Below are 72,089 nucleotides of genomic sequence, written 5' to 3'. Positions count from 1 at the left end.
AATGTAAAACTGTCAAACTTGATTTTCATAACATAGTCACAGTCATGAAGCTTCATCTGCAGCCAACTACATAAGATTCAAAGTGCTGCATCGCTGGGAATCAAATTCAGGAACACAAAATATTACTTCATTGTTAGTTTTCCTGGTTCGTGTGTAAACCAATCATGGGCGACTGGATGCACGTAGCTAATGTGTACAGAATCAGTGGCTGCCACAGTATTAATGAAGATTAACTTTAACTGCACAAACTGCTGCTACCAAACCCTGTTTACTGGGGGACAGCCTTGCTTCAACATTGTCTAGTTTAGTGCTAAAGTAAGACAATGTCTGTCTATATATCTTAATCTCTCTGAAACATAAATAAAAGGTAGAATGGTTTGGGATAATATGAGTTAGCAAGTGTTGGGGCAGATGGCAAGTCTCCCTTTTAGCCTGAAAGGCTCTACAGCTGCTTCAGTCCACTGTACCTGAGCTGCACTGTTAGTTAGACCTGCTGTTTTACTCAGGGATCTTCACAGTGTTTTAAGCACAAATGCACTGCTCGTCCCCCTGTTTGTGGTTTTGGAGCTTTTGACTTCAGCTTCTACTTATGAGGGGAATTTAGCCTCGTCCTTACATAACTACCTGCTTGAATATTTTATGTTTGATTGGCAAAATTGTAACATGTATTTTCTCACGTTGGGACCTCCTGTTGTCAGCGCTGTTAAACTGCAACAGTGTTTTTCACATTGCTCTTTGGTGGAACTGCAGATAAGTGAGTCATTAATAACAGTTTGCTTAGGAGAGAGTTTGGCAGGGGCTGCAACTTGTGAGTCTGTCTAATAACTTAGATAAATACTTTCTAGACCTGACGTACTGTCATACAAACATTTCTCATATCATGCATCTCTTCTGTGTGACACATACACTATGTAATGTAATGCATGTGGTTGCATAGATGTGAATGTTGGTGGGGTAATTTTATAGTTTGTTGTAAGTACTGTTTAGTAACTGCCATTCATACACATACACTACTCCATAAGGGCTGTACTGTATCTGAAACTCTGCTGGTAAACAGGAGACTTTCAAACTGTCTGGGAATGATGTTATAAAAATCACATAAGATCTCATCCCGATGGGATTAACTGGACAGTGACTTGAGAACTGAATGGAAATTAGTGTTTGAGCTGAGTGTCTGCAGGGTTGATACATTTTCAGGCCTAATTCCCCTTTTTTTTATTTTTTTTTTATTTATTCGGGCATTCATTTTTCCAGTGTCGTCCTTCACCACATTTGTGACACACCTCAGGATCGTAATGGGATTGGAAGTTTCTGCCTCTTCCTCAGCGGCCTCTGTCACACTTTGTCATGGCTTGGGGCGTTGAGCATCTCCCTGACCTTTAGTTCTCTTCTGTACTGTTTGGATTTCTTCTGAACACTTTGGGGATCTTTGAGAGGGTCATTGATTTCGAACATAGTTTCGTGTAGATCTTCACCTGTTCATGGTCCGTCAGTTCAAAGTCAACCTGACCTGCAGTTTTGTCACTGTGAGATCCTTTTCCAGTTGTTCAGCTGGGGCTTGAGGAGTCTGGTTGTATTCTAGCACTGCTGGGCCCTGGCCCCTTGACTCTGTCTCTTACCACTGCCCCTGCGCTGTAGCTGTTCTTGTGAGGACTCTTTTGGAGGAGGCGGGGGAGTAGTACTCTCTGTGTGCTCAGCAGAGGAGTCCTGTGAGGAATGTGAAGGCCGTGGTGGACGCTGTAGCCCCCCTCCCCTCTACAGGTTGGTGAGCAGGATTGTAGGAAGGTGGGAGAGCAGAGTCCAGATAATGATTGACACCTGTCTTCATCACAGTTGGCTCTGCATGACAGGACACTCAGAAAGGATAAAGGTATTACTGTTCATGTGTTAATAAAACAAACGTGAGCTCTGTCTGTGCGCATTTCTGCCTTTCCTTCTTCCCTACGGTTAATTTTCCTTCTCTCTGCTATTTGTTTTCACATTCTCAGTCCGACATACATGCTTTTAATTGTTATTGTTCCTCACCTTCAGACACCATTGCTTTTCCTGACCCTCTCTCTCCTTTTTCTAACTACTGCTATAATTCTAATTGTTTTGTCTTTATTCTTATAAGTATACCTCCAGTTATTTTTCTAAACTTATGTTTTCTCTAATCGAATTGTAAATTTAGTTTAGAGGATCCCGCACTCAAAACACAGTCCGAATTATGCAGAAATAAAACTGCTTACCTCTGTCGTTTGTTGGCCAATAGTGTTGAAATGCAGGACACCACCAGGTTCTGCCCCCCCTCCGTCTGCACAACTCCTGGCTGGCTCGCCAAATGTTGTGTCAAAAAGTTCCACAAACTCTCTTATCTGCAACATAATTTCAATCTCCAATAGATAATAAAACATGGTTGAAAATCTCTTAAACATAGGTTATAAAACTTGGTTAAAAAACTCTTAAAAATATAATCAAAGTCTTCAAAAACTCTGACAAGCAAACACTAGAGACTGGCAGAATCTGATGCAGAAAGAGTTTATTCCATCCGGATGAGACTGCCCACGGGTCAGCCGCTCGGGTCTTATATACTCTAAGCCCCTCCCTCGCTGGGCTTCAGCTTGCCCCAACACCTGTTAGAGCCCCCCCCCTCGCTCTGGCTCTCTTCCCTCAGTTGGTTTCCTCTCAGTTTTGCCTGACCCATTTCCAACTTTTCTGCAGGACTCTTCTTCACTCCGGTCAATTAGGCGCGTTCATGCACTGTACAACAGAAAAGGAGGGGCTGGGGGGGACACCTGTTTTTCTTGGCCAGCTGCCAACCCTGCACCTGGCTTTTATACTGAGCCCAGCGAGTTTCTCAGCTTAGGGTTCTATTTTAGAGTTTTAACACTTTAGATTATAACAACTTATTATAAAACATTAGAATATAAAACCTTAACTATAAAACATTTGACTGTTAAACCTCAACTATAAAAAACTTGACTGTAAAACTTTAACTTTAAGGCCTTAGACTATAGAAAAGTTAACTTTAAGACATTTTAACTATAAAAACTTGAACTTTAAGGCATTAAAACTTTTAATTTATAAAACTTATGGATATATAACTTCAACTCTAAAACATTTGATTATAAAGCTTCAAAATTTTTTCCAAAACCACAGTATTTCACATTTTTGTATAGTAGTCAACACTTGTTCCTTACTTGAGCCAGAAACGTCAGCAAGTGGACATTAAAACTGAGTGGTACTGTCCCCATTTCAAATCATACTCCTCCGTCTTGCTCAGTAGCCTATATGATAATTGCTCTAGAGCAGCCAGCTGGCCAAGAGAAGAGTACCACAAAGATGGCACTGGTGCAGAGGAGGCTTTCCATTCCTTTACAAGAATTTTCCTCGCTAACATAAGGGCAGTCTGGGTCCATTCTGCAAGTGCTGGGGTTAGATAACTTAAAGGAGAGGGGTCACCCAAGATAAACAGACTGGGGGCGAAGGGGATATCCTGGCCTATAATTTTACCTACAGTGGTAGGTATCACAGACCAATACTCATGATGTTGAGGGCAACTCCAGAGCATGTGTACTAGAGTGCTGTCTTTGTCGAGACACCTCCGGCACCCAGGGGCATCAATCAGACCCACTCTATGCAGCCTGGATGGCGTCCAATAGACTCTATTTATGATTTTAAATTGGATCAACCTTGTGCGCAGTTCCCTAGACATTTTTTTCACATTCCTAAGAGTCTTTTCCCATTCTGCCTCTGTAATTGATACATTTAAGTCAGTTTCCCATGTTGATTTCAAAGAATATTTATTCAAATTTGAGGCCTTAAGAATCATATGGTAGTAAGCTGAGGCTTCATGGCCACGTCCAGAAATGTTCAAGACTGTATCTAGAGTATCAGCACTAGGTGGGGCTATTGAGGAAGAGCCAAATGTTTGTACTAGGAGGTGTCTTAACTGTAAGTACTTCCAAAATTGATTGTGCGGAAGTTTGAATTCCTGTCTAAGTACCTCAAACGGTTTTAATACGCCATCCTGGTACAAGTCTCCAAGAGAAGTAATACCATTCTGAAACCAGGGCTTCTAGAAAAAGGGTGATTTATCAATACATAGCCTAGGATTGAGCCAGATTCCCGCAGACTGGTGAAGATAAGGATACAATTTGAAAATCTGGGCTACTCTCCTCCAAACCCATTGGATATGGGACAAAATCGGATGTGACCGATTTGGTGGGGCTAGTTTGGCTGTGGTTAAGTTTTTGGGCGCAAGGGGACTGAAGATGGCAGCTTCTAGGTGGAACCAAGGGGGAGCTCTCTCTGGGGGCTGAAACCACCATATGTCTGAGAGTAAAAGCGTAGTGATAAAATAGCAGATTGGGTACACCTAGGCCTCCACTGGTTTCTGTAATTTATGTATGTTCAATCTGGGACGTTTATTGTTCCAAATGAATTTATTACAGAGTTGGTCAAATTGTTTAAAATAGTGTACTGGGATTCGGATTGGGAGAGCCTGCAGCAGGTAGTTAAATTTTGGAGCGCAGTTCATTTTAATAATATTTACCTTGCCCCACATAGATAGATATAGAGGAGACCATCGCTCTACATTAGCCCGCAGACTGTCCAATAAGGGGTCAAAATTTATTTTAATCAAATCTGATAGAACTGGGGGAAATATTATATATTTACAGATACTTAATGCCTTTCTTCGGCCAGGCAAAAGCACCTGCTTGGAAGAGGGTTTTGGGACAATATGATGTTAGAGGAAGCGCCTCAGACTTGGACCAGTTCACTTTATATCCAGAAATGGATGAAAACTTGTCAATAATCTTGAACAGGGAAGTGAGGGAGTGTTCAGGATCTGAGACAAACAAAAGAATGTCATCCGCATATAACATTAGTTTGTGACATTTGTCTCCAATTAGAATGCCTGGAAATGCAGGTTCTTTACGGATAGCCGCTGCCAGCGGTTCAAGCGCAACTGCAAAAAGTAAAGGGGAGAGAGGGTCCCCCTGTCTGGTACCTCTTCCCAGTTCGAATGGAGAGGAGATAATGTCATTAGTAAGCACAGATGCCCTGGGGTGAGTGTATATGAGACCAATCCAGTCTATGAACCTCCTGCTGAAGCGAAAACATTCCAGGGTGGTGAGCAGATATTGCCACTCCACCCTGTCGAATGCCTTTTTGGCATCTAGAGAAATGGCTGCCATAGGGGCGGTGTCCTGGGTAGCCCACATAATATCTACAAATCTTCAGATGTTGTCAGCTGAGGAGCGGGAGCGTATAAAGCCGACCTGGTCGGGATGAATCAAGGAGGTTATAACCCTGTCTAATCGGTTAGCTAAAATGTTGGATAATATTTTACTGTCGCAAGAGGTCAGGCTAATTGGTCTAAAACTTTTACACTCTAGAGGGTCCTTTCCTTTTTTTAGAATAAGAGTAATGACAGCCTCAGTTAGAGTGGGGGGAAGATTTCCCTTATCAAAAGCTTCATTATAGGTTTCCAAAAGTAATGGTGCAAGTTCCTCGGAGTAAGACTTGTAAAACTCGGCTATGAAGCCATCCAGGCCTGGTGCTTTACTTGTGGGTAGGTGCTTGATAACATCAATTATCTCCTTGGTAGTGATAGGAGTGTCAAGATATTTGAGCTGATCCTCTGATAGCTGTGGGAGATTGAGAGTTGACAGAAAAGAAACTATGTCTTTTTTTCCCTCCTTCGACTCAGAGGTATAAAGTTTTACATAAAAGTCTCTAAAAGCCTCGTTTATCTCTTTGGGATCACACAAAAGACGGCCATCATCCCCCCTAATGGCTGGAATTGCGCTCATGGCTTCTTTTTGTTTAATATAGCTTGAGAGTAGTTTACTGGCCTTATCTCCCTCCTCAAAATATTTCTGTCTAGCGCAAAAGAGAGCAAACTCCGCCCTCTGGGTCATAATTGAATTATACTCATACTTTAGTCTAGTCAATTGGTGAAGAATATTGGAAAATTAATTAATTAATCCAGTTTTTGGATTTTAACATTGTTTTCCTTCTTCTTAAATAGGAATGTTGAATTATGTGACCTCTCAAAAAAGCTTTTAAAGCCTCCCAGGCTACTCCTGCAGATGGAGCAGTTGATAAATTGGTTTCTATGTACAGAGTTATTTGCGACCTGAGTGATTCTTTAAAGCTTTCGTCTAATAAAAGGCTAGAGTTTAATCTCCATCTGGCAGATCTCACTGGTCTATTAACAGACAATGTGTGTAAATATATTGGGCTGTGATCTGAAAGAACAATATTGCCAATTTCACTTAGTAAGATTCCAGGTATTAGCGACTGAGAGACTAGAAAGTAATCTATCCTAGAAAATGACCCATGGGGTGAAGAGTAGAATGTGTAATCCCTTGATGATGGATTTTGCAGACGCCAAACATCTACTAAACCAGCCCCCCTGGACATCTCTTTGAGGACAACATGAGCTTTACTAGTGTGGGCTGTATAATAACGTTTTTTATAGGATAATGAATTATATACGGAGCATGGAATATATTATCAACATGAGAAACTAATGCTGGACACTTATGTAACCTACTGGTCTATCTGACCACATATACTTTATTAAAAAAATGGAGAAACATCAGTTTCATTTTCAAAACCAACAATTTATTTTGATTGATTTTGAATTCCCACAAGCCTTGTGAAAACATGTCATCTCTAGCAAGGGCTGTGTTTCAGTGACAATGCTGAAGTTGTAAAAATATATAAGGTCTTCTCCCTGTTAAATGCATTACAGCTCCTCAATGTGCAAGCTAAAAAGTGTCAGACTTCCCCCAAAACACGTAACAAATTTGAAATGACAGTCATTACAATCATCCTTAATGGTGTGTTGTTAATACCATTTTTAAATAAGTTATGATAACTGTACAGTGTGACACACTGTTATGCCCAGCTCGCTGAAGTGCATAACAAAGAAGGGAGATCCACACAGTAGCAGTGTTTTTAAATAAACAAAAGGATTTATTAAGTTTAAATCAACCAAAGGTCAGCAATTAATTAATATTCAACACGTAACAGAAAGAACCAAGGCTAACTTAAACATAATCAAAACCAAACAAACACCAAGGTGGATGCCTAAAAGGCACCAGCCTTCCAGGAGGGAGGAAGAAGAGAGCCATCTTGGATTCCCCAAGCTTTTTAAAGGCCACAGCAGGTGAATGCAATCACTCAATGAGGTGGGAGGAGCCAGGCAACCAGGGAGGCTGCAAAAGAGAAAACAGAGGCAGGAAAGCGAACACACACTGACCCAGAGGCCTGTGGCACTGAATGATGCCAATGTGGTTCTAAATAATAGTATACAAGCCACTGTAACAGAATTACAATCTCGTATTAAAATCAGCTTGTTTTGCTGCTAACCCGACGGTCTTGTGGTTTACGACTGGACTAATTTCCTGCTTAACTGGGAGTACAGTGCCAGTTGATAATATACCAAAGCTGCTCCTGACACCTACTGGGGAAAATAATAATTGCATGCAGCCAGCACAATGCCGTAATAAGAGTCAGATTCAGCAGATGAAGGGAACCTTTTTGCTTCTCTTCCTATGCATTTCTCTCGCAGGCATAGGAACTGGCCAAAATGTAAGAAATACTGAACAAAGACAACACAGAAAAAATACTTGCATATTGTCAATATTGTGCAACTCTAATATTGAGTTTGTCAATGATACCATCTTATCTCTGGCAGTCATAATCCTTTGACATATGAAATATTGCTTTTTTCAGCCTATTACGGGCATTATTAAGTGTCTGAGCACAAATAGTAGCACCATTTTTTACCTTTTAGATTTTAAGACTTAACTCAGTTCCTTTTTTGCACAGAAGTTTGTGTTTTATTTGCTCTTTGTTAATTGTTTGCTCCTGGTTTCAATGAGTTGTGAGGAAGTGCAAACAAATCAGTTTATTTCACTTGATAAATGTTACTGCCAGACAATAGATGGTCGCCATGCGCCGTAGTGAGGTTACTTTTAGACATGTAGGTGCATATATCTGAACTAAACACACACACAAACACGACTCATGGGATTCATAAAAGTCCTAGCCTTCACGTACGTGCAGTTGCATGGATGAGTTTGAACTACGTACAAACAGACACACACGCGGGGAACGGCGAGGGCTTTTTCAGCGCTCCTCCCTCCACTGATTCATGTATTCTTTAAACAGTAGCTTGAAGTTGTGAGCCTTCAGATTCACAACTTCAAGCAACAGTTTCGTTTGGATGGATAGCTTCAAAAAGGCTCTTCATGGAAAGTCTGTATTTGTCCCAACTGTGCGCCACTGCGCTCTCCAAGGTACCGGGCAGCTCCCTCACTGTCCCCAGCTGCAGCATCAGCACCTTGGAGAGTGAACAGATGTCAGATTGTAGTGAACATAAAAGAACACAGCCCTTCGCTGTACTGTGAGAAAGGACATTTCTTGCTTTCAAAGGGTGATAGAAATGGATGGAAATAGCTACAACTGTGCAATCTGTACCATCTTATACGTCACACGTATGGCGGCAGTAATAATTTTATTATTATTATTATAACTACTACTTCCTTCACCTTATTTTTATTCTAGCTATTATAAAGTATTCGAATTATTCTATTTTTACTATTGCTATCCCAGTGTATTCTGTATTCTGTAGTTCAGTTTGATGTAAAAAAAAAACTTGCTATTTTTAACATTTTTTTCTGATTAATCTTTGATATAAGCAAAATAGCCCCACAAGCAGACAGACTCTACAAAAAGGGGCAGAGCAGCCTCTTTTTCTTATAGAGGCTCGGATCTCTAGACATCTGCAGTAAGATGCTGCAGATGTTTTATCAGTCTGTGGTGACAAGTGTACTGTTTTATGCTGCAGTCTGCTGGGGAGGCAGTATAAGACACAAGGATGCAAGGCGACTAGACAAACTGGTGAAAAAAACTGGCTCTGTGATTGGAGCCAGGTTGGACTCACTGGGAGATGTGGTGGAGAGATGCACACTGAAGAAGGTTGAAGCCCTTCTAGGGAGGGATAGCTGATATTGACAGGCAGGCAGGAAATGCATAAAATTGACTAGTACAACTTTAAATGGATTTAAAGTAAGGTAGGTCATATGGAAAGGGAGGGAAGCTAATATTTGACCGGTAGGGTAGCTCATTTTGAGTGGTAGAAAATGAATGAAAATTGAGTAATGCCACTGTAAATGTATTTAAAGTAAAGTAGGTCATATTGACAAGGAGGGTAGCTAATTTTGACAGGTAGAAAATAGATGGAAATTGAGTAACTTTAAATTTATTAAAGTTATTTAATAGCGAAGAATAGAATAGAATAGAATACACTATATATAGTATATACTCTATATACTTTTCAAAAGACGTCCCTTGAAGACATATGAGACAGATTTCTCTTCTAATCATATCTTTTAGTAATTCTGAAGTAGCAAAAACATTTTTGTAGCATGGGGGAAACATAGCACCTTAACCTCTAACAAGTGGTAAAAATGCACTTCTATTAGCGAGAGGAGTTGAAAAATGACATATGCCCCTCTGTGGTTACGATGCAGTAATGTGCCAAATGAAACCCTGCCAACTGTCATAATAATAAAGTTATATTTGGACGTGCTAGGTTATGTATTCGTGTCATATAGCGTGTACTATTCTATACTTGTCAAAAATGCTTAAATCAGCGAGAGATGATCATCAAAGTTTGCTTTCTGAGGTAAATATGACATTTCTCTCCAGAAGATCTTTACTTATTCATTCATTTATTTACTGTACAATGGCAAAAGTAATGCTTCCCAGTGATATCCCAGGTCCCCAGACACCTCAAGAAATTACCTTTCAGAAGATAAAGGGGTTAAACAGCAACAACCCTTATACCTCTCTAATGGGCCATGGACCCCCTAACAAGGGATTAACAAATAAACACTTTCTTATGGACTGAACAACCCTCAGACAAAACAAAGGGAATCAGCAAGAATCGGTTGATACGGACACTAATTGACAATGGTTGCCTTTCCTGTGTTTTGTATGTTGTGTGAATTTATCTGCCTGCAAGATCTCTCTGAGCACCTCTGCACGCCACAGGACACAGACACATTCCTGTGGTAGAGGAAGCATTGATGAGACTACTCAAGTTATTTCACTCATTTGGTGTACAAAGGGTATACAGATGCATATATATAAAATGTATGTGTACAGGTATACATATTTGTCATAACAACTAAGGTCGTCATCTATGTGGTTGTTGAAATCGTTTAATACTTTTATTTCAATTGATGAAGTTTTATTCGGTGAGTGATATTAAGTATTTGGTCTTATTTCAAAGGAGAGAGAGCGAAACTTTCAAATATGGTAGAATTAAAAAGGTGAAGCGAATTAATATTAAGTTTGTTAAAGAAATTTAACTGAAAGAATCAACAGATGGTTTATGATGGGGAGTGGTCAGCAGCTCCCGCCAATGCAAAACACCCCTATCAAAAAGGATAATACCCAAGGAGAATGGATAAGACTAGTTCTTCTGCTGTAGCTCTTCTGCTGAGACCCCAGGACTGATGTACTGATGTGATTCTCCCTCTCTCTGGCCTAATGGCCGAAGGCCGGAGAGAGGGGGGTAAAGCCTGTCGTCTGGCCGCCCAAGGCCCGCTGCAGAGTTCTAGCCAATTAGAACTTTGAGTCCTGCCAGCCAGGATCCCTTATCGCCTCTGGTTCTCACCTTGATGCTGCCCTGCGGAATGCTGGGCCAGAAAACGCCCCCTGCTGCGACTCCTGAATCCTGAATCCTAAGTTGCACTGAACTTGCCTGAGAGCTAGATCTTGCGACTATTGAGTAAAAGCTTTTGAATGAAGATGACGTTAGAGACAAAGACTTTGAACGGAAGAGACTTAGAATATGGCAAAGCTGCCATTATGACCCCCCTCCGCCAAAGGACATGAAGAGATGCTCCAGCTGCAGCTGAGAGAGATGGAGAGACACAGACTCAAAGCCTGCAGTCTGCAACGAGGGACCCAAAATGCTGAGGCCGCCAGGAAGAACTTCTGCTGCTGCCACTCTGCCCATCGTCAGGTGAACAATACTGTTTCAAATGTTAAGAGTTGATGTCAGACAACTGATGCTAAATTACCAATTGAGAAATTAATCAAGAGATTTAATAAGCATTAGACCTAAACTAGGATCCTTAATCAAAATTATAGTTAAACCTAATATTAATTTGCTTCACAGTCTTCCATGATGCTCCTCAAACTCTCCATTGCCGAATGGTGTTTTATACATTCAATCAGTTGATAAACCTCCAAAGATACGGACACTGATTTGACTTGACTTAATGTCAATCCTATTTAGAGATTGTTGATTGTGCAACCTATTCATTGTGCTCACTCATTTATTCCTCATTCACTCATGTATTTTCTATTTCGTAGTTTAGTCATGTAGTCAGTAGTTTAATAAATATCTCATTTATAAAGACCTTGATTCTGTGATTTGCGTGTGTATGAAATGGTAAAGTCACTGTACACCATGGCCAAGAACCTCGTAGCAACCCTGAGATCACAAGCCTAAATTGATTAATAACTAATTATAAGTTTTCCCTGTATTGTCAAAATTGGGGGGCGTCCAACATTGAATTTAAGGTAAACCTAAACTCTGTTATTTAGTAATGAACTAATCGTTTCTAGGAGCCGAAGATGAGTGCCCTCACTCTCCTTCAGCTTTTACACCAATGTCTGTAATAATGATGCAAAACTTCGAGTTATGGATTATTGTTACATAATTTGATATTAATTAGTTATTAATTATTAGTCCTTTGAGCCGCTACATTGATTATTATTTTTTCATCAATCTTTTGCATAGTCAGATAAAACAGGCCCTTATTCTACTGTTTATTCCATCTAGCTTCATACTTCGTTAGCAGACATTTTAGGGTTGTCGATGATCTTTCTAAACTGCACCGAACAATACGCCGTCTCTTCTGGCAAATACTGGGGACATCATTCCCTCTACAGTTGGAGCGGGCTTCTGCGTTGTGGCAGAGCTTTCAACGGCTTTTTCGTACATCTCCTCTGTCTATGTAGGAGCAGACAAAGGCTTCAAGCAGAGCTTTAATATGCTTTTTGGTTGTTTGACTCCACCTGTGGCTGTTGTAATCCAATCTCTCGAAAGGAGATAGACTGAAATTGAAAGCACATGGATCAGATGCAAGATAAAATGTTGCTGAATGTTTAGGAATGTCACAGCTGTTAGCGGTTTCATGTCAGATGAGCGTCAAGCTGGGCAAGAATTTCAACACAGAGAACTTTAGGAATGTAGTAGCCCTTCAAAGTCTGCCTGGGCTACTTGGTGCTGTTTTCTCTGAACAGAAGCTGAGACTTATAGCCCAACGGCACTGTTGTCAAAATGTTCTCTCTCTCCTTGCCTATATGATCAATCCTACGGTGCCTGCTGAGAGTGGGCCCTGTGTCCACAGGGGTCCCACCGACAGAGGTTTTGGTATCTAGAATTCATTTGGCGTATGTTCTCTAAGGCTCCGCCTCCACAACGTGGGTTCCAGCTCACTCAGCTCGTTGTGTGGCTTTGTCATGGGCATTGCGGGTTGGGGAGCATTTCTCATTACAATTTGGCAGCAGTCACATGTTCATTCTGGTAATTTTCAAAAATTCTACTGTCTAATTGTAGCAGCGGGTCATTCATTCAGCGTGATCAAATTGACTAAAGTTAATGTCAGTCGCACAATCTTCCCCCACTGTCTTAATCACAAAGGGGTCCGTTTCACAAAGCAGGTTTAGTGAAAACTCTGAGTCTGTTAACCCTGAAATGAGGGAAACTCTGAGTTTTCCGTTTCACAAAGGGAGGTAACTTAAGCTTTCGGTCAGTTACCGTAGTAACAGACTCTATGAACCTAACCTGGTCGGGACCAGGTTTTTCTCAATGAGTTTCTCTCTGTCTCTGCCTTCTTTCAGCCACACACGGTATTTGATTTCCTCATTCATTCAGTCTGCAGGCAAGTTTTGGCGTAGCATAGTTCTGCCGTCTGTTATTTAAAAAAATAATTTAAAAAATCAGTCAGTAGGCCTATATTAGAAGTCCAGTAGGCACAGTAGGTGGTGACTTTTTTCACTAACATGGCATGTCCTTTTGATCACAATCCCATGGATGAAGGTGCAGCATCACTGCGCAGAGACTTAAATATTCGTCGGGAGATGGTTATCAGACCGCGCATAGATGTTCTAGCATTTCCAGACAATTATCTTTTTGAGCGGTACCGTTTGATCACAGTCCATCATCTACATACACAACCCAATCCATCCTTACATGTGCAACATTACCAACCGTAGTCATGCTCTCACATCTCAGCAGATATTGTGTGTTGCGCTGCGTTCTTTGCAAATGGGAGTTTTTGTACAACGTCAGAGTTGCAGAGCACTTGAGTAAGGCAACTGTATGTTTTCATATTTCATCTTATGCTGCTGCCAAGTGGGCTTCTCCCCTGCAGGATTACACCTAAATGAAATAAATTAATAGGCTACCATTGAAGCTGTTTTCCCCTGTAATATTATTGTGATTGCAAAGGACTACATTTAAACATACGCATTGACCCGACCAGCAATGTTCTCCCATGCCGTCTCCCTCTCTTTTGCAGCTGCAGCGGTGTTGCACTTCTTTCTAAAAACATGTTCAAACTCACCGTATGAGCGCATTAAGATGTCCAATTCTAGTGGGGTGAAAAACGCAGCCCCCCTTCCCCGTTGCCATGGTGACTCGTCGAATCGGGGCTCCATTGATGCTGCCTTTTTATAGTTGTGGTGCACGCGCTTAACTCCAGGTGAAACTACTCCGAGTTGATCAAACTAACTCAAATCAGCTGTTCTGGAACCGAAAACTCAGAGTTTCCTATCTCAGAGTAGATCAACTCAGAGTTCAGGGTTAGACTCAGCGTTTGTTCAACCTGCTTTGTGAAACGGACCCCAGGTCAGCCTAACTGTAAATAATTTGGCTACTGTAACATAAAGGTTACTCCCTGTCGTCAAACTCCACCATCAGTCTCCACCGAGTTTGGTTAATGCTTTGGCTGTTTGCAACAACTCTGGAGCTATGAAAAAAATGGCCCAAAGTTAGCTGGTCTGCATGGCATATTCGGAAATTATAATTACAAATATTTTATCATAATTGAAATGGCAATCAGATATAAATAATAATGCAGTTAATAAATTGTCTAATAACAGCCCACCAGTTCAATTTCTGGGACAGGTTGGTATTTCAGATTGAAAATTAACTATTGGGATTCAAGACTATACACAGATAATCAAAGGTAAGCTGTGATGTATATTTCAGTGTTCCAGCTCTGAAGGCGATCTGCAATTTACATTTGCATGTTCTACTTTTTTCATCCAGGTTGATGAAAGCCCTCATCACGATGACTTGTGGTCATTCACACATATGGAAAATACATTCAATTTATGAGGCCACCTTAAAAATACCTGAAATGGTGTGGTTAATTTACTGACATGCCCCTATTGACTTTGTAGGGGAAACCATTAGGGAGTTAAACAAAGTTTATTCTGAAAGGAAACTGGACTTGAAAATTTAACCAAGTCCAGCTGGTGATGCAGCTCCTGAAAAAGAGTGGCTGCATGCTCCATGTTGAACAAGGCAGAGCTCAGAACAGAATTGCACCATACTTATGAGAACAGTGAGTTCTGCAAGCAGCAGAGGCAGTTTTTTATGGACACTAACCATCAGAGCACGTTCTCAGAGTCTTAACAAAACAACAGAATCTGAGAGGTGCCTCTTTACTTTGAAATCAAGAATTTCCTGCAAAACACCATGACACAGGATTGTCTGAATGCTCTGGCTGAACATTCCTGACACAAATTAGAGGTTGAGAAGTTTTTTTCGGCACTCAGAAGGAAAGCAGAGAGCAATTTAACTACAAATAGGAAAACATGCAGGATTTCTCAGCACACTGTCTTTACTGAAAATAGCTGTCTCATTTGCTTAAAGCAATTCTTACCTTGCTGGCATGTCCCTCTGCACTTAGTTAAAATTTGAACAAGAACAACTCCGCCTCCCTTCAAAGTCCCACCCTCTTCCCCCTGCCTGACCTCTGACGCTCCCCTCCCTCCCTCCCTGACGCGTGCGGTGAGAGAAGCAGTGCGAGTGAAACGGGTCAATGGAGTCAGAGTCAGGGGCACAGGTAAGTGAAAACTAACCAACAGTAATTAAATAATATTCAATTCTGCATGTGGTAACGTTTAGTTACCTTTTGTAGTCTGACGAACTGCCAACGTTACTATCGTAATTATAGCATTTCATCGCCTGTTTGTTTACAGTCAAATGCGTCGTTTTTCGGCAGAATTAATATTTTCTTGCTGTCAAAACGTCTTACCTTGCCTGAATTGTCCCGGTAACGTTTGTCATTAAATTAGGAGCAGTTGAAGCAGTTTTGTTTACAGGTTAACTTTGTTGAGAACCTGATTTGTCAGCTAACGGTAACTTGGAACGGTAACTTTTTTTTGACGTTTAGCTTCAACATTTTTTTCTTTTAACTTTATGTTAAAGTCACAAAGTAAAAGGCTCTTTCTTTTTTTTTTTTAAATTGTGGTGCTTTCTGGAGGAGATTGTGGTTGAAGATCCCGACTACGTTCCGGATCATCAGAGGCAGGGGCCGACAGCAGCAGCCTACAGCAGGAACCAGCACAGGAGGTGTAAGAGCCCCGAGAAGGGCAGGTCCTTCCAGGGGCTGCCAGGGTAGGAGCAGCAGGAGCCGTGGGGTGATGCAGAGTGGGGAATCTGCTGAGGAGAGGCCCGGAACCAGCAGACATGCTGCCCCAGGATCCACAACAAGAGCCAGCGGTCGGAGGGCACATGGACCTGCTGTACTCAGTCCTGACGATCTCATCCGAGTCCAGCAGTTCATATAGTTTTGTATTTTTTCTTATTTACGTTGTTCAATAAAAACTTTGCATTGTATAATTTCCTTTGTCTTTTTACTCACATAAAGTAATGTTTATTATGCTTTACTTCCATTATGCCCCTATTTTCATATTCCCACTTCATCTGAATGAACTGCAGTGAATTGCTTAAATCTATTTTTTAGAAAAACATTTTTTTATTTTAAACAGTTTATCATTTTTTGATACAGCTGTCTTCTATAAGAAATTAGTTATTTGGTCCCAATAAAAAAGCAAATAAATAACATAAGGCACTTGCAAGATTACTGTTTAGTAATGCAAACAAATCTTTTAGATGTAACATTCAGCTCTTCATGAGTTCCAGGGGTACCAAGTCTTGGCTGGTGCTGGATGTCCTCCATTACGGTGAGAGTGGTGTACCTTGACAAAGAGTAAAAAAAAAATAGAAACGTGACACAGGATATAAATTGCATAAACTCAAACAGGCTAGATTTTATATAGATCTTAGGCTGCTTTGGCACAGAGTGATGTTATCACAGTGTACAGTAAGTGGAGCAAGTGTATGTATCAACTTATTACAATTTAAAATTCACTACTGGTAAATAGTACTTCTTCCCAAGGATGGAAAAAGTCACAAACATAGACAGAGCGGTCTTATTTACACAGATGTCAGCTAGCCAGCATTATCTATTAGCCGGAGAAGTCTTCTAGCAATGTGCTGAACTAGCTCTGGGTACTGTACAACCAACCAAGTCAAACGCAACCCCGGAGTTATAATACTAGAACTGGGTTAATGACAACTTCACAATAAACACTGAGGCTAACGCTGAAGCTAACGTCACCGGTAGTGTAACGTTAAACAAACCAAGCTGTGGAGTCAGTTTGTTTGCGCTAACGCTAACGCTGACGCTGACGCTAATGCTAACGCTAAGCTAAATATCCCTGCACAAATAACATAATATTACAGAACGATAGTAACTGGTAACTGATGTTATCACATGTAATGTTGTGTTTTAGGATTAGGCAAACTAAAAGTACCTGTCCAGCAGAAACTCCGCGACCATCTCATCTCTTTTTAGCTCCGGATGTAGCTGCATTAGCCTCCTCCATTGCTGGAAAGCAGAGCCGATGTTGACTCGAGTCTTGCCTCTTGCCGCATCAAGCTCTTTCTTTATGGCAGCTTTTTGTGAAATAGTCTTCTTTGTCCTGATACTTTTCTCTGTGGGGGCAGCTGATGATGGAAGTGGCGGCTCGCCTTGGTCAGTCATTGTCAGGTCTCTGTTCCTTGCTCTCGCTCACCACTCTACTGCTCTGCCAGAGAGGCGCGCGACTTGCGAGCCGTGACAGCGGTGCAACTGGGAGGTTAAGCAGCGACGGATGACAGACAGGAAGCTCGGCCAATCAATTTACTCGGACTGAATAAAATGATTGGTCAGACTTTTATCAGAAATATATGAGAATTAAATACTGATGAGTTTCAACGCCTAGTGGATTTCTTTTACATTTTATTGTGCTATACACTTATTAGGAGCATTTTATGATTACAAAAAAAAAGTGTAAAAATGCCAGAAAGGTAAGAATTGCTTTAAAGCAGCAATAAGCAACTTCTATATGACAACAGTGAAATCTGTAAAGCTTTTCTTTTTTAAACTATCCATACACTTTGTGTATTCTGCAGCTAACAGATTTGATTGCTTTGTTATTAGTAATTTTGTTGATAAAGACACAGATTGTGCGTCTGAGTAAGGTGAGCATTTTCTTTAAAGCTTAGGTTTCCCTGGGTTCACTATTTTGCACTTCAGAACACTTGACACCCATGCCTGTATGTCCATTTAAGTATTATTATCATGGGAATGCTGTTCAGCATTCACACTATTGTTATTTGATTCTTTATTATTTTTCTTATTATGGACTTCTACTACTTCTGCATACTTCAGCTACAGAAACCGTTCAACTATTAAACTATTACTTTTCACATTTTTAACTTTTATACTTTTTCAAATATTCAGCTTTTTCTACATTTTTTGTACAATGAAAAAAGATGAGAAAAATCTTCAACTTCACTTCAACTCATTCAACTTTGTAATGCTACAACTTTAACATACTTTCACTTACAGACTTCATTTGCTTTAAAATGTTCACAATTCTTTCAACTATTTAACTTGTATTCAGCTTTTTGCTATCTTTTACAGTTTTTGAATTATCACTGTTTTATTCAGTTTTTAGCCTTTTCAGATTTTAACATTAGTGTGTATTGTGCGGAATGTTCGGGGCTGGAGTGGAAAATTAAAAAATTAGAGTGTGAGGGATGTTTAAAATATTTCATATTTCTTCCCAACAAATTGCTCCTCAGCTTTCACTCCACACACATAATTTTGGAATGTTGGAAATCTTCTCCTCTATCAGTGATTAAGTTTGGAAGACAAACAGATCAACAGTTTTGGCACAATGAGCTTCAAAGCAACAGGAGCGCCGAAAAACTCTCCAGCTACCGTAATGTTAAACTTGACTTCAACTTCCTCGGGCGAACCACTCGGTTGCACTTTTGTATTTCGCTGTGGATCCACATTTCTAGCATCACAGACATAAAAAACACATCTACACATTTAACAGACTCTCTGCATGCTCACAATATCATTCTTTTGCTGACACTCATTACTTTTGCCCCTTCAAATTAACACTATTTAGAGGCAACTTTGCAGCTTTTGCTCACTGAAATCTATTGTTTTAGCTGACTAGGCTGTTTGACTGCTGACTGCTTGTATCTCTCTCCAGCTGTCTGTCTGTCTCTTTTTCTTTCCCTTTCTCTTCCCATCTCTCTCTTTGTCTATCCCTGTTTCTCTCCCTATCTCTCTCTCTTTCTGTCTCTCTGTTTCTCTCCCTATCTCTCTCTCTTTCTGTCTCTCTGTTTCTCTCCCTATCTCTCTCTCTTTCTGTCTCTCTCTGTTTCTCTCCCTATCTCTCTCTCTTTCTGTCTTTCTCTGTTTCTCTCCCTATCTCTTTCTTTCTCTCTTTTCCCTACTTCTCTTCCACACTTTCAGCTTAATTTTCCTCACTTTCAGCTTTCCACTCTCTCTCCTCTCTTTTTCTCTCTTCCTCATTTTCAGCTTTATTTCCCTCTTTTTCAGCTTCCTCGCTTTTAGCTACATTTTCCTCAATTTCAGCCTGGTTTTCCTCAATTTAAACTTGATATTCCTCAACTTCAGCTTCTTATTCCTCACTTTCAGCTTCTTCCTCTTCCTCTTCCTCTTCCTCTTCCTCACCTTCATCTTCTTCCTGACTTTAAGCTTCATCTTCCACACCTTCTACTTCCTTTTCCTGACTTTAAGCTCACCTTCCACACCTTCTACTTCTTCTTCCTGACTTTAAGCTCACCTTCCACACCTTCTGCTTCTGCTTCTTCTTCCTCACCTTTTCAATCTTTTCAACAGCTTTCAGCTGTAACGTAAATGGGTAGCAAGATTAATAACTAATTAATAGCTAAAGGATTTAGGGTTAGAATTTAGGTTTACCTTAAATTCAGTGTTGGATGCCACCCAAATTTGACAAAACAGGGAAAACTTATAATTAGTTATTAATTACTTTAGGCTCACGATTTCAGGGTTGCTACGAGGTTCTTGGACATGGTGTACAGTGACTTGACCATTTCATACACACACAAATCACATGGATCAAGGTCTTTATAAATGAAAGGTTTAGTTAACTACTTCTAAACAGAATATTAATGAAGAAATAAACAGGGACAATGAATACAACGATGAACAATAAGTGAATGACAACTGACCACATTGTAGAAAGCATCTCTGACTGGTTTCTTTGATGTTTTAGAATTAAATGGGATTTAATTACTAATGCATCGTTCGGCAGTTGAGAGTTTAAAAGGGCACCAAGGAAGATTGTGAAGCAATTCAAAAGTAATTCTAATTTTAAAAGATTTTAGGTTTAGGTTTAATGTTAATGAATCCTAGTTAATTTAACATCAAGCATCAACACATGGGAGATGTAATTGTATCACCTGATGATCATCTGATGGGTGTGGCAGCAGGCTCTCTTTTGGCGCTCAGGCCTTTTCAGGACGGCTTTTGTCCCTCGTGGCCGATTCGGCTTGAATCAGGTTTCTCCATCTCTCTCTCTCTCTCTGGCTCAGCAGGTAGCTGAATCATCTTCATCTTCACCCCCCTTTCTCTGGCTGGGGTGAGGTCTGTGGCAGTTTTGCCAGATGTCGTTCAGGAGTGTCTTTTGTGCAAAGTCTCCTTTAAAGGTTGCTGGATTCGGCTTCTTCAACACGTTCAGTGCAGCACGGGATCAGCATGGTGATACTGGCGGCGTTCTGCGGCCCAGTACACAATAAGGCCGTTCTTGATGGCTCAGGACTTCAGGAGAGGTTCAGGCTGCATGAGCTGACAGCAGAACCTGGGACAGGCCATGTGGCTAACCCCCCCCCTGAACTCAGAGGAGTCAGGAACAAAAGCAACAGGAGGAGAACAACCGGCGAAGGCCCAACAGGAGAAGCGGAAGAAGAAGTTGCTTGGAGCTTTATAACCTTGGGACCAGAGGGGTCTGGTTTCTGGGGTCCCTCTCTAGCCACACCCATAAGGAGAAGGCTCTGAGAGTGAGATTATGTCTTTTAAAGCATTAAAATCAATATTGCCTACTTCACATATTTAATTCTTCCATATTTAAAAGTTGGGCTCTGTCAACTACAGAACGATACCAAACACTTTATATTAATTGTTGAATAAAACCTGTTGAAAAGGGATTAGATGAACTAAACAATTAAACAACAAGGTTGATGGCAACATCCATTATGATGACAAATTGTATATACATGTACACGTACACGTCTGCATATGCACAGGTAAACCTTTCTGCACATCACATGAATGGATCAAATGATCTCATGTGTCCACATGTGGTCTTCCTTTGTTAGCAGACAGACATGAGGAGGAGGTGTGATCAGGATGAGGAGAACTGCAGTTTCAGATTCACGTTGAAACATTTTTCACAGTATTAAAATATGTTAACTCCGCATAACATTACTTTAAGTACATTCCAATTGCATAGGAGCATCAGTCACTTTAGTCCTTATATTCTTTGCAGAAAGGATTTGTCTGCATGTCAGTTATCTTCTGTGGAATGTGAGAAGGGTCGTAAACTTGGGGGGATGGTTGGTACCTAAATTGACCATTTGTACCAGCACTCTTCTTACAGACTCTGCATGTGTCTGTTCCAATGATCAGAATACTTTGAAAAAAAAGATGCAGAATTAAGGTCAAGGCGATTCACGCTACAGTCCCCCCGAATCGCACTGACGAAGCCTTCAGCGTAGTCTGGGCGATTCAAAGGCGTGGAGATCGGCACATGTAGATGGACAGGTGCATGACAAATACATTCCCAGTGTTTTCACAGTTGATGCTTTTAGTTAAAATTACTTGAATACTTTTGACTTGTTCTCAGCAGTTTTACTGGCTGGTTGGGCCAAACATGCATTACAAAGATGTCACTTTGGACATCTGGGTAAGACGTCATGTCTTACTGTTTAGATTAAGTTTTCTTATAAAATCAATCAATTAAAGGAGAAAGTAAATAGCAGCTCCACTTCACAAAATTATTACAGTAACATCTTGTTTTATATTACTGCCTGAGTAATAGTGACCTGTGATATCCAGATATTATAGTGTTAACAGTCACGAGGGACTCTTCTTTAAAGGCACTTTGCTTTCAATACTTAACGTATATTTTATGATTAGGCTTAGTTACTTTTCCATATTGAATTTACAGTGTGGTTCTAGTTTTAATCAAGTCAAGAATTTGAATGCTTCTCTTCCCACTGGTGACAACAGAGGTCAACTCTTATCATGATGCTTCAGATACTCTCAACTGCGACTGGGTGCAAGTCAAAGTTTCGGTCACTTCATTTTAATTTTACATTCAGATTGTGAGGCACAGATCCCAGGGCTTTAGCCAGGGACTTTAAAGTTTACTATTGGCTTTCGCTCATAAGCTCAATAAGTATTTTAGCATTTTAGCATTTTAGCAAAGGGCTTCCTTTTGTAAAATGGCAAAAAGATGTTATAACTCTGACTCTGTTTGCAGGAGCAGTTCAAATCGCTTAGCGTATTCAGTTGCACTGTGAAGGAGGGTTTTAACCTGCGTAGTCCTTAGAATATATGCCTTATACTGAGCTTCTAGGTTGGGGCTGTAGTTTCAGTAGATGCTATGTGGTTTCAGACAACTTTGCGGGTTTTCAAACAGAAGGAGCTGCATTATTATAATTACAGTTAATGCAAGTTAAAGTTAGAAACAACTAAAATCTAGATATTAATTTAAAATTTAATTGAACTATAACTGCTTTAATTAACTGTTCAAATGGGCTAAGACTTGTTTCGTCATTGCAATGCACTGCGTGGCAGTGAATGCCGGCCCACTACACATTAAACCTTCCAGAGATTTCCATTTGGTTACTTAAATTTGGCACGAGCGATGCATTTAAGCAAAATGGTTAAAATCTTCACGCTACAGGCCTTTCCTGCAATATGGCGCTCGCAACTGGATGTAGGTCCCTCTCCCTTCCGGTTAGCTCCGTAGCCTGCCGCAGGAGAAGCGTTTGTGCTGGTTTGCGCATAATAAACATGGAGCCAGTGTGTCGGATTACCTGTTGTTTGAATTGACTGGTGATGGTCACAGATCTGTGTGGACGTGGCTTATGAGTGTGTTGTACACAAACGAGGAAATGAATGACTCTACTCCTTCGCTGCCGTATTTCATTAATTAATCTGTGTCTTTTGAGACATTAAAAGACACACAGTATGCAGAAACATTCATTTTTCTGTGGACAACATTATATGACAGCAGTGGACCGTACACTCGCCACTGCTGATGTACGTCTCAAAAGACACCGATTAATTAATGAAATACAGCAGCGAAGCGTGGATTTCTGATGGCGAGACCAATAAATGGTTCTTTGAGAAACATAGTTGTCTTTTGCTGTCTTTAATTGAAGAATAATAGAAGATGAGTAAAAGCAATTCACAACTCGAGCTGGGTCAGACCAGTACTACACAGAACGCAGCTGTCTAGCTGACTGACCCAGAATCAAGGTTCACAGTGTATGTTATACATTACAGAAAGAACTCATGTGGAACATGTGGTTACACGTGGTCTGCGGTTGTGAGGCCGGTTGGATGTACTGCCAAATTCTCTGAAACGCCTTTGGAGACGGCTTACGGTAGAGAAATGAACATTCAATTCACGGGCAACAGCTCTGGTGGACATTCCTGCAGTCAGCATGCCAATTGCACGCTCCCTCAAAACTTGCGACATCTGTGGCATTGTGCTGTGTGATAAAACTGCACATTGAGAGTGGCCTTTTATTGTGGCCAGCCTAAGGCACACCTGTGCAATAATCATGCTGTCTATCTAATCAGCATCTTCATATGGCACACCTGTGAGGTGGATGGATTATCTCGGCAAAGGAGAAGTGCTCACTTACACAGATTTAAACACATTTGTGAACAATATTTGAGAGAAATAGGCCTTTTGTGTACATAGAAAAAGTCTTAGATCTTTGAGTTCAGCTCATGAAAAATGGGAGCAGAAACAAAAGTGTTGCGTTTATATTTTTGTTCAGTGTATATGCTTGCAATAAACCAAAGAGGGGGACCATACTTTCACACTAAAATTTTTTTACATAAACACAAAAACAAAAAAACTAATATGATCTTACCTGTCAATTACAGATGAGTTGCGGTCACCAATATACCATTGAAGGTAGTCTGACACAATTTTTTACTTTTCTACAACAGTAGCAACATGCCTCAGGAACCCTGCTGCACCGCAATCAGTTGTGCATACTGCCAGGTAGTATTCATCCCCCTAACAGCTGTGTATAAATTAATATTTAAAAATAAAAACACATAATGTATTATATATTATTCTATATTGAGATGATACTCGTGTTTAAAAAAAGTTCAAGCAACAAAGCATATGCCATGTAATACTTATGGTGAATAATCATTAACCATTAGTATAGTACACATTTAACCCTATGCAAACCACTTGCATTGTAGACCAAGAACCAATGTCCCTCTGGTCCATCAAAAATGGGCTGGTCTTTCAGATGTTTCATCATTAGAGTTTAAAACTCTTGTCTTTGGCCACCTTTGTCAATTCCTTCTTTTATAACACCAGCATCATCAGTTAATTTTACCAGCATGTCACAGGTTTCAGGAAATGTATGCTTGAAACCTCTGACTGCTCCATCCCAGACAAGGGATGGAGATGTTGAACCTGCTGACTCTTATGTGATCAATAGGATGCGACAGGTTTGCAATAATTTGAGAAAAATAAATACATATATTACACATCCAGTATTTAGCTCAATATTACTTGTAAAGTCTCAATAAAGTAAATCAGAATAAACCAATAAATCTAAAATCTATAAACATGAAGGTTTTTTAAATGTTAAGAATACAGGTGAAATGTAAACATCCTTTGCTCGGAGGTAGAGTGTAAATGTGTAAAACAGTGATCAGTTGTAAAAGTCCAGTTAAATCAAAGAGAGAGGTACACTACCAGTCAAAAGTTTGGACACACTTTCCCATTAACTTGTATGAGAAAATGTGTCCAAACTTTTGACTGGTAGTGTATATGTGCAAATGCAGTGATAATGCATTTCAAAACATTGCTCATGTAATACTTAAATGGTACTGGCTGTAACATAAGGCTCAACAATGAGTAGCCTTAACTATAATGATGAATCACTTTCAAAATAATGTACAAATAATGATTTATTGATAACACCTGTATAAATTGGAAACTTTGGCAAAACCAGCATATTCCATCTTATTCCTATAAAATAATTTGTGATGTAAAACTCAGGTTACTACATGTTACTATTATTGCTGTTAATACAAATCTCAGATGTAGGAATTATTTCTTGTTGTTCATGAAATGAGTCATTGAGCGGAAGGAATTGAACACTAGCAAGGAAATATACATTTCACAATTTCTATTGGAGCTTAGCCCCCCAAAAGGTCAGGGCCCGTATTCATAAAGCTTCCTAGTACAAAGAGTTGCTCCTAGTGAAGAAATTCTAAGAAAATTCTTAGAATCATGACGTTTTCTAAGAATTTCCCCTTAAAGTTAAGACTTGATCCTGGTAAAGATAAACGTTATTCAGAAAGCATCTCAGCCCTTAAGAGAGCTCCTAAGGTGAGAAACTGTTAGGAGTAGTGAGGAGGACTTTTATTCATTCTGTTTTGCACTTCTGGGCGGTCGTAGGTTTTCTTTTCAAGTTGCTGAAGTTTTTGTGTCTGTTTGTCCTGCTTCTTGGTAAAGCGTATCTGCGTCCGAGACGGAAGCAATGAGAACTCCCCATGCAGGGGGTGACTAGGATCAGCCAATTGACTTGGGCTGCTTCCCAAGTCTCTTAAATTGCATCCATGTTTCCTTCACCTGCATCTTTCACTTGCGTCTAAGTCCCTTCCCACCAGAGATGCATGGAGAGACGCGAGGAAACCAAGTTTTTTAAGAGACATGAGACGTCCTTTCCAATGATGCGTCACGTGCTGCGACGTCCGTTTGTGATGATCGCGCTGGATCAGCTGTCAGTCTGCTTTAACAGCTGTTTGTGTCTGTACACATGTGCACTGTATTAATTCTAATAAAACACACAGTAACAGTGTTTCCTCTCCGTAACCTGTTACCTGTGTAACAAACACCTGCTCATGAAGAACAGGCTGCAGTCTGTGTTCCTGCTGCAGAGCCATACGGACATTTCCTACAGCACTATGCCTTTATATTTTTTGTTCATCATTTTCATTTTTGATCATTGATAATCTGATCTGAAATAATTATTTAATAAGCCCAAACACTGTCTGTTCATGAACTATGAACATTATTGATTAGGCTAAAAGTTTCAGGATAAATAGAAATCACGTCACGCTGATCAAACCCGACCTCACTGATGATCACTCTCAAACGTAGTGTTACCTGCTGACACAGAGACTCTCCTGCTCCCTCTGAATTCATTCATTCATCTGTAATAAAAGTTAGCAGGGGAATAACTGATCATGACAAGAGGTATTTCTTTAGGTTAAATTTAATAGAAATTAATCTGTTTTTGCTACTTTTGATTTTTAGACAACTTCTTTTTACTCAGATGTTGACTCAGAAAACAAATCAAATCTGCAGTTATTCACTGCATTTTATATATTTTTACAACAAGTTATGATCAATATTTCGTTCTAAACGATCACAGCTTGTCAGATACCAACTCATTATACCAACGTTGTTTATAGTCGGTTTCAAGGTGCCCTGTAAAGTCTGTTTTAAGGTCCGCTTCTTCCTTTCTGCCGTATGAAACTCCGGTGATGTTGTGAAGTTTCACATCAGTCAGATCTGCTGCAGCGTCCAATCACTAACTGATCTGTAATAAGGGGGCGTGTCGGCCAGTAAAAGACTTCCGTGGAGGCTGCTCTCGTGTATCCTCGCTTCTCGCTCCTCGGAACTCCCTCCTCTCTCCTCCGAGCAGCGATAAGAGCTTTGAGACGGCTCCGGAACTACTTCCGGTTCAGGCGAGGAGCGAGGAGCTATCAAATAAGAGACTTGGGAAGCAGCCATAGTCTTGTCTAGAAACCTGGGCCTGTATTCACAAACATTCTCAGAATACTCTCACAGAGATCCTAACTTTGCTTAAAGACTTCTAGCAAGGAGTCCTAGCCTAGGAGTGATTTAGGAACACTCTCTCTGGTTGACCCCGTTGCTAGGTATGACACATTCTTTCAGAAGCTGTGATTGGCTGATCCAAAAAAAAAGCTCTTTCAGTGATGATTGGCAGAGAAGGACAGTGACATCTTTCGGCCTAATCATAGAATTTACTCAGACATTGTGTCATCATGAACACTATTTTATGTACTGAACATCTCACACTTTAAAGTACAGAGCGTACAGAATGTTTGAAACGCATGCTCATCTTCACATGCAGTTATATTTACTTGATCACTTTTATTTACAATGCTGCTAATTTTAGTACTTGATCTAATTGATATTAATGAGGGAAAATGGCTCATCTTCGCAATTTCTGGGAACACTGGCCAGCCTATATAAAGCTTATAAGAAGCTGCGTTTGCTGCATTTAACAAGAAGAACCAGAAAACCCAACTGGATGGAGGGACAGTGTTTACTTTTATCTCAAGTAGTTGATGAATAAAAAACATTTGAGGACATAAATTCAGCCCCGGTTTTACAGCTCAAACCAAGAGGTAGGCAAGGGAAAATGTAGGGCAGCAGATAAATGCATCTTTCCCTCTGGTTGTGCGCACTAGTGAGGAGTGCGAAAAGCAGTGGTAGGCTCTGTGTTAAAGTCTCACGTGAGAGGGGAGACTGCAGCACCCAAGCGGGAATCTAAAAGCACAGGTGAGATAGTTTACCTCTTACTTGTAACTGCTGTCAAAGTTAACTTAGATGCAGAAATAAAATCAATCAATCAAATCAATCAAATTTTATTTGTATAGTGCCAAATCATAACCAGGGTTATCTCGAGACACTTTACAGAAAGAGCAGGTCTAGACCGACTCTTTGTTAAGTTATTCAAAGAGAGGCCCAACATCAATCCACCATGAGTAGCACTTAGCAATTCGGCACATTGGCAAGGAAAAACTTCCTTTTAACAGGCAGAAACCTCGAGCAGAACCAGACTCATGTTGAACAGCCATCTGCCTCGACTGGATGGGCCGAAAATGGGATAGAAGGAGATGCAGGATAGAGACAGGCAAAGAGAGCAACAACAACATATGTTCTTGTTACCACAACAACATATGTCCTTGTTACATGAACAACAACAGACACATACTTATGGTTACAATGCCAATAATAGTGGTAGACTAGGGTGAAGATTGGCTAAATAAATAAATAAATAAATAAATTAGCGAGAGAAGCAGAGTAATGATAAAGGCTGAGGTAATCGTAATTGTAACAGTTGAAGTCAACAGGTCTACTATTAGCATTAGCAGCAACAATAATGATACTATGGGGAAGGCTGATGTTAGTAGTTGTTGCAGTCGAGCAGGTCCACAGCAGCAGGTGGTCTGCAGCAACGATCCTCAGGAACCTTCAAGACAAGGGAGCACAAGAACTCCCGGGAAGATATGTGGTTAGTAATGTTAATGGGACAATGGGACAAAATATGCCCGTGCAATAATACGGATGTGCGTCCCATACCCAAGCCCGCTGTACCCATGCCTATTCCCTGTAATTGTAATCACTCTGCTGATTGATGGTTGCGACAGACCCAAGTCATCACTGCTGCACTTTGCATTTTTCCAGTTGCCAAATATTTTAATGTTGTGATCACTTTCATTTCTGGCAATATCACGTAGTTGCGTCACATCTCTAATGAGATCTAGCACAAACATGATCCCTGCACGATCCACTCTGTAGGCTATTGTTTAATTAGCTCACTGTTATTCAGTGTTTTGAGAACATTTCTCCAATCTCTCCATCTTTCCTCCATTTTCTTCTCTGCTTAAGAAACTCTTAAGCCTCTGAAAAGTCCTCCTCACTACTCCTAACAGTTTCTCACCTTAGGAGCTCTCTTAAGGGCTGAGATGCTTTCTGAATAACGTTTATCTTTACCAGGATCAAGTCTTAACTTTAAGGGGAAATTCTTAGAAAACATCACGATTCTAAGAATTTTCTTAGAATTTCTTCACTAGGAGCAACTCTTTGTACTAGGAAGCTTCATGAATACGGGCCCTGACATTGTGCAGATTTGGGAGATAATTTAAGGCAGTGCCTGCTACTTAAACACACACTTCAATGCGATACCCTTCAGTCTACTCTGGTTTTTCATGGTCACTAACCCATACCAACAGATAAAAGAAAAGGTAAGAACAGATTTGATGAAACAACAATAAAACATTCTCATACCAGTGCTGTCAACGTTAAAACTACTGAGCTTACGATAAAAGTGCATGCGCTGATGAGCTTTCCTGCACACAATGTTCACATGAGGCTTGAAAGTCAGTTTATCATCTATGACTGTGCCCAAATATTTGTTCTGCTGTACCACTTCCACAGCCTGACCATTTATCACCACGGAAGAGATGACATTGGGATTCTTCCTAAAATCAGTGACCATATCTTTGGTCTTGGACACAATCTCTAAAAAGGAGGGCTTGCACCAGTCATTAAAATCTGCCACTACAGGGCCATGATCAAAAAAATTGGGCCTAAAGTCATTTAGCAGCTTAGGAGCTTTAACTTTCATCATAGGAACAATCAGAGAGTCCGGGGTGCTTTACATAGAAATCAGCCAACAGGCTGTTAGAGGCAATGTAGGAAGTTGGGGAAGGTCTAGATTTTTTAGTTCCTCTACTATCCCTTCACACATTGGCAATATAAAATGATATTTGACTGATACATGTAAAACTTTAAATATAGTCCCTTTAATATTATTATTGTTGTTATTAGAATAATTATTTTCACATTTTTTCTTTATTTTGTTTTGTTTTTCTGTAATATATTCATTTTTTCTGCTACAAACCCCTTCCCACCCACCCATCAAACCCATAAACGTTGTCCCAGACAATTTGAACAACGCTCGCGCACACCCACACCCACACAATTGTTTCTGTGATCCACAACTAAATTCTGACAATTGTCCTTTATTCCCAGTCTTCATCCTTTATGTTAAGTTCTATGTATTGTCTTGTGTCTTGCTATGAAATAAAATAAAAATAAATAAAAAGTTCCAATGTTTGTACATAAATGTCACAACATCCAAAGATGTTTTTGATGAAAATTGCAAATACTTTTATAAACAGATATTTGTGGAATTCCATAACATATATTAAAAACAAGAAATATTTGGGTGCATCAGAAATACATTTGTGAACCTTATTTATTAATATGTGGATTTTTTTTACATTTATATAGAAGGACAAACATTTTTGTGTGCACTGAAAAATATATATTTTTTTATATATTTACATTAAATCCTAAAATGTATTATTGAATCCTTCTTTTATTCTTTTTGAGACTGATCTGTCTCCATACATGATGACAAATGGAAGCCAATGGTACTACTGATATTTTGAACCACACAAATACTAAATAGGATTGTGGAAAATTTTAGGTCTGAATTTTAGGTCCAAGCATGGGCGATTTTAGACCCTTTTTAGGGGTGCTGAAGCAGGTGAAACCTAAATTTCATCTCAGCACCCCTGAAATAATAACAACAATAGTAATGATTATTATTATAATTCAAAATAATTTTAGTCCTTTCATGTAAGGTTTTAAGAACTTATCTAGACCGTTGAAAAAACATTACAAGGTATAATATACAATATTCTAGGTTTCTTTTTTTTCTTTTTTCTTTCATTTCTATAGCGCCAACTCATAACCAGAGTTATCTCGAGACACTTTACAGAAAGAGCAGGTCTAGACCGACTCTTTGTTATGTTAATTAAAGAGAGGCCCAACATGAATCACCATGAGTAGCACTTAGCAATTCGGCACATTGGCAGAAAAGCTTCCTTTTAACAGGCAGAAACCTCGAGCAGAACCAGACTCATGTTGAACAGCCATCTGCCTCGACTTGATGGGCCGAAAATGGGATAGAAGGAGATGCAGGATAGAGACAGGCAAAGAGAGCAACAACAACATATGTTCTTGTTACATGAAGTATGTCTATGTAGATGCCGTCGTATCCGGACCGACTTTGACAAGTGCATCTGTTTTAACCTGCAAGTTTTTTGAGGAAACTCACAGATCAATTAATTCGTTGTTAACATCGTGACTGCACGCAGTGGGTGTGTGAGAATACACAGACATACAGGGAAGAGCCAGCCGAGAGGAGGGTTACAGAGACACAGTGATAGAAAAAAGTTAGTCAGGGCAAAAATGAGAAAAGTAGAGAACGAAAACAGAGCTTTTAATCAAGACTGCACAGATTCGTATGTTCTGTGACCGTGGCGAATATTATACGCGGACACTGTCTGACTCACTTTGTCACGGTTAACAGAGACTCTGGGCGGTAGTTTAGTTCAAACACTTGAAGCACATTAGGCTTCATCATGAAACGACCAGTTCTCCTCTTATGAGCGCACTTTTGTTCTTATGTATGCTCTTTCTCTCTCCCCCCACAGCGTCCGTGTACAGTGAGTCTAAGTATTGTTTATTTAATAGCCATTGCTGTGGTCATGTCAACAGGTCTGGGATACGGTAGCTTATTGAAAAAGAAATACAAGTCTATTGTTGGCCAACTCACAATGTAAAAAAGTCTAACTGTAATTCCTTTGGCAAAACAAATAATACAATTTGGCAAACATAAAATAAAATATAAAGTGAATCGTCCTATTGTGGTCAAATCTTGATAATTCTGCCAGGAGGCAGAGAGCAGCTTCAGTGAAGAGGTTGAACTTTTTCTCTCTTTCATTTGATTTCTGAATGGACAAAATTAGACTACCATGTGAATATGGCTCTTTAAATCCTGCTAGAATGTGAAATGTGTGCTTAAAGAAACAGACTTTTATTATTTGACATTGTTTTCATTTACAAAAATAAAGACACTTCCATCACAATCTGGAGCATAAAAATAAACCAGAATACAGGAAATAAAGATAATGACACTCACCCCCAATTTACAGACACACCCTATTTTTTCCTACCAACATTGAAGTATATATTATCATTATTGTTATGAGAGTTCCCTACAGTTCTATGTGAAAATGAATAATAAGCATTGTTGTAAAACTATTTAATTTTACTGTCTTTATTGATTTGAAATACGTTGATATATCTGCTCGGCTACTTCAAAATGTGACTGAATCATAATGCAAGTTAGACAACATGGGGCTGAGCCCCCCTAAAGGTCTGATCCTAAAATGGCCCCTGGGTCCAGGTAAAAGGAAGGAAGGAAGACATGGAAGACCTGAAATAATACACATAACACACATCTAATATGAAACTGGCTGATTTGTTTTGGTTTATACATGTAATTTATTTATATTTCATAATTTCTAAACCGCTGCAGCAGACGTGATGATGACTCAGGAACCCAAAGGTAAGGTGGTTGGCAGAAATCACCTAGACAAAGATGATAAAGACAGTTAATTCTTCAGATTCAACATAAATTGGATAGGAACTGTTCAGAACTGCAGATTTATTACAGCAAATTATGTACATTTTCGTGGGCAGTACATAATATAATAGTATGTAATAACGATTTGATAATGAAGAAGAGATATACATTTAAGAGAAGAACAATAATGATATACTAGTAAAATAAAACTGTCAAAAAGTCATAAACACTGCTTCATGTAAAACTGGCCCACATTTTCAGCCCATATTGTCTTTTATAGGGTCAATTTCCAAATATTACAGCCCATATTATCCTGCTTGTCACAAAAGTTACACTGTAAAACCTAACAGTCTATATTAATAACAGAAGTAAGTTAACTTCACTCAGTCCTCAAAGAAATTTAACGTAGCTCATCCCAACGAATTAGAATTAACTCAAAAATGATTAATTGTGGTACTGACTCATTCATTTTGGAAAATAGATAGATAAGATAACAGTAAATCATAGTAACTAATTTAGTCTAAATTGAGTTCATAGCATGTTTAAAAATTGTAAAGCCCACCCACGAGGACTGCTCTGATGCAGAGTAACCGCTTTTTGCCGGTTCAGGAGTTGGTCAAGTGCACAAGAGAAAAAGCTGGACTAACACAGCTTCTGCACTGGAATAGGAGTATTTTTGGAGGGAAGGCTGCGTTTTGTCGTCACAGTGACGTTTCTGTTGTAAAAGGTAATTATTTTTAAGTTGAGCTAAAATATACTTTATGTTCATCTGTGCAACAGGAAGGAACCTATCATTGTACTTCACAGAGGATTCATCTGAGTCTTACTCAGATTTACAAGGTAAGATTTCTTTGTATCATTCATCTATTTCTGATTTCTTGGTTAGCGTAATTAAAAATACATATCCATAATCTGTGTCACAATATTTACCAAATTATTCATTTTCTAATAACTCATATTTAATTGTTGAATCAAATGTTTTATACATACAGTATCTAAACCCATAGATGATTTACATGTTGCTTATTATGCATATGTTTAATGAAACATATAAAACACATTTAATTAAATAGGCTAGTGCTGTTAGCTTAAAAGGTGAAAATCTTTAATCTGTCAGCTCCAACGCATTCTGATTCAGGATATAGATGGTGACTTAAGTCTTACATATTTATGTGTGAAACGTGAGTAAAACATCCATGATAAATCTGTGATCTGATCCATTTGAGATTACAATGTGTGGCTTTTGACTTTGCTTCAAGTAAACTGAAAATGATCAGAGACAAATTTGAGACAGTGAAAAGTGCTTTTTTTATCATTAGCCTTTGTATTACTTGTGGACGTGGACAATACATTAATCATATAGATATATTTTCATTTCAGAATGAGTTGGAGACCTTCCTGAAGGAGGCAGTGGCTCTGGTGGCAGTGGTCAATGAAGAGGAGGTTGCTGGTCTCCGTTAAAAATCAACATGTCTGAATCATCATCGAGGATCAGGTTGTAATGTCCCGCAGACTTTTGACAGCAGGACTGGTGATTTTTTATTTGGACTATTCTTTGCTCTCTGTTTGAACTTGAGGTCTTTAGTGCTTTTTACTCTATTGTGGTGTTTAGAATATTTAGCTGTGGTGTCTTTACACTTGCTGCGTTTTCATGGTGTTGTTTAATTTATGACTTAATACTTGAATGTTGGTCTTAAATGAATAGATTTTACTAAAATCTTAAGCATTTAACATTTGATCTCATTTACAGTAAATTACGGTTGTGTAAGAATTAAGTTAATGCTGCATTTTGGTAATAATACAGAAAAAGTTATTTTTTAAAAAGTAATTAAATATTTAAATACATTTTTGTTTTGCATTACATATTATAAAATATTTATTTTGGGAGCTGTGAATAATTCTTTACATTAAAATGTTTACCTTGTATGGCTAAGTGCATGTTGTAAGTGCTAAGCATTGAACTGAATAAATTGTTCCAGTTGAAAGTGTTTGTTTTGTGTTAATGCAACTTAAAAGGTTTAAGGCAATTGGTTTCCTCAGATGAAATAAGTAGACACAGGAGAGTTTTAAGTTGAGATAAACTACTTTAACTAAGTTCATCTCACTTAATTGATTCAAACTACTATATCCATCCATCCATCCATTATCTTCCGCTTATCCGGGCTGGGTCGCGGTGGCAGCCTACTCAGCAAGGTGACCCAAGCGTCCCTTTCCCCAGCAACATTTTCCATTTCCTCCTAGGGGATTTCGAGGCGTTCCCATGCCAGACAGGATATATAATTCCTCCAGCGAGCTCTGGGTCTGCCCCGGGGTCTCCTCCCACTTGGACATGCCCGGAAAACCTCCAAACTACTATAATATATTTAAAACAAGTTTATAGAAATTATACATATAAATTAAAATAACTCACTCATTTTAAGTCCAATACACTGAATGGAATGGGTACTATATACTTAATTTATTTAAGTTACCTTAACAATAAATCAAAAGTTCAATCAAAAAGTGTACTCAATTGAAATACATTGTTATGCTTAAAATATTTGAGTTAATAAACTTAAATGGTTTAAAGGAATCGGTTTCCTCAAATGGTTTGAGTTGAACTAACTTGTCAGGTTTTACATTGTACAAGTGACTTCGAACTTTGCTAATTTATTTAGATAGGCAACATTATAGCATAAATGCATTTTTTCTGGTAAAACAAATTTAGATATTCTAAGAGGGAATGGTTAATAAAAAATAAAAAAAGATGTTAGCTGGTTAGATACACCATTACAGACAATATCGGCCAAATATGGAAATAGAATATGAAGTGTAATTACTAACTGTTCTGGAGGTCACATAATAAACAGAAAGTAATATTTGTCTCATTCAGGCAATGTATAGCAGTAAGAAATACTCAAAGCCACATGGACACTGCAGTCCCTGTGTTCAACTCAGATTACAACTTTAGGTTATAAAGGTAACCCCGGTTCTCTGATAACGTAAGTGAGGTATTTCACCATGGCGTATGCCCCACTGCGTAGTCCTCAGAAGCAGGGTTGGAAATTCAGCACCCGCCAAATGTGGGTGTTTTTTTTGCTTAATTATAACCAGCCACTGTGGCGGGTGACATATACAAACAACTAATGCAATTGCAGAGTTGGACAGTAACGACGCTATCTGTAGCGCCGTTAGTAGTTTAACTACATGTCTCCGTAGCTTGGTGGTTGCGTTGCCTTTTTCGGAATCAAATGACTTTTCAGTACCTTTCGCTCTTTTATTTAAGTTGTGCAGTAGCATCCACACAAATTACATTCTCCTGCTACAAAGTTGCAGCGCATGGAGCTCTCTGCTGTTAAGGATCAGTAAATTACTTCACCGCACATGCGGACAGCGATATTTCCTTATGACTGTGACATCACTGTCTAATCCTCCAACAAATTCCTGTGACGTCTCTGCTGCTGGGGACAGCTCGCGAGTTAACTTCACGTTTTTCAGGAGGAACACTCCTTTCTCCTTTTTTCTAGCGAATAAGCTAACACAACCAACCCCTAATAATTTAGCCATCATCAGTGTAGTCTGCAAGCATCAGTTAGTAATTTATCAGCGAACTACAGAATATTTAGAGCAGGGGTCTCAAACTCAGAGAGGGGCCGAGATCAAAAACTGGGTCTAAGACGAGGGCCGAACGGGGTCAACATTATTTGGACAACAGACATAAATAAACGACATGTTTATCAGAGGCATTATGACAACTAGTCATACAGAAATATGAACTTTACTGCTCCAAAGACATCTCATAGAATTCAGAACAAACCAAGGGTATCAAAAAAATTTGACCAAATTAAAGATAAAATAAATCAGCAACTTTAATTTGTTTTTGTCTCCCTCTCTATCAGCAGTTTTTCACTGAGTAATTTCTAAAAAAAAGTTGTATCACAGGCGTCAAAAACTGCCAGAAAACTATTTAAAACTAAATAAAAATATTTTTCTAAAAATAATATCCGTTTTTTTTATTCACAGCACCATCAAGAAAATAAGAATATTTCAGATGTGATCAATCTGGTTAAAATGTACAAATATTTCAACCATAAGCAGTCTACCTGTGATTACAGGAAAAGGCGCAAAAAGTAAATATATTTAAGTGCACTCTGCTCTTATGACTGTTTGCCAGAGCCATCTTTTCTTGGCTGCAGGTTCATTAATGTTTGTGGTTAGGTTCTGAGCTGTGGACACTCAGGGTGGAGTGAAGGTGTGCTTACACAGATATGTGCTTCCAAACATGCAGAGCATTCGAGCAGCTTGTAGGCGGAGCTTGGGGCATCGTTTTGGACTTCTGTCAGCTCCATTTGGATGTTTACAGGTGCTCTGTCAACTACAAATGGATTACTGAGCAGTTTAAATTTAAATTTCTGAGCTCCAATATCGGCAAATAGCCATGTGAACTCTGCTAGGTCTGCTAAGTTTATCAACAAAATGTGCATTGGGGAACACAGTGGTGGAGACCTGGTTTGTCATTGGCTGGCAACAGGAAAAGTGACCCAAGTTTCCTTGCTGCACCTGAGTATCCCACAGGCGCAGCTTGTCTGGGAAAGCTCTCACTGCGTTTGATTGCCACGGTCCCTACCTTGAAGCTCACGCAAGTCTTGATTAGTGCACCCGCTGACAGTGCATTCTGGGATTTGTAGTATCAGCGGTGTGGGTGCTGTATACCGGCAGGGCAGTTATGATACACATATGATATTATCTTGCGGGCCGGATGCGGCCCACGGGACTTGAGTTTGAGACCCCTGATTTAGAGTGAGGAGAGCTTAGTATTATATAGGCCTACACACATAATTTTTGGCTGCCACTGAGGCTGGTGGATTGTAAAAACAAATTATCTGGGTAAAAAATGTTGTTGTTGGTGATTTGCCAACATTTAAAACCATATAAATCATTTAGACAAAGGTTAACCTAAATTGCAACGGTTTTTTTTTTCCAAAATGGTGGCTATGGAGCAAAGTGAGCCAAATGCTGTGGGGTAGATTTATACAGTTTTTCAACGTACACTATCGTAAAGTAATAAAGTAATTATAATATTTTTAGTATAGAGCAGTCCAAATAAAAATACCACAATGACAGCATTGTAAATTAAAATAGCTTTAAAGTAACAAGCTACTTTTGCCTTGTTGCTGAAGCTTAGCTTGCCACATTTCTCTGAGGGGTAGCTTCAGTCTAGTGAAGCTAAATTACTTGACTTAGTAACTGGTAGGATAGCTCATTACATTTCATAAGTAGCTTGCCAAACATTGTCATGAGGAGACATAGGCCAAAGTCAAAAAAAGTGTTTTTAATGAAAAGTGGAGAAAAGATGACAATGGAGAGTCTCAGGAGTGGTTAGATTCAACATCAGTAACTAACTTTCAGTGACCAATTGTTATCACAAGCCTCCAACAGCTAGTACTTTCAAAATAAAAGCCGACATGGTTACAGTTAGAAACATGGAAGCCCTGTTTGATACAAAGCAGCCAGTGTCGAGTGAAATAAGCACACCTCGCATAGAAATATTAAAACAAGCCTGGGGTGTTTTACAGTTATAGAGCAGATCTCTGTGGTCTGATATGTTCCTATTTGTGTCGCTATGTGAAGCACCACGGTGAAGCTCGCGCTGCAGCAGCTAATCTCCCCAAATGTTACGTTCTGTCACTGCATCGAATCATACAGCATCAAGTCCACACCTGTAAAAACTGTACATCAGAGTAAAACAAATCACATTGTGTTGTGTTCTTCACTATAACTCTGCACAGGGATTTAATGGAAGTAAAACTGTTTTTCACATCATGATGTTAAACTTTACTTCTGTCCGCAGATCACCTGTGTGAACACATACAAGTCAACTTGCAAGTAACTTGCAAGCCCAAGTCAAGTCTCAAGTCATTTATTGTCTGTCAAGTCAAATCGCAAGTCATCAAAACAGTGAGTCAACTCGAGTCCAAGTCACTATGACTTGAGTCCACATCTCTGCCAATAAGAGAACTAATAGTTTAATTGTGGGAACTGAAAACCTTAAACTGGAAGCCATTAAAGACCACAAGTCGTCTAAATGTAAAAAAGATAGATCAGGGGAAATCCGCGCCGAAGGGTACAGCTGAAATGAAGGAACTTAACATCCAGGAGAAAGTCATCATTTGCAGTATTTTCAAAAGTTAAAATATTTACCTTATGAAATAAATAATATTTACCTAAATATACTTTACCTAAACAATAACAATAACACATTGTCAATCAAAACGAGAACGGTTCTGGCATCAGAATTGAGTGTTGAGTGTTGTAGATTTTGGAATCCACCAGCCACAGTGACAGGTGGACAAAAAAGTTCATTTCCAACCCTGCTCCGAAGCCCAATACCATTATGCCAGCCATATCGGCTGGCAGTTGTGATGACTGCATCGAGAGCACATTCTCTCCCTACAAAGGGGTAATGCAATGTTAACAGATCATTCAAAATGAGCACACCTCTTCTTCTTTACTTCAGGCAAGGAGGGAGGTCTGTGAGATACCTCACTCATGTTATCAGACTACGGGGGTTATCTTTGAAACCTAAAGTTCTCTTTCAAACATTCGCCCCATATCTTACTATGGGGATATACTGACAAGCTTAGCCAATTGCCAATCCTTAGGCTGACAACTCACGGCCTTCAAAGGAGCCCACACTAAGCACAGTATGTACCAAAGAAAGCGCAGTGACATCCAGTGCAAAGAACATTGCAAAGGTACGAGGTGAAACCCAACTGGCCACAAAGCATATATCTTGGATAGACACGCTTCTAAAGAGGGCCCAGGATGTTGCCAGCCCCCTTGTAGAGCGAGAACGAGACCAGCAGGGGCTTGAAGCCCTTGCTGGTGTAGGCCAGAGAAATGGCTCCAACTATCTAATTAAAAAGCCATTGTTTTGTGATAGGCTTACTAGTATGATATTTTGCCCATGACGCAAACAGCTTGTCTGTTTTCCTAAAGCCTTTTGTTAACATAAATGCATAACACACTGGACACAATTTGTGTCACTGTTCCTGTTCTGCGAGGGAAAAAGGAGAAGGTGAAAAGTCAGCTAGGTTAAGAGGGAGACGCACCAAAGCAGGATTCTTTGGTATAAATACCGGATTAGGCCTCCCCTTTGGCAAACTGAAGACAGTCTGGATGCACTGAAAATGCATGAATATCACTGCCCAGCTTAACAGGTGCCATTTCAACAACAGGGCAGTCTAAATTGATAGCACTTTAAGATCAACCGGATCTAAAGGCCCATCCAAAACAGTTGACAAATGCCACAATGGGGCAAGCTCTTTGGACACTGGTTGCAGTAGATAAGCGCCCTTCAGAAAAGGGCCGGGATGTTGTACCACAGCCTTACCATCAAAACCTACATTGCATGCTGCAATAGCAGGCAAGTAAACTTTAACTGTGGAGAAGGCTTTGCCCTTATCCAGCAATTCTCGCAGAAAGATGATAGTTACAGGCATTGAGCACCGGAAAGGCACCTCCTCTGACCTTGAACACCATTCCTCAAACATACGCCATTTGCAATCATATAATGACCTGGTAGAAGAGGCGCTAGCACATTGAATGTTTTTAAGGACATTCTGTCTAACTGCATGGAGGTTTAGCTGCTCACGGACCAAGCCCAGAGCGCTTGCCGCTCATTCCATATCACCCCTTTTGTGAAGAGCAATGACATCTCTTCCTGGAGCATAAGCAGAGGCAGAGCCAGATGTTACATGGTCCCCCAGGGAGATTTTTTTTTATGTTCCAGCAGCTTAATGCACTATTTTCCAAAGCATTGATATAAATACAATGTATTATGTAATTAATTTGGGAAAAATGATAGGTGCCCAGTGAAGAATAACCTTGTTAACTGTACAGTTTTGAGTCGACATCCTCTTTTGTATCCATTTGTTTACCAACTGTCTCTATCAATCGGACTCCACATTACAATAGATGTTGAGGATGACTTATTTGCATTGCCTGCCACATCTTTTGTGTTACATAACATTGGTTTGGTATGACATTGGCATAAACAACAGTAACATTCTGAGACTTTTTTTATTTTACTATGCTGCAGATAAATTCAAAAATGAATTATGGTAAAAGAAATGTGTGACGTTTGAACTATGCCAACTATGCAAAATAAATGTGGTCTTCCTTCATCTTAAGTGAATATTATGATGATGGAAGAACATTTCCTCAAACCTTTCTTACTCCATAGTTCTAGATAGTCCTTTCCACCTCTGACATTTTCTTCTGCTCTATGGATTTTCTCTTATCTTTTTCCTAAATCCCTTTATCATTAAAAAGTAAACAACTTTGAATTTCACAACTAAATATATGTAAAAGCTATGAGCCACACAAAAATACTCTACATCTAACCTCTAAAGTAATTCAGTATGAATATGAAACATTTCATTTCCTTTCTGTCCAAACCAGTTCTCCTTTTTTCAGTTTCCACACATTTCCTGCTGTGCATTTTTTGTCCAGGAGGAAACAGGCCTTAAACCCCAATAGAGGATTTTATTTTGTATGTACAGTATTTGTATGTATTTCAATGCAGTTTCATGCACTCCTGCATCAGATTTAAAGTAATCAATGAAATATATATATAGCTTATGGCCTTGCAACCGAAAACTTAATTGTCTTCCCACAAAATCCTCTTTTATCAGATCACTATTTAGTAACATTCGATGTCCTATTAACCGACTACTCTCCAGTTAACAAAAATGTACTCACAAGATGTTTGTCTGATAGGACTGTAGCTAAATTTAAGGAAACAATTCCAGCTGCTTTTAATTCCTTACCACATCTGTTTACTACAGAAAGCTCTTATGCTAATGTTAGTCCCTCTCAGATTGATCAGTTTGTTGATAGTATTGCAGGTTTGCTGAGAAGTACTCTAGACTCGATTGCCCCCTTAAAAAAGAAGATTACCAAACGACAGAGGCTAGCTCCATGGTATGACTCAGAAACTCGTAACTTGAAGCAAATGTCGCGTAAATTTGAAAGAATGTGGCGATCCACCAAAACAGAAGAGTCTCGTTTACTCTGGCAAAATAGTCTTCATAAATACAGGAAGGCCCTATGGCATGCTCGAGGTGTCTACTACTCCTCCCTCATAGAAGAAAATAAAAACAATCCCAGGTACCTTTTCAGCACTGTAGCCAGGCTGACAGAGAGTCACAGCTCCACTAAGCCAAGTATTCCTATAGGCCTCAGCAGTGACGATTTCATGAGCTTCTTTAATGACAAAATCCTAAAGATTAGAGACAAAATTTGTAACCTCCTGCCGTTAACTGGTGCAGATGTATCTTTGGATACTGCTCAAAAACCTGATGTTTACCTTGACTGTTTTTCTCCAATTGACCTTCCTGAGCTAAATTCTCTGATATCTTCGTCTAAACCAGAGGTCACTAACTGGCGGACCGTGGTCCGGGTCCGGACCCAGAAGCTGTCCCATACGGACCCAGACCTACAGCCAAAAACAGAAGGATTATGATTCAAAACCTGACGGGGCGCTTCTATTTTAAGCGGCGCAGCTTTTGTAATCTTTACGGTAGTGGTTTAGTGGATGAAACGTACAGACCAATTACATGCAAGTTAAGCCATCCCACGTGATACTACTCAGCCAATCAAGTCTGTGCATTCCGGGCAGTAAACACTGTGACTTTACAGCGCAGACAGAGAAAGACGGAGTAAGACGGAGACAAACGGAGAAAGGGAGAAATAGAGACGACTGTGCCGGAGAAACTTGAGAAAAAGACGGAGAAAGGGAGAGATAGAGACTACTGCGCTTGAGACAAGCTAGAGCTCAATTCTCTCACTGAGCAAAAAAAGTGGGAGAGTTGAATATAAGAGGGGAAGAAAATGAACCTCTACAACTGTTCAATTGTAAAAATGTGTTGAGATTTATTATCTGCAAAATTGGTTGAGACTGTTGAGTCGAGATGTTAAACAGAAAAGGGGGAATTCAAACTTTTCCTTCCTTTATTTTATTTTTCTGAAGTTAAGCACTTTATTTGAACATGTACAATTTTCACATTTTCTTTATTTGCTCTTATTTTGAAATGCAGCCCTACTTTTATTTAGTAAATGAGAGAACATTATACATATTGGCAGTCATACATATATGTTCAGTTCTGTGTTACATGACAATAAAAATTGTCAAAAGGTTTTTGAATTGTACTGAATTCATTTGATTTGACTGAGGTATTTATTACATGCAGATGTGGATACAACTACTAGGCTACTTAGATATATATCACACTAAATAGTTAGCCATCATGATCTTCTGGACCTTTACTTCAAGAAATTTTCTCGAACTGGACCTCTTTAAATTTTAGTTGAATACCCCTGGTCTAAACCATCAACCTGTCTTTTAGACCCGATTCCAACCAAGCTGCTTAAGGAAGTCTTTCCCTCAATTAGCACTTACTAGATATGATCAATATGTCTTTATCGACTGGCTATGTATCCCAGTCTTTTAAACTAGCTGTAATTAAGCCACTTCTTAAAAAGCCTACCCTAGATTCAGGCACCTTAGCTAACTATAGACCTATATCTAACCTTCCTTTTATCTCAAAGATCCTTGAGAAAGCAGTCGCTAATCAATTATGTGACTTTCTTCATAACAACAGTTTATTTGAGGACTTTCAGTCAGGATTTAGAGTCCACCATAGCACTTTTGCAAGTTAGTCATGGAGTTCCACAAGGTTCTGTGCTCGGACCGATTCTTTTTACCTTGCATATGCTTCCTCTTGGTAATATCATGAGGAAACACTCCATTAATTTTAATTGTTATGCAGATGATACTCAATTATACTTATCTATGAAGCCAGACGAAACCAATCAGCTATCTAAACTAGAAGCATGCCTTAAGGACATAAAGATCTGGATGACAGGAAATTTCCTGCTACTTAATTCAGACAAAACTGAAGTTATTGTGCTCGGCCCAAAACACCTTAGAGATTCTTTCTCTAATGATATACAGTGCATACGGAAAGTATTCTCAGCGCTTCACTTTTTCCACATTTTTTTATGTTACAGCCTTATTCCAAAATGGATTAAATTATTTTTTTTCCTCAAATTTCTACACATAAAACCCCATAATGACAACTTAAAAAAAGTTTGTTTGAAATTTTTGCAAATTTATTAAAAATAAAAAACGAAGAAATCACTTGTACATAAGTATTCACAGCCTTTGCGATCAAGCTCAAAATTGAGCTCAGGTGCATTCTGTTTCCACTGATTGTCCTTGAGATGTTTCTACAGCTTAACTGGAGTCCACCTGTGGTAAATTCAGTTGATTGGACATGATTAGGAAAGGCACACACCTGTCTATATAAGGTCCCACAGTTAACAGTGCATGTCAGAGCACAAAACAAGCATGAAGTCAAAGGAATTGTCTGTAGACCTCCGAGACAGGATTGTCTTGAGGCATAGATCTGGGGAAGGGTACAGAAAAATTTCTGCTGCTTTAAAGGTCCCTATGAGCACAGTGGCCTCCGAAAATGGAAGAAGTTTGGAACCACCAGAACTCTTCCTAGAGCTGGCCGTCCCTCAAAACTGAGTGATCGGGGGAGAAGGGCTTTAGTTAGGGAGGTGACCAATAACCCGATGGTCACTCTGACAGAGCTCCAGCGTTCCTCTGTGGAGAGAGGAGAACCTTCCAGAAGGACGACCATCGCTGCAGCACTCCACCAATCAGGCCTGTATGGTAGAGTGGCCAGACGGAAGCCACTCCTTAGTAAAAGGCACATGGCAGCCCGCCTGGAGTTTGCCAAAAGGCACCTGAAAGACTCTCAGACCATGAGAAACAAAATTCTCTGGTCTGATGAGACAAAGATCGAACTCTTTGGCGTGAATGCCAAGCGTTATGTTTGGAGGAAACCAGGCACCGCTCATCACCTGGCCAATACCATCCCTACAGTGAAACATGGTGGTGGCAGCATCATGCTGTGGGGATGTTTTTCAGCGGCAGGAACTGGAAGACTAGTCAGGATTGAGGGAAAGATGAATGCAGCAATGTACAGAGACATCCTGGAGGAAAACCTGTTCCAGAGCGCTCTTGACCTCAGACTGGGGCGACGGTTCATCTTTCAACAGGACAACGACCCTAAGCACACAGCCAAGATATCGAAGAAGTGGCTTCAGGACAACTCTGTGAATGTCCTGGAGTGGCCCAGCCAGAGCCCAGACTTGAATCCAATTGAACATCTCTGGAGGGATCTGAAAATGGCTGTGCACCGACGCTCCCCATCCAACCTGATGGAGCTTGAGGGGTTTTGTAAAGAGGAATTGGCGAAACTGGCCAAAGATAGGTGTGCCAAGCTTGTGGCTTCATATTCCAAAAGACTTGAGGCTGTAATTGCTGCCAAAGGTGCTACCAAGTATTGAGCAAAGGCTGTGAATACTTATGTACAAGTGATTTCTTTGTTTTTTATTTTTAATAAATTAACAAAAATTTCAAACAAACTTTTTTTAAGTTGTCATTATGGGGTTTTATGTGTAGAATTTTGAGGAAAGAAATTAATTTAATTCATTTTGGAATAAGGCTGTAACATAACAAAATGTGGAAAAAGTAAAGCGCTGTGAATACTTTCCGTATGCACTGTAGCTGCCCTAGATGGCATCAGCCTGGCATCCAGCACTACTGTTAGTAATCTGGGAGTTCTATTTGATCAGGATATGTCCTTCATCTCCCACATAAAACAAATATCAAGGACAGCCTTCTTTCATCTCCGCAACATAGCAAAAATCAGACACATCTTGTCTCAAAACGATGCAGAAAAACTAGTCCATGCATTCGTTACTTCCAGGTTGGATTATTGTAACTCGTTACTATCAGGCTGCCCTAATAAGTCACTAAAAACTCTGCAGCTGGTACAAAATGCTGCAGCACGTGTGCTGACAAGAACTAGGAAGAGAGATCACATCTCTCCTGTATTAGCCTCTCTGCACTGGCTTCCTGTAAAATCTAGAATTGAATTTAAAATCCTTCTTCTTACTTACAAAGCTCTTAATGGTCAGGCACCATCATATCTTAAAGAGCTCATAGTGCCATATTACCCCTCTAGAACATTGCGCTCCCAGGATGCAGGCCTGCTTGTGGTACCTAAAGTCTCTAAGAGTAGTGTTGGAGGTAGAGCCTTCAATTACCAGGCCCCCCTCTTCTGGAACAATCTACCAGTCAAGGTCCGGGAGGCAGACACCCTCTCTTCTTTTAAGAGTAGACTTGTAACACTTTCCTCTTTGATAAAGCTTATAGTTAGGGCTGGCTCAGGCTTGGACTAGCCCATAGTTATACTGCTATAGGTTTAGACTGCTGGGGGATCTGACACACCAAGCTTCTCTCGCTCTCTCTCTCTCTCTCTCTCTCTCTGTGTTTCTCTGTCTCTCTTCCTCTCTGTCTCTCTGTCTCTCTCTCTCTCTCTCTGTCTGTCATATTAATGCAGCTCATTAACTCTGTATCTTCTGGTCCCATTAACATTACTAACCACATATCTTCCTGGGAGTTCTTGTGCTCCCTTGTCTTGAAGGTTCCTGGGGATCGTTGCTGCAGACCACCTGCTGCTGTGGACCTGCTCGACTGCAACAACTAGTAACATCAGCCTTCCCCATAGTATCATTATTGTTGCTGCTAATGCTAATAGTAGACCTGTTGACTTCAACTGTTACAATTACGATTACCTCAGCCTTTATCATTACTCTGCTTCTCTCGCTAATTTATTAATTTATTTATTTAGCTAATCTTCACCCTAGTCTACCAATATTATTAGGGCCCGAGCACCAACGGGTGCGAGGACCCTATTGTATCTGTAAGGATTATTATTATTAGGGCCCGAGCACCAACGGGTGCGAGGACCCTATTGTAACTGTAGGGATTATTATAATTATTATTAGGGCCCGAGCACCAATGGGTGCGAGGACCCTATTGTAACTGTAGGGATTCTTCTTCTTCTTCTTCTTCTTCTTTCTTTCATTGTCCTCGAATTTTGCATTTTTCGAGGCTTAAATGTCCTCAGAGCATCATGAAACTGCGCACACTTGTCAGGTCTGGCGAAAAATTTGATATTTTATGGCTGTCTGCCACAAGATCACCAAAATGGCTCCGTAGCGCCCCCTAGAAAATTGCAAAAAAGCCTCTTGCACCCATACCTCAAACCCAACAGGAAGTCAACCATTTTGCTTTGAATGTCAGAAAAAGGGCGTTTTTTGGCCATTTGCAGGGTCGATACTTTAACGAACTCCTCCTAGAGACTAGATCCAATCGACTGCAAATTCGGTCAGTGTACTTACAAGACATTGAGGATTAAAAGTTATCAAAAGCTTGACGTTTGTCGAAGGGGGAGTGGCCTTTTGGGGGGCTCAAAGTTATAGGACGAATTTCGAACCAGGAAGTGAACAGGAAGTGGCCTTTAACTCGGCCGTGCATGTTCCAATGTGACCCAGACTTTCCATGTTTGGTCTCCCGGCCTGAACACGTTGATATGCCATTATTCACTGATACTCCTAGCGCCGACTGGCGACAGGAAATAACAGGAAATTTCATGTTTTACGCTACGAGCTACTATTCCAAGACAGTACAACATATCCTCCTCAAATGTGTCTCAGTAGAGACCTAAGACCTGGATTAAGGTCTGGGGAAAAACCTGTGACTCTGCCGCAGGAGGCGTGGTCATGGCGGGGCAGCAAACACATCAGTCGCCAAAATCCTTCGCCATGAAATTTCAAACTGCTGTAACTCGCCTGTACATCAACATATCTGCACCAAATCACATGTGCTTAATAAGAGTCTCGGCCTGAACACATTTATATTACACATTTGCATAACAGTCTATGTCCCACGTTGCTGCCGTGGCGTGGCGTTGTTCGCCACTAACAGGAAGTACTTTTTTCAGGGGCTTACAACACTGATACAGCTCTGAAAATCGGTAACCATGTCCCCAGTGGGGTAATGTGAAGGTCTGTATAGGTTTTGTTAGTGGGCGTGGCTAAATGTCTCAGTGGCGCCCCCTACACTTTTCAAACATGCAGCCCCTGCAGCACGTTAAACTTAGACTTACGAAATGAGGCACACATATGTATGATGTCTAGATCTACAAAAAAGCCTCTTGGACCCATATTGTCAAACCAACAGGAATTCCGCCATTTTAGATGCCGTTGTCAAAAAACTGTGTTTTTTCGACATTTCCCAGGCTCATACTTTAACAAACTCCTCCTAGGGCGTTCCTCCAATCCCCCTCAAATTTTCCCAGGGCACAGAGGACACATTAACGATGCATAGTTATCAAAACCTTTTCTTCAACTCAAAGGGCGTGGCCGTGGCTGGCCAACGAAACAGGAAGTTGCTTTAACTCAAACATACAGGATCTTGTCAGCCTGAAACTTTATATGTATGACATCTGTCACTGCCTGAACACTCCTACATGTTGGAATCAGTCTTTATCAGAGCGCCACCTACTGGTTTGAAGTATTCTAGGAGGATTTTAGAGCTGTTTTCGCTGCGCTGTGTTTGAAATGTGAGACCGTGGCGGCAGTTTCCTCTGCGACTGTGCCCTGTCCGGACGCGGACACGCCCCGATGTCTGCGTCGCTGGTGCGAGGGCCCGTTCAATGCTGCTTGCAGCACTAGTTGGCATTGTAACCATAAGTATGTGTCTGTTGTTGTTCATGTAACAAGGACATATGTTGTTGTTGCTCTCTTTGCCTGTCTCTACCCTGCATTTCCTTCTATCCCATTTTCGGCCCATCCAGTCGAGGCAGATGGCTGTTCAACATGAGTCTGGTTCTGCTCGAGGTTTCTGCCTGTTAAAAGGAAGTTTTTCCTTGCCAATGTGCCGAATATTGCTAAGTGCTACTCATGGTGATTCATGTTGGGCCTCTCTTTAAATAACTTAACAAAGAGTCGGTCTAGACCTGCTCTTTTTTTAAGTGTCTCGAGATAACTCTGGTTATGATTTGGCGCTATACAAATAAAATTTGATTTGATTTGATTTGATTTGATTTTGATTGCTCGGTCATGTTGATTTGCCCTGTACAACATCAGGAAGATCAGACCCTACCTTACTAAGCATGCACAAGAGGCAACCTCCGGTGTTGAAAAATGAAGCCAATGCGGAAGTACAAAAAACTGCAGTTCCTCGAGTGGCCACTTGAGGCTGGCTCCAGAAAACAAGAAATAACATAACAGCAGGCTGGAAAATGCCCATTTTTACAGCAGAAATAAACATGTTTACAGCCTGGTACAAAAAACGGTTTTGTTATTAAAAGCTAATTTTATTTTTCAAGATAACTGTACGGGGGTGAATTTTTTTTTTATAACACACCCATTTTAATTATATGAAGCCTTAAATAATTGAGGTCGGGTCACCTGACAGGTTGATCCTGCTGGCTGTCTGCTAGATGTCAACACAGACACACAGTCACTGAACTTAACTTCACCTGTTTGTGTTGTTGGAGACTTTTGGGGATTTTTTCATTCAAAATTTTTACAAATAATCTCTCTGTGGGATTTATGGAACTTTCTGACCGTGCAAGAAGTCTGAGCTCCAGCTTTTCAGTGAGTTAAATGCGAGTGTTATTGTATTGAAATATTTTTAGCACTAAGTAGCAGGTATATTGTGCTGGCTATACCTGCTTGTTAGCCTGTTGAGTGTTTATCAAACATTTATTTAATCATCAGTCAGTATATTGGAGTCAGAAGTTGTTGGCTTTTCCCCAGAGAGATTACAGTGGACCGTAATGATGAAAAGATTGGTTATTTTAAGTTTCCCGTTACGTGTCGGCTCATCGCTCTCTCACCGGGTGAACAAGCGGCAAGGCTGCTACTTCTTTAGTCTGATAACTAAACACCTGCAGTCAGTCACCGACAGAATCTCCTCCTGGTTCATATCCCTCCACTGGCTCCCAGCTGCCGCTCATATCAAATTCAAACCCTTTTGCTCACTTACAAAACAGCAACAAAAATGTCCAAAAAACCTGAACGCCCTCATCCATGCCTACACTCACCTCAGTAGTCCCCCGGTGGTGGAACAAGTTACCAAACTCCATTCGGTCTGCGGAGTCCCTTTCACCTTTAAGAAGAAGCTAAAGACCCAGCTCTTTATGAACACCTCAGACCTTATGATATTGATAATGATATTGACCTTGTTGATATTGTTGATGATGATGATTCTTTGCACTCTGCGCTGTGCTCTGTGCACTCCCTGTCATGTGGGAATTTTCCAGGGATCATCAAAGGGGTAACTTGTCTAAAGTTAAATTTATATGGGGGGGCAATTTAGTTTATGAGGTTGACTTGGTGAACCCCGGTTTTCCCTGATTTCCCCCTAGAGAGCAGAGAAAGATCATCTTATCTTGCTGATGAAGGCCATGTGGCTGAGTGAAGTACCATGTGGGGATGGGGTAGGGGGTTGTTGATGTTGTATATAAGCTTGAACACTGCAACAGCAAGGGAGAGAACTTTCGCACTTCTCTCCATGCTGCATGTAAAATGTAAGTAAAGAGACTTGATTCATAACATTGAGTTTGCTTGTTCTTCACAAATTATCTTCAGGAGGAGAATTGCCCTCACAGTCAGCACCAGTGTCAGATCACACTTGAAGCTGTTTGTTGGCTCTTACTAACTTTGTTCCCTCCTGTCTTGATCGTTGCTTGTGTTGTATTAACTCTCAGATGCACGTCGCTTTGGACCAAAGCATCTGCTAAATAAAACTGTAACATTGTAATTAGGGATGCATAATATCATCAGCACGTTATTGGTATCTGCAGATTATGGCTTGAAAATGAAATGAATGAATGAATTTTTTCTGCCGTTATTTTCCTTCGATAAAACAATGCTTTAATTGTGCCTAAATGCTCGATCATTCCCTAAAAGAAAAAAAGAAAATGCTACATTCAAATAAATATGGCATTTTTTACATAACCTATGTTCAAGTAGTTTTCTTATATTGCCCAGTGAATGTGTACATTTTACACATTTAAGTTATTTCTGCATCTGCCAGTGGGCCACTACAATAAGAGGAGGCATGATATAATTTCCACTACAGGGGAGACTTGAGTTTCTCTGCAATTAGGTGGAAAAAACCATGTGCCTAATATATCGGTATTGAAATCGGCTCTCAACAAAAAGGGTTGGAAAATATCGGGATATCGGCAAAAAATCCAATATCGTGCATCCCTAATTGTAACATTGTAAATATGAGGCACCCACATTTGTCTGCTTGGCAAATGGCCTGAAGTGTACTGATATGAGCAGACTGAATAGCTGTGAAAACCAGCTTCAAGGGGATGAGGAAATAGTCCAGGATGTGAATCTTGTCTATGAAAAGTTTTTAGTTTTTGAATTATTTTGTGTTTCTGTTGCTTACAAAGCCGTTTGCAGCTGCCCCAATAACAGAATCCAGTGCAAAATTCTGAACATTCCATCAGAATCAAATTGTACAAAATTACGTTTATTCTGATAAGAAATGTTGTTATTGTTGTTGTTCGTGTAATATATCATTTTAAAGCTCTTTTTGTGCTCTTTATGATGGATCAGATCAATATGAAGGTAGTAAAAAGGGCATTTGTAAAGGCATGCAGAATTTGTCCTTTTACAGCGTTAGAGGTCAAAGGTCAAATTCTGTTGCCCTCTGCATCATGAAAATGTGACTCGTAGATAGAATATAGTCTAAGCTTTACAATGATATATGACTTCATGATATTGTGTGTAGGTTACCCTCTTTTATATTGGCTCTATGTGAAAAATGGCAAAAAAACATGAAAAAATTGTAATGATGGAGGGATGAAAAAAGGAGTGATAGCATATAGGAAGCTACCATTGCTGCAATGCTATCATACATTTTCCAACACTAGAGACATATACCTTTATAAAAATCACTATGAGACATGGTCCCTCCAAATTGGCACGACGGCCAAATTCGGGGTGTCTGGCTCATGGACTAAATGATCGTGATTCCACAGCACGTGCTGCAGTCCGTCTCCGGCATGTCCCAGAAGCGTCTCTCCGCTCTGCTCCGCTAAAGATATGCGCCGGGTCTATATTTGACAGAGGCTGCTTCAAGCACGCCTCAAGCTGATCCGAGGAGATCGTTCAAAACAGGAAGTCACACACGAAAACAGCATACAGCATCCGGTCATTTCAAAATAAAACACCATGTACAGACTCCCGTTTTTTTTCCGTTTTCAAAACAACAACACACTGAAATCTTGAAAAAAGAACACTTAACTAGAAAATGCAATTTCTGAAGAAATTGCGGTGTGAATGCTGTCTGCTGAATAGTTTACGCTAATCTGCTAATGCTGTGCTTGAATGTTGAATGAATGTAATGTATGAATGTAATGTATGAATGTTGTGGAATATGTTGTTGAAGAGCTGACGCTAAACTGCTAATGCTGTGCTTGAATTTCAATGAATATATGTATGAAAGATGTGGAATATGTTGTTGAACAGCTGACGCTAATCTGCTAATGCTGCGCTTGAATGATGAATGAATAGAAGTATGAAAGATGTGTAAGGTGATGAGAGTGAGTCTGGAGGTGAGGAAGATGAGTGAGGAGGTGATGAGGACAATGGAGGAGTTTAAAATGGAAGACCAGCCTTGAAAACTGCTTGAGAGACTGTTCAAATGTCTGTCCTGCGTGTATGTATGGGTGTCAATTCACACACTTCTGTGCTTGTGTCAAGACAGTAAGTGCTATCAACACAATGTTGCCATGGCAGTGAAATACAATCGGGCATCAATTTGGAGTTCTCCAGAAATATTTAACATTAGAGCAGATGGGGCAGTTGGTCAAGTTTCTGTGACAGTTGGGCATCTCCAGGCAAAAGTGTACAATTTTGGTTTCGAGTACCCGTCTAACAGAAGCAGCACAAGAATACCTACGATTTGATACCAAATGTATGTATGTGGAGTGACAATTGTGGGATCAGTTGCAATTTGTTTAGAAGGTGTCCAAGTTATTTTTCAGCAGCCTCCACCCTCTGAATTTGAAATCCTGCACTCTGATATTCGTTCTGATGTTCTGAAACTTTATGTGCTTTGAAAGGCAACTGTGAAAAAACTATGAATGATATGAAAAAGTTGAAATGACCTGAAGAAAGCTGAAAGTGTGTGAATATTCTAAAAGTAGAATGGAGTTTCTGAGTGAATGTATGAATGAGCTGTGAAGTCTTGAAAAAGGTTGAAATATGCTGAAAAAGGTTGAAAATGTTGAATTTTTGAACATTCCACCATTCATTTGAATGGGCAAATGTCCGGGAAAAGCGGGAATATCTCGGAAACGATGAATGGTATGAATGAGAAAAGTCATAGCACACAGATCCCAAATGCGCTGAATGTTTTTATGTTTGAATGGTTTGAATCGGTTGAAAAATGTGGAAGGAGAAGCCACACCAATTAAGTAGTGTACTCAGCCATGGTAGAAGCACAAAAATCACGGAATGATATCCAAATGAGCAGAGGTGCAAACTAAACTGTTGTTTGTGTGTTGCTCTGTTTAACATTGATGTTATCGTGTGATTTCGTTGTGATAACTATGTTGGATATCGGTTAGTATTTGAGCGGGGGAAGACTCAGCCTGAGAGGCTACCGTAATTCTTCTTCTTCTGCTTTTTTTTTTTTTTTAATCTGGCCTTTAAGTCTACATTGCACCAATTATTCTGGTAATTACCATCTGGACGTACACTTTTGTCTTTGACCATCATGGCAAGCCATAATAAATCCAAATCTACAAAATGTTGTCTGGTGAAGCAACAGCCACGTTACCGGACTGTAAATGGCAGTGACTACTACCTGAACTGGACAAACTTTGCTTAATATTGTAGCCGACCTGGCTTCAAGGCTTTTAACAACTATCGATGAGGTATTGAAGCCTCTTTCCAACACATTGGAGGAGATTAGGTCCACCACTGAGGCCCTAAAGCCAAGACGAAGTCAGCCATTTTGCTTTTTTTGTAAAATTTTGGCTTATTTTGCCAAATTTGCAAGGTCCATACTTTAATAAACTCCTCCTAGGCCTTTCATCCAATCATCTCAAACTTTGTATGTATATTGACAAGATCTTAAAATTCTGAGCTTTCCTTAAAGGGCGTGGCCGTAGCTCGGCGGCAAAGTTTGATAATTCGCCATAAAACAGAAAGTTGTACTAACTCTCATCTGCTTTGCGGAATCTGCTAAAAAATATCACGTGCGATCAGGTTCCCCAGCTGAACAGATCTACATGCCTTTATTCACTCATAGTCATAGCGTCACTTAGTTAAAAGATGCTGTATCCACTCTCACATACAAAGTTCAACCTGCTCCAAATTTTACATATTTGATGAGGGTGCTAACCTCAACAGATCTACATAGATATATAGACTCCACTATCTGTTATTGTAAATTATAAATAGTCAATTGATTGTATTGAAAAAAAATATATTTTAAACTGACTTACTTGAGGATGGTATGACATCACATGCAGAGATCCTTGGTGATTCTGTTTGGTAAGTGACAGTGATTTCTGCTTTTGTGGCCTCCAACATTGGTTCCTTCTTATTTCTCACAGCCCAGTGCATTGACTGCAAACAGAAAACCATGTTTATCACCAGGTTTTCTTAGATAAGACAGTAGTAAAATACTCTATACCAAGCAAATATATTACATACAGTTTTCACAGAGTCACCTAAGGCTTGCCAGTCATGAAAGGGAATAGTAACACCACTTCTTTTCCAAAGATCGTATTTTTTTCTCTTGGTTGGATTGGATAAAACATCTTTGGCTTCCTGAAGCTTTTGGAAATCTGCCACTGTGGGGAAGAAAGAACATATTGGTCTAAGATGTATTATGCTTACATAATTAGTAGAAATAAAAATCCTTTTTGCATGCAAGTCTCTATAAGCATGATTTGCTTTTAAGTCAGGATATCCCATAAACAAAATTAATAAATAAATGTGTCATGTTCTGCAGAAATGTTGCATCTTATTTTACTGGTCATTGGGGATTAATCCATTATTCTAGTTCCATTGATTTCTCATGGGTTGTTTAAGTCATGGGACACAGCCAGGTCATAGATAGAGTTATCTTTCAAACATTCTATCTTTCATAACATTTGGCTTTACAAATTACAAAAACTCCAATGTCACTACATCTGACCAGACAGACCAATTATGCATGGGCCAGACTTCCCTTCCTATGATATTCTCCTTTTTTTCGGTGAAGATCATTCATCTCAGCTGTCCTGACATGTGGATGTTCAATAAACTGCTTGAGGCATCCATTAGGGTAATGTGCTTATTTTCTGTGTTCCCGTTTTTGTTGATTTTGGTTTTCTTTTCCTTAAGGATTACTAATTTATCAAGTGGGTTTAATATTGTCGCAATGGACTCCTACCTGTTTTCAAATGTTAGCTAGGTGCTTTCAGAACAAACTAGCATGTTGAGGTACGCTGTTTCAGTCACTGCTGCTACCTGTCAACGTTTTAACTAGCTATGACAACCAGCACATTGGCTAAGGGGAACAGCTGTAGTGGAGAGGTCAATAACATCAAGTCAGGCTCTTGTCCAGCTGCATGACTGTTAACTGTCCCAGGGAAGGACCCCCATTTACTCTACACCCTCTGGAAGTTGAGCATTCCCAGCTATTCCCAGTCCTATGAATTCTGCTGCCGCATGCCAATGAGGATGCTGGAGCATAGCTTGAAAGTGTAAGCGGTCTCAGTAGCCAAGACTTGCCTTCCTGACAAAGTCCAGGGATGCTTGCTACAGCTATCCCTTACTGGCATATGGTGGAGGACCCCAATGCAAAGTTTCCCCTTCAGCCTCCTACACTCAGCAGAAGAGCATTGGGCTGAAGAGGGTCTAGGATGATGTTAACTTGGATCTTGTTGGTGACAAGAACAATAAAGATGCTATTCTTTCCACCGCCCAGGCCTTGTTGTGCTAGCAGCTTTAGTGGTGTGGGAGGCTCAGCCTTCTTTGGCCCTGTGTGAAGTTGACCTGTATGCGATGTCTGTGTAGAAGTAATCTTTAGGTTTTTATGCCATTCCTCCTTCCTCCCTCAGTAGTTGTAAGTTTAACCCTGGGTTTTTTCCCCTGCCCTGCCAAATAAATCTAAAATGAATCGTATTCAATTCAAAAATTGTTTTGAGGGAATTTTTACTGGAAGTGCTTGAAATAGGAAGAGAAACCAAGGAAAAATGTTCATTTTCTCAGAGTTAATTCTAGGGTTAGGGTTAGGTCATATCATATCTGCCATAACATTTTTAAAAGCTTCATTAATTCAGCAAATGAGTTTGAGGAGTTACTAAAGTAGGCCAAAATATCAACAGCATACAGTGCCACCTTGTGGTCTTCTCCTCTCATTTACGTAGATGCCTCTGATGCTTTCTGTCTGCCTTATCCACTATACAAGAGGCTCTTTATAAAGTGCAAAGAGCAATGGTGAAATTGGATAACCCTGTATTGACCCATGCTTTAATATGATGTGTGTGTGTCTGAAAGGCCCATTTATTTTTAACCAGGTAGATGGTTTACTATATAGCATAAGGATGCCCCTAACAAAATGTCCATGCATGCCATTTTTTTCAAGAACTTTATATAAGAAAAGCCAACTTACTAAATCAAAGGCCTTCTCAGCATCAATAATATTTTGTTGAATATGGTTTAATATGTGCAGCGTTTGCCGGATGTTATCATGAGTTTGTCTTTGTACCCAGTCTGGTCATTGTGTATAAGTCTCCAGTCTTTTTGAAGGACGGCTTTATAGACTTTGTAATCAACATTCAGTTCTGAAACTGGCCTATTTGACCCACATTCTGGTTTGTCCTTTCCCTCCTCAGGGATAACCGAGATCACTGCCTCGTTCAACGATGGAGGCATTTAAGCGTCTATCAAGGCTGTATTGCAAGCCCGGAAAAGGCTTGGCACTAATTCAGATCGAAAAGCCTTATACCACTCTAAGGGAAAGCCGCCCGTGTTAGGTGACTTATTCGCCTTGAGTTTACTGTTTAGCCTTGTCTCAGTTATGGCGGCTGATAATACTTGATTTTGTTGCTCTGATGAACAGGTATATTGAGAGAAATAAAGGTGCTATATGCAACTTTCAGAATATCCTCATTACTAGTGACATGGTCGGACGTTGAGGGAACTGCAGTCAACCTTCTTGTAGGCGCTCACGTGGACACTCGCACGCATGAACTGCATGGATCTGGCATTGTGCTTCGTAACCAAACGGCAAATTACTCAGTTACCAGCAAGCTCTGCCCTGGAAGTCTGCATGAGTTTGCTGATGTTATCCACTCAACAATGTTTTGTTACGTTGCCTAACTGGCAAATCGTCTGCGATAGCAGACAAGCTAACAGTAGCTTGTTGCCAGCTTACAGCTGGCTGGCTAACTTTAGCCTTGGCAGGTAATGCAATGATATTGGCTAATAGAAAACAATCTGTAGTTGTACACATTTGCTTTGTTCTGCTACATAATTTACTGTTGGCCAAAATCGTTGAATCGTTTGTCATGTTAGCTGGCGAAGTTATTTGTCAAGCTAGACAACTGACATACACACTCAGATAGTATTTTGGTAGTCATAACGTAAGCGAGCATGATAAGGTTAGCCAACTAGCTCTAACATAAATACACTGCATGACTCCGACATTGTGCTTTGTAACCAAACCGCAAATTATGCCGGCGAACCAGCAGATCATCGCAAGCATCAGCTAACATTAGCCAGGCAGAGCGGGGTGGCTGGAGAGAGCTGGGATGAAGCAGCTGCTGTGAGAGAAAAAACGCTACACCCGGTGAGAGAACGCTGCATGTGGGTTTTGTTTCTTTGACAACAATAAGTAATGTGTCTGTTTTGATCCCCAAAAGCAAAAAGCAATCAAAGGTTTTCCATGAATCGCATGCCCCGCCGATGTTGACTCTAGATTTCCTCCTGGCATCGATCACATTCCTGTTTGGCCAGACAGGCTTCACTAGATAAAACTTATTTTAGTTTTTTATTCTTGTGTGTAGTTTGTGTTGGTGTTGTTGTGGGTGCCGCTCATTTGTTAGCATAATACAGCTCCATTTCACAGCTTGCGTTGTCTTGTGTTGCACACTGTTGACTATAGTGGTGGACAATGAGCTCTCGGCAGAGGTACTCGCAAACACGCAGGTATGTCACATCCTCTTGTTTCCCAGAAAAAACTTCCCGAGTGCTTTACATAAAAAACAGCCCACAGGTTGTTAGGGCCAATGGAGGAAGTTGGGGAAGGTCTCAATTTTTCATTGCCGCTACTATCCCTTCACACATTGACAATACATTTTTTTATTTGATTGATGAACATGTAAAATCTAACATATAGCCCCAGGAAATTCACAATTTATTGCTCACCCTCACAAGTGTGGTTGTGTATATAAAATGTTTATTTTAAATGTTCTTTGTATTTTGTATAATTTATATTGTGTAGTTTTGGAATCGTGGTCGCTTATTTTGTATGTGCCGTTTTTGTTTTCTCAATTTCCTGTGAATATAATACATTTATTTCGTTTCTAGTTTTCTCTGTAACTTTTGTCATCAAAATCGTTTGTTGTTCTCTTTTATGCCGTGTTTCAAGATCTTTTAATTTTTCATTCTTAATTGTTTTAATTTCTTTTCATGAGCACAGAAAGATATAATTCCCCCCTGATGACTGCTTTTAGGGCAACTCATACTATAGCTGAATCAGCCTCCTCTCTCTAATAATTTTCTCCTTAGTTAAGGTTTAACATTGGTTATTTAGGCTTCCTGAAGCTTTTGGAAATCTGCCACTGTGGTTAAGGTTTAAAATTGGTTATTTAGGACACTTCTATTTAGCCTCAATATTGTTTTCCTCGGGTTATCACCATATGTACAGAGAGATGCGTGATCAGATAAATCAATAGTTCAAATATCACAGCTAAGCATACTATGGCAATTTCTCTTCAACAAAAAAAAAATTCTATTCTTGAGTATGTATCATGGGGGCATGGGTAAAAAGTATAGTCATGGCTTCACAGGTAAAAGTCTCTTCACAGATCTCTGCCATTAAAACGTTCATCTTCCTATGCAATGATGTGATCAAATTTTTTTATTTAGGATGGATAAGGCGGATGTTCCAATCAATCCAACCACATGACAGTTTCTGTAGCCTCATTAATTCAAATATTTTTCTGTAAAAGGCAAAGTCACCTCTAGGAGGTGCATAAATGTTACAAAATAATATTACAACGCCATCTATTTTCCCAGATACTTATATATACTTTCCTTTTGTTTCTGTTACCTCTGAGAGATGATCACTTTCTGTGATATTAAAATTGCCTGTCCTACAGCCCGACCCATAGGAAGAATAATATACCCTTGTCTTGTCTTACTATGGTAAGTGTATTGTGTCATTTGGTCATTTCCTGTTTCGCTGCTACCGTGTTGCTGCTAGTTAATGTCAAAGCAAATTAATCAATTTAGCTCGAGCTCTATCGACAAGTTATTTAGCCGCTGTACACTTAGGCGTACACTACTTCAATCAATCTCGCTGTCACTTGCGCGATTTATCCACTAAATTGTTTTAACTAAATAATCTTAACAGTTAGCTTAATCTTACACAATGGCTTCTCCTTCTGCCTCTCACTCTCCTACTCTGTCTTGTTCAAAGTGTCAGATGTTTACTTATGTCTAGGCGTCCTTTACAGATAATGGCAATTAGATTAAATGTAGTTAATGTGTAGCTCTGAAGGCAAGGCTTTTAGAATTTGAAACGCGACTCTGTGCCATGGAAACCAAAACATTGTTAACTGCTGCAGTTGACTGCAGTGCAGTGCACTAAGTGCGCTTTAGCGCTGCCAGCAACCATAGTGCAATGTATTGCTGGAGTCAGAGTTGGTGACATTGAATCAAATTTAAAACTGCGGGCAAAGGACAATGGTACATTTTTAAATTTACAAGAATTGTCTTGTCGCCGTTAATGACAGCAATCGAAAGACACTAACATTAATGTTGAGTCGGTGTGTACATTTGCTGAGACAATGTCGGACGCTGTATTTTTCTCTGGACATGTTATCAGTCAACCACTATCCAGCTAACAATGTTGGCTTCATCGACAACTGGCAAACATTCTGGGGAAAGCTTGGTCTTATTAGAACAGATGGCATTTGGATGGAGCACCTCTTTTGTCCTGTCATATAGCTGAGTGTATTAGTCGTAAAACCTGACAACCCAGAGTTGAGACCAGGAGGCAGAGCTGCAGTCCTACATGCTCCTCTGCATTTCCTGCCTTTATTCATTAGAGCGGTTCCCCAGCCACAATGCTATAAAGCAGTGGTTCTCAAACTTTTTCTGTCATGCCCCCCTTTGGAGAAAGAAAATTTCCAGGCTTCAAGTTCAATCTGTGCTAAGAACAACAAACATATTTTTGCTGCAGCTGCCAGACTTTTCAGACGTATAACACAGACAGGTCTCTCTTCATCTCCTACCACATTTGCTGTAAATCCAAGAGCAAGATAAGCGTCGTCATATTTTCTTGACTTCTTGGATTTCAACCCAATTTTTTGACCGGTTAACCGACACTCTTAACGGTTAATAACCAGTTAACCTACAAGATTAAAATGTACTTTTTGGATTGGATAAACTGGGATAGACTAGGGGTGCTAATTTAGATTTTTTTTTCTGACAAATAACCGACCCCCCTTTAATGGTCTTTAATCGTTAACCTCTGAGAATTGAATATGATTTTTAGAAAGAACAGCCGGAGACCGACAACGAGTTCTCCATCATGTACGCTCATTCTGATGCGGGCTCTCTCTAATACTTGCAGACACACACACACACACACACACACACACACACACACACACACACACACACACACACAACTAATAGGTACATTTAGGAGTTTAAAATAATTAATGTAGAGTTACATGGCTGTGCCTCGTGCGTAAATGTTTTGTTTTGTTTCTGATCAAAAACAGTCAATACGTTAACAACACACATTTCACAAGTGAAATGTTTTGTATTTGGATATTTTACGTTTAAATACTGAATGTATTCATTCTCATTAAGTTTTGCGGAAGGAGAAGGCTTCCGTGAGCTGATGCCGTTTGTTGAGCCGGAGTACAAGCCACCATCACACCGGACAACAGCTACGAGAGTGGAAAAAATGGGATATGAGGAAAGCACACAGAATTGAAGGGCTTTGCAAAGTGTCGACAAAGTGGCTGTTAATACAGACTCGTGGACAGCCCTCACTACGGAGTCATATATCACCATCACCGTCATTTTATTCAGAACTGGGATTTAAAGACCGCTGTCCTTCAGACACGCAGTACTGATGAGCGACACACAGCGGAAAACTTGGCGGACCACCTCAAAGCAGCTGCACAGGAGTGGGGCTTGTTGGGGAAAGTGTGTGCTTGTGGTGGTGGCAAACAAGCGTCTCCTTGAGTGGGAATCGGTCCCGTGCTTTGCACACATTCTCCAGCTTGCAATAAACGATGGCTTCAAGTTAGCAAGTGTTAATAGACTCATGCATGAATAGTTTGCGCAGGTTAGTAGCTCATTTCCACCACGGCACAGTTGCAACAGCTGCCCCGAAGAAAAAGCAGACAGCGCAGAACTTGAGGAATCACTGACTGATCCAATTCTGCCGCACTAAGTGTGTATGAAATGTTTGAGCGGCTTCAGGAACAAAGATGGGCCCTGTCAGTGACCCTTTTCAACAGGCACACCACCAAATTCACCGATGCCAGAGCCCTTGAATTAACCGACGACGACTGGCAGACACTCGAGGATATCTTGCCTGCACTTCAGTCATTGAAGTGTGCAACAACATCCATGTGTAGCGAATCCCACGTCTGCATCTCCGTGGTGCACCCAGTCACCCAAAGCCTCCTGTCCAGGCATTTAAAGCCACAAGATGGAGAGTCAGCCAAGGTGACTGAATTCAACACCACAGTGGTCAAGTCCCTGAGCAAGAGTGTGACCCCCAGCAGCACAACTGACCCTGGTAATTATTTGTTCTGTAAAACACGCGTAGTTATAATTTATTGTAATCTAATGAAAGTTAAGCTCTTTAGATGGAACACTGTTGCCATCACCGAGCTGTTGAATGACTAATATACCTACCTAGTCTACTTATAATTCAACTCTCTAATTCCATTGTATTAGGCTAAACACTGAGCTTTAATTGCTACATTTTATTTTTCACAGGCAAGGCAACGCTTATTGCCTCTGCTCTAGATCCAAGGCACAAACCCCTTCGCTTTCTGGAGCCAGCCATTCACGTGGCTGTCCGAAAGAGACTGTCGGCCAACATTTTCCCAAATCAAAAGCGCTGCAGCACTTGATGCTATGTTTGGAGAGGACTACTGCACAGCCGGCACCGAGGCTCATCACAACGAGCTGAATCAGTAATTCAAGGAGCCATGCATCCCACCCCACCAAAACACCCTGCAGTGAAGAACAAAGCAAAGAGTACAGGTACAGGAAACTCAGTGTGCTGGTGAAGCAGTACCTGAACATACCCGCAACCTCCATACCAGCCAAAAGAGTATTCTCATCAGCGGGACTACTACCCGTCTGTCACCTGAACATGTGGATACGCTCATCTTTTTAAACAAGAGTAAGCAGCTAAATGAATCAACTCTCATTTCTACTTAAAAGGCCGAAGGTATGAACGGTTAATTTATGTTGTTGCCAATAGTAGTTTGCTCAGTAAGCCTATTTTTTAAATTTTTATTGTCATCCTCATTAAGTCATTAATAACGTATTATTCACGGTTCATCATTGTGTGATGTTATCTATTTTATTTTTCAAGGGAAACTGCAGGCTAAAATTGATGTAAATTAAGTTAATTTAATATTTATTTTATGACTAGGCTGTTGATTTAGAGTTACGTATTAAGCAACACAGAACAGAAGTCCATAAAGACCACTGCCGCTGTCATGTTTGACAATGGCATGATACAGTTAATTGAAGGGCCTGTTATGTTTTCTCAATAAATGCATTTGAAATTGCACTTGCTTTCCATTGTCGGCTATTTATTTACATTAATGTAAAAGTGTTAGACGGTAATGTTCTCTTACAGGCATATAGCCTATTATATCTGTACTCGATTACTTGTTCATAAGGTAATTAGATTACTCGAATACTGAGATTACTGGAAATGCCCATCCCTAACCACAACTAGTAGCTGTTATTTATTTTTTTATTTTTTTATTATTATTTTTTTATTTTATTTCGGGGCGGCTGTGGCTCAGTGGTAGAGTCAGTCGTCTTCCAATCAGAAGGTCGGAGGTTCGATCCCAAGCTCCCTCAGGTTACATGTCGAAGTGTCCTTGGGCAAGACACTGAACCCCAAATTGCTACCAACGGGTATGAATGTGATAACTGATATACAGTTGGGTAGTAGCCTCTGCCAGTCTATGAATGTGAGTGTGAATGGGTGAATGTGATATGTAGAGTAAAAGCAGCTTTGAGTAGTCGCAAAGACTAGAAAAGTACAGTCCATTTACCATTTATGCTGTTTATACGTTTATGTATGTCTTAATATTAAGGATGCACTGATGCATGCAAGATTTTTGTTAGGCTATGTAAGCACTGAAAAAATGTGTGTACTATGATTCTAAAACAGACTTAAGAGGCTTTTCAAGCAGTTTATTTTTTTTATATATTGTTTTAATGCGCAAGAAGTTTAAATAAAAAGATGGATTGGGAATTTGAAAGACTGAATTCATGCTTCCTCGAAGAGTGTGATGAAGGCTTGAATAAATGTATTTCTTTATAATTAAAGTTAATTTTGGCCCCTTATCCAGACGAGGGCATTAATGATTACAAAAATTATTATTATTCAGTTATTGAAAAAAAACATCTATAAAATTGTTGTTTTAAACATCGGTATCTGCCCCGATTTTCCCAATTGGTGCATCCCGACTTAAAATGTTTTATGTCATTTAAACAAGTAATTGGTGTCATCATTCTGTATTATATCAGGTTTACAAAATCCTATTGTGAGACAAGAACAGCAAAGACTATGTAAATTTCTCCAGCCTTTGACTTCCTCTTGAACCCTTTTCTGTGTGTGTATAGAAATTCAATTTAGTAACATAAAATTTTCTTTCAACCTGACTTTAAATAATGCATTCATTTTAGCAAATCAAAAAATGTTTTAAATTATTCTTATTGTTTTTCACTTATTATTTCATTTCAAGCATACACATTAAGGGCCGCAGAAATAGTTTAAATTTACCTGCTCCTGGGTTGTGTGGCCGTTTGTCTGGGTGACATGCCAAGGCTCGGATCTTGTATTCGTTGAGAACCTGTTGAGTCTGCAAGGTTAAAGAATTCAATAAATAAATGTTAAACCTACCCACACAGTTCTGTGTGTAATTAAATGCAGGTTAAAGCCCCTAAACGAATTAAATATGATTCTTCCATATTATATGCAAGAGGACTTTACCAAGTGTTTTTCTAAATCTGATCTATTTTTCCCTATAATGAAATTCCTATTGTTCAGTTTATTTCGAGGCCTGCAAATTCTGCAGATTTGACAGTGGTGTGAAACCTAAGGTTGTGTGTGCCAAATGGAAGCAGGCGACGTGATTTTTCATTTGATAAAGTGATAGTCACAGGGCTGATCAGGCTGATTAAACGTACATTTGATCATCATTAGTAATGGTTGATGCAGCCCACAAGTCTAATAGTATTTGTTTTATAAAGAACGTGTCGCTCCCACTGCACTCTCTACTTTTTCATGTGGGTGTCAGAGTCTGAATCAAGTGTGATAAAAGTAGGAGGGGGTTTTGTTTTATTATGAGCAAAGTCCCAAATAATAAAAAGTATGATTGTTAATTTTTCATATAAACATAAAAACATGCTAAACGCTGTATGTTTTTAAAATCGCAATAAATATTGCATTAAGATCCCAGAACAAAAAGATATCGCAATGTATGTTTTTTTTTAAATATCGTGCAGCCCTAGTAGATATAAGTTCGACAGAGGTTTAAGTTAAATTGTAATTTCAAACTTTTACATTTATTATTATTGAAAACCCAGCCAACGTTATAACGCTCATGGTGAACGACGATGACCTCTGCTGGGGACTTTAAAGATGATCTATTTTTGGCAAGGGAGTTTGGCAGTTTCCATTAAGTATTACTTACTGTAGCTTTATATTTATCTGCTTTGAGGAGGACCTCACAGTAAACTGTGGTCACAGAAAATAACAGCCCAGACTAAAGGGCCGAAATGCATGATAGAACGAGTCTAGGTCAAAACCTAGTATGTGGCTGACCGCATCAGGTCAATGTGCACTTTTATGGGCAACACTGGAAGCGTGGCACGTGAGTGACGGCTGCGGGACGTGTTCATTTTCATTTTAAATGCATGAAAATAGATGAGAGTCTTTTCGCTGCTGGGGTGACACTTACGTATCTGTTTTTTTTAAAAGTGGTTTTCTCTGGGGTCTTGGTTTGGGTTTTTTTTTGACAAAAAAAACGGTATAGCTCGGTACTTCCTTTTCTGTTATCTCTTGTTACATATTACCTTGCCAAATATAGAGCACTAATACTACTACTAATAAATGTAATAACAATTAGAATATATATTTTTTTGCATTTATTTATTTTAATTTTTAAGAAATACAATTTAACTTTATTACAAAGTTTTTTTTAAAAACAAAAGGCCCTGAAATTTTTTTGAATGAATTTGTAAAAATCTAGTTTCTTTCAGACAAATTTGGGCCACATTGCAAATCTCTATATTGCAGAGGCCAATTGAAGTAGTTGCCATGTTCTTTCCAATAATTTCCTGACTTTGTTCATTTTTGATGCCAACCCCCTGGTTTAGTTCCGTTTCCTCACCATTGCCCTGTGTTTTGATGTTATACACACAGTACACTGTGATGTACAGTGTTTTTCCCATTTGGTTTTTGAATCAAAAAACAAGAAAAACTAAATTCAAATAAGGGGCCAATATTAGTTTTGCAAAGTCCTTTTTATCATTAGTTTATCGAAGGATGTGAAGGAAAGAGAGACGCCAGTGACCGGAAGTAAAAGTAAATATATCAGAATAAAAGCCAAAATGATCGCAAGGCCATTCTGAGTGTAAGATTATGCAAGCACGGTGTCTATTCCAGTGTAACGTCAGAAGATGAATAGGCAACATAAATAAATGCATCCATAGGTATACACGGGCTACATTAATGAAGATGGTTTTTGTCTTGCTCTTTGATGTAGACATGAATATCTTTTGTGAATGACCTGCCTGAGTAGACAAGGCTGGCGGAATCAGTGACCACACTAGTTAATAAAACATTTTAAATGACTTGCTTTTTTATGGATTATTCCTATTATTGTATGTGTTTTAATTTTTTATTTATTTTGGTGTTTTTATCTTACATCTGTCCTCTCATTATCTTCCCGCACCTTCCTTCTTGTTTTAATTTTACCTTCCCTTCTCTTGCTTTTGTCAAAGCACTTTCTAAACTCTGTTTTTAAAGTTTCTATTTAAATAAAGTTCTTATTATTTATTATTATTATTATTATTGACCTGCAATGAGTACCCTTTCTCAACATGTGGATTGAGTTTAAATAATGGGAGCCTGACTACCACACTGTAGTTGGGCGGCTGTGGCTTAGTGGTAGAGTGGGTCGTCTTTCAATGGGAAAGTCGGAGGTTTGATCCCCAGCTCCCTCAGGCTACATGTTGAAGTGTCCTTGGGCAAGATACTGAACCCCAAATTGCACTTTATGTAGCAGCCTCTGCCATCAGTGTATGAGTGTGTGTGTGTGAATAGGTGAATGTGACATGTAGTGTAAAAGCAGCTTTGAGTGGTCGCAAAGACTAGAAAAGCGCTATAAAAGTACAGTCCATTTACCATTTACCATTTACACTGTACAAAAACAACTTGTAACACTTTTCTTCTAGCTAGCAGCGCCCACCCTAGAGCTCTAAAATATAGCTTACCTAAAAGTCAATTTTACAGATTAGGACGCCTCTTCCATTCTAATGGAAACTTCATAGAGAAGGCCCTGGAGATTAAACAATGCTTCTTAGAAAGTCTGTCTGTCTGTCTGTCTGTCTGTCTGTCTGTGTCTCTCTCTCTCTCTCTCTCTCTCTTTCTCTCCCTCTGTCATATTAATGCAGCTCATTAACTCTGTATCTTCTGGTCCCATTAACATTACTAACCACATATCTTCCCGGGAGTTCTTGTGCTCCCTTGTCTTGAAGGTTCCTGAGGATCGTTGCTGCAGACCACCTGCTGCTGTGGACCTGCTCGACTGCAACAACTACTAACATCAGCCTTCCCCATAGTATCATTATTGTTGCTGCTAATGCTAATAGTAGACCTGTTGACTTCAACTGTTACAATTACGATTACCTCAGCCTTTATCATTACTCTGCTTCTCTCGCTAATTCATTTATTTATTTATTTATTTATTTATTTTGCTAATCTTCACCCTAGTCTACCACTATTATTGGCATTGTAACCATAAGTATGTGTCTGTTGTTGTTCATGTAACAAGGACATATGTTGTTGTTGTAACAAGAACATATGTTGTTGTTGCTCTCTTTGCCTGTCTCTATCCTGCATCTCCTTCTATCCCATTTTCGGCCCATCCAGTCGAGGCAGATGGCTGTTCAACATGAGTCTGGTTCTGCTCGAGGTTTCTGCCTGTTAAAGGAAGTTTTTCTGCCAATGTGCCGAATATTGCTAAGTGCTACTCATGGTGGATTCATGTTGGGCCTCTCTTTAAATAACTTAACAAAGAGTCGGTCTAGACCTGCTCTTTCTGTAAAGTGTCTCGAGATACCTCTGGTTATGATTTGGCGCTATACAAATAAAATTTGATTTGATTTGATTTGATTTATCACTACTTGTACTCCCCAGACTCACATTGTTAAGAATACTATCCTGAAATATTGGCAGATTTTAACCACAGACCCAGTCCTCACTCAACACTTTAAGGACCCACCTCTCTGTGTTTATAAAAGAGGACCAAATCTGCGCAATAAATTGGTTAGAGCCAACATAATTGCCTAATTCTAAACAGACTCTCCTGGCTCCCCTTAAACAGGCAAACTACCCATGTGGCAACCCTGCCCAGTGCAATAATACTTGGAGACTTGACTTTAGACCCTCCTAGGACAGGGGAAAAAATTCCAATCAGGGGAGTTATTACATGCAATTCAAAAAATGTTTTCTGAAAAATTTCTGTTGGTAAAACAACCCGCTCTCTTACGCAAAGGATTAGTGAACACAAACGTTCCATAAGACGTACAGATATGAACTATCATGTAGCCTGTCACTTTAATAACCATTCACATCCCATCTCCTCCCTTAGGTTCCAGGTCATAGAGTAGATTACTCTTCATAGAGGGGGTGACGTTGACAGGAGGTTATGCCAGAGAGAGCTCTTTTGGATCCACTCCTTAGCAACCATTGGGTCTCAATGAGGATTTTGAAGCTAATCCCTATTCAAAAGCGGACAAATCATTCTCTGCTAAGATTGCGCCAAAATGGAAAGGACCATACAGAGTGGTGAGGAAAATTTGCCCTCTGAATTATGAAATTGTCTTGGAAGATTCTTTCCACAAAATCCAGGGATATGAGTCCCATCTGGGGTGCCACCTTTTTATGTGACGGTTTTTGTATGCAACTCTTATTTTTTTATTTATTTATTCTTTAATGGGGTGCCAGCCAGGAAGTATCCAGGCAAAAGTACAAGTCGCACACTCAACCACACAAAGGATGTACGCCTTAAATGTAAAACAAATTGCCCATACACCCTTAACAAAAGGATACCCTTGTAACAAAACACCTTAAAACACTCTTTTCCTTCTTCAAAATAATAAAGAAGTACACATAAAGTCGAGGTACTGATGCAACCCACAATAATGAAAATTAAATAGATAAATAAAGTTAATTCCATAACACAAGACATTCAATCCACTCTGAAATGTTGAATATGCTTCACAATTCTTTAATCCTTATTTTCCACCTGCACTAATCCAGCTCACTCAAGCAAAATCGTTTCAGTTCATAACAAAAACAGCTGCTGTATAAACAGTTCATCAGCGGTGTTCACAGGAGTCCACCGAAGCTTGTGTCACTTTTCCCGAGGGACTAAACTACGCTCTACATTTACGTATTACCTGACGTCAGTCAGCTGCGAACCAGCCCCTGACCAGCGGCTGCAAGACCATAATAGGATAAGGGGAGGGTGAGCAATAATGAATGTGGGCGTTTCTCCTGCACTTTGGATCGTTACATTACGATCTATATAAAACATCTGTGAGGCATAATAATACAGTTCTAAATTTGGAAATTTAAGACCTCCTTCTGTCCTTGCATTTTGAAGAAGAGTTCTACTCAACCGATGTACTTTGTTAGACCAGACAAACGAGGTGAGTAAAGCATTAAGTCGGGTAAAAAATTGTTTCGGGGGAATTGTATAGTTTGTAAAAATAAAGAGAAATTTAGGTAGCCATATCATATTAAACAAATGTATTCTTCCAATTAAGTTTATGGGCAAGTCTGACCATTTATTAATGCTACTTCTCAGTTCATTAACTATGGAAAGAAAGTTATCCTTATATAGTTGTGTTTTTTCCAAGCTTATATTGCAACCTAGGTATCTTATCTTTTTTCTCCATTTAAGGTTTTAAAGTCTTCTGGGATGCTACAAGGTCTGTAGGAGCCATGTATTATTTGTTTTATTGTTCCACTACAAGGTCCTTTATTAATTTGCATCAATTCAGTTTTTTCAATGTTCATCTTATATCCTGATGTTTTGGAAAAATCCTCTATGATTTCCAACGCCTTTGGAAGAGATTTTTTCGTATTAGTTAAATATAACATCAGATCATCCGCAAATAAACTCAATTTATACATTTCTTTATCTACATTTATGCCACTCACATCCTCTGTCTGTCTAATTCTCTGAGCCAGGGGTTCAATTGCCAGTGCAAATAAGGAGGGAGAAGAAGGGCAACCTTGTCTAGTGCCTGTTTTTAATCTAACTATCTCAGATAAAGAGCCATTAACATAGACCTGTGCTGTTGGTGATTTATAAATTGTCTTTATCATGGTAATCATTTCATCAGAAATTCCAAACATTTCTAGTACTTTAAAAAGATAGGCCCATTCCAATCGGTCGAAAGCTTTCTCAGCATCGACTGCCATCAGCGTCAATTCCAGTTTTTGACTTCTTAGCATACTGCATCAATGATATACAGGTTCTAATGTTGGTTTTAAGACTTCTATTTTGTATAAAGCCAGTTTGATTGTAGTGGATTATATCTGGGAGTAGCTTGGCTACTGGATTATTTAGGACTTTGGTGATAATTTTATTGTCACTATTAATTAAACTTATAGGTCTATATTCAGCTGGAGTATTACCTTCTCGCCCAGGTTTTGGTATCACATTGATATCCATGCTTTATCAATAACATTTAAAAATAATGAACTAATCTCTGTCCAGAATGTAGAATAAAATTCTATTGGCAGTCCATCCATGCCTGATGCCTTTTTTGGAAGAAAGCTATCAATTGCTCTTTTAACTTCTGATATTGTTATTTCCTTCCTTAAATCCTCTTTTTGTTCAGCAGATAAACACCCAAACTTGACTGATTTTAGAAAGGGCATTGGGTTGTAGTTCTTTGTTATATCACATTTATTTAAATGTCCATAGTATGCTGCAAACTTTTGATTAATTATTTCAATATCTGTTATTAGCATGTTGGAGACTGTATCCTTTAGTGCTACGGTGTGCTTTTTTACTACTCTTTTGACTAAGGTACTTGGTTGTTTACCTGTTTTATTTGCTGATATATAAGATATTTTATTTGGGTTGTGTTTAATATCTTGAACTTTTCTGAGTAGGAGATTATTGTAATCTAGTTTTAATTTTTGCAATCTTTAAAAATCCTTCTTAGCATTAATTTGTTTATGAATATTTCGAAGACAATTCATTGATTTTTCTACTCTGTGAATCTCCTGATCTAGTCCTTGCTTCTTTTTAGCTGAGATGATATCTTTATCCCTCTTATGTACGCCTTAAATGTGTCCCATATAATTTCTATTGGGGGTCTATCGGTAGAAGTTGTATTTTCAATATTTGTACTTATAAATATCTCAATGTGATTTTTAATATAGTTATGAAAGTCTGTGTCGGTTAAATATTTTCGATTCATTCACCAGATTTTATGAGCCAATTTATTAATTGAAGGTGCCGTTACACATGTAACTGCAGCGTGATCTGATATCACTATATCATGAATGAATGAATTTTTGTTAACAATTACATTGTTTATCCTCATACGTGATATGAAAATGTAGTCTATTCGACTATGTTTTTTTAGCATGTGAATAATATGGGTAGTCTCTACTTTTGGGGTACATTTCCCTCCATATATCCTGTAACTCATTTGTTGAAATAAATTCTGATAGCCGTGTTAGTGGCTGTACTTTCCTATTTTTACATGAACTGTCATATGTGCTAAATATATTATTCAAGTCTCCACCTAATATAACTATTCCTGTTTGAGTCAAATCAAGTATTTTTTGGATTTTATTTAAAAAGACCACATCAGATAAGGGTGGCACATACATATTAACTGATGTTTACCCATTTCCAAAAATGTCACATTTTATAATCAAGAATCTACCTTCCGAGTCTGCATGTTGTGAAATTAATTTTAAGGAAATATTCTTACTAATGAGTATTCCAACTCCTTTGCTACTAGATGTAACGGTAGATTCAAACGCCTCCCCCACCCATTGTCTCTTAAGGTATATACATCCTGGCTTCTATTTTCACATATTTACTTTTACTTCCGGCGTCTCGCTTTCCTTCACGTCTTTCTTCAGATGGAATAACGATTAACGATTTTTTTGTTTGGTTTTTATTCAGAAACCAAAAGGGAAAAACGACTCTGTTTTTCGTTTTAAACCAAAACGGCTCTATTTTTCTTTTTAAAACAAAAAGGGTCCATGGTATTTCCGGTTTGGTTTTTTGGTTTAAACACAACAAACAAGCAAAACGGACACGGACCTTGCTTGTATATTCCGCTCTAACAGCACAATTTTCTTTGGCTCAGACAACATAATGCTACGTGACACAACAAAAAAGGCGGATCATAACACCCATTGTTCTGAACTTACCGACGACAATTCGTCACATCCTAATAGGCCATAGTAATCCTCCAAGTCCTCTGTTTTGCAGTTCAATACAGCCTCCATAAAAATCAGGTTTGTATTTTTGTACGGGTGCAGCGTGATATAGGCTGCAGCTATTTGGATCACAGCTGTTCGGACCAAGAGTCGCTGATGGACTCCTCCTCGCTGTAGCTCTGGGTACTTGGTGAAATTATTTCTTTAAATGATGCTTTCGTAAACTACGTTTTGCAATAACGCAAAGGGTATCAGGTGGTTAAGTTACCATAGGAGATCTATCCTGAGTCACGGGGGGGGGGTTCTTCTTGGTGTTTATTGGTGGTTGGCAAACATCGTTTTGGTGCGTTACTGCCACCAACTGGTAAGGCGTATGGATCGGGAACTATATACTCAATAATTACAATTTTACAGTGTTACAATTTCATTAAGCAGACGCTTTTGCCCAAAGCGACGTACACCTGAGAGTTATTACAACACAAGCAACGATCAAGACAGAAGAGAACAAAGTCAGACAAGCAGCTTCAAGTGCGATCGGGCTGGGCGTTTAAAAATAATAATAATAATAATAATAATAGCTCTGAACAGTGCATTGGAGTTGGAATTTTTCACAGAACTCCCAATGTTGTAACATATTTCCATTAACATCCATAAAATGAGCAACAGCCCTAATCCCTTTGGATCTCCATTTTTCTATTAACAACTAACAACATTTTTCTATTCAACTGGGTGAAATATATCTGTTGTCAAAACATTCGGGACTAATGTTAGCCCCGGATGTTTGGCTCTGTATCCACCCTAAAGCCTAAGCACTGAACACTCGGCGTCAGGCTTGCAGAATGTGAGTGCGTGAGTCCGTGAGGGTTTGAGAACTGTATAAAAATGAGGAATGGGAAACACTATCATGGCATCACACGTTGCCTGGAAACCAGATGGGCCATTAAATGTAATAAGTTAAAAAAAAAAGCCTACCTGCAC

General features: G+C 39.5%; 1 protein-coding gene across 1 annotated transcript; it reads right to left on the bottom strand.

The window, feature by feature from the left end:
• Positions 1-29,798: 29,798 nt before the first annotated feature.
• dnajc12 (DnaJ (Hsp40) homolog, subfamily C, member 12) lies at positions 29,799-71,383 on the bottom strand. The gene is made up of 5 exons (XM_069659138.1): positions 71,103-71,383; positions 63,186-63,264; positions 53,618-53,757; positions 53,407-53,530; positions 29,799-31,965 (listed from the first exon to the last, which is right to left on the bottom strand). The coding sequence occupies exons 1-5, from the start codon at positions 71,178-71,180 to the stop codon at positions 31,883-31,885; spliced, it is 504 nt and encodes a 167-aa protein (XP_069515239.1). The 5' UTR covers positions 71,181-71,383; the 3' UTR covers positions 29,799-31,882.
• Between the last annotated feature and the right edge of the window lie 706 nt (positions 71,384-72,089).

This window comes from Semicossyphus pulcher, unplaced genomic scaffold, assembly GCF_022749685.1.
Source record: "Semicossyphus pulcher isolate SPU_LCO1_2020_fin unplaced genomic scaffold, fSemPul1.0.p SCAF_12, whole genome shotgun sequence".
Taxonomy (NCBI): domain Eukaryota; kingdom Metazoa; phylum Chordata; class Actinopteri; order Labriformes; family Labridae; genus Semicossyphus; species Semicossyphus pulcher.
This window is presented reverse-complemented; position numbering and strand designations above follow the sequence as displayed.

Bases quoted from the DNA above. Each gene is read 5' to 3' on its own strand.
- dnajc12 (XM_069659138.1), bottom strand. From the start codon at position 71,180: ATGGAGGCTGTATTGAACTGCAAAACAGAGGACTTGGAGGATTACTAT. The intron at 63,265-71,102 runs GTAAGTTCAGAA...TTAACCTTGCAG, and splicing joins GATGTGACGAATTGTCGTCG to ACTCAACAGGTTCTCAACGA. The intron at 53,758-63,185 runs GTAAATTTAAAC...TCTTCCCCACAG, and splicing joins GCCACACAACCCAGGAGCAG to TGGCAGATTTCCAAAAGCTT.